This window comes from Pecten maximus, chromosome 16 (genome assembly GCF_902652985.1).
Source record: "Pecten maximus chromosome 16, xPecMax1.1, whole genome shotgun sequence".
Taxonomy (NCBI): Eukaryota; Metazoa; Mollusca; class Bivalvia; order Pectinida; family Pectinidae; genus Pecten; species Pecten maximus.
In genome coordinates, this window is record NC_047030.1 from 5,307,171 (window position 1) to 5,379,259 (window position 72,089).

General features: G+C 33.6%; 1 protein-coding gene and 1 long non-coding RNA gene across 2 annotated transcripts; both read right to left on the reverse strand.

Moving 5' to 3' along the window:
• Positions 1-14,209: 14,209 nt before the first annotated feature.
• LOC117314552 (salivary glue protein Sgs-3-like) lies at positions 14,210-29,755 on the reverse strand. The gene is made up of 5 exons (XM_033868620.1): positions 29,677-29,755; positions 28,558-28,740; positions 27,417-27,446; positions 16,063-16,308; positions 14,210-14,292 (listed from the first exon to the last, which is right to left on the reverse strand). The coding sequence occupies exons 1-5, from the start codon at positions 29,753-29,755 to the stop codon at positions 14,210-14,212; spliced, it is 621 nt and encodes a 206-aa protein (XP_033724511.1).
• Positions 29,756-35,062: 5,307 nt separating this feature from the next.
• On the reverse strand, positions 35,063-43,342 carry LOC117314725. Its single transcript, XR_004529572.1, has 3 exons — positions 43,298-43,342; positions 41,240-41,278; positions 35,063-35,724 (listed from the first exon to the last, which is right to left on the reverse strand). It is a non-coding gene; the product is annotated as an uncharacterized LOC117314725 (long non-coding RNA).
• Positions 43,343-72,089: the final 28,747 nt, after the last annotated feature.

The following is a 72,089-nucleotide window of genomic DNA, read 5'->3' on the forward strand; positions in this document are numbered from 1 at the left end:
AACATAGGTTTCTATGCTATGAAATTATCTTCATGGTTTAATTTATGTTTGGGTGCTACCAGCTCCTTAGCTAAATGAAACCAGTCACAATTCAGTCTGGTTAATTTAAATGTTAGTTATACATTTGGATGAAGATGTACCAGGGAGTAGAAACTCACGGTTATTATGCTTATCAAACTCAATCTTTGAATGCGTGAAATGAATATCTAACGGCATTATTCATGCATGTTTAAACATGATATATACTCAAGAAGGATACGTCGAAGAAATACACAAGCAGATTTAGGGTGATATACGTAGCTAGAGTTATCTAGCTTGTAACAAACATTTTCATTAGCTTTAAAAGTCGCCTTTTATAATGTCTCTTTTGACTGGCTGACACAGCAGCGTAATATTTTTAATAACAGAAAAGGGTTCGTCAATAAAAGTGGATTTCCAGAGGAATATTGTATAATAAATTGAATTACAAAGATTAACTTAAATACATGTTTTTTATAATATGGAGCTTAAACAGAAAACCCGGAGCTTATTTCCATCATAAATCTCTTGGTATATTTTTGTGTGTTCTATCTCCATGAAATGGACATATATTAAATCAATCCTTATTTGGTAGGCCTAGTATAGTAATTACAATATGTTATAATTTGAACTTAGAAAATAAAGTCATATCCATTATATAACATTGTGTTACCTGGTTAGTAAAATGCATCGAAGAGTTTTATTGGTGATTTGTTTTGTTTCCCTCAAATCATTTTCAAGGGTTTCCCGACGTCCTGTTCAAATATATAATATATGCTATTTCCGAGTAATTGGTATCAAAGAACAAATCCAATGTAGTGGGAAGACAACAGATGCTAATGTCTATAGGCGTTAAAGCAACATTATTTACCAAGAACATCACCTGTATCACATGTACAAATTTTACTAGTACATGTATATCAAAGTACCCGATTTTAAGTAGTTTGAACAAATCGGAGTGCTATTAACAAACAAAATATGAATATATCAGTACAGTTATATATAAAATGACCTGATTCCTGCAGTATCATAATGAAGATACCAAAACCTGGACACCAAAATTGTTTTAGTAGAGTTTTCAATTGCTGGTAAAAATCTCATAATTCTGGAAAAGTGTTTGAAATACTTATATAGGCTTCTCTGTTTTCTAATTCCTTTGTTTTAAATGTATGTATACGGTAGAATTCGTTGAAATGGAATTTTATAATTCTGTTCTGAGAATGATAACATCCGGTAAGAAACCTTGATCAAACGAATCGATCGGTAGGAAAACAGTTGATGTTTACATTTTGCTCAAATACGTTCAATCTTAATCTTAATCTTAGGTTGCATTGCAAACAATCATGAACTAATCAATCATTGAAAAGAAGACATTTATGAAGAATTCTAAATATATTTATTATAAGTTGTAAACAAAAATCAATATATTGATATCACAGTACAAGGTCTCAAAATTATTATAAATCTATGCATGATTTGAAAGTTTGCAAAACGATTATGAACCATATTTCAACGAAACTGATTAATACATTTGTAGTGCAATGGTATCATTGAATATTTCAATAATCCTAATGAATGCTATATTTACAGAACTAAGAAAAAGTTAAGATCACAGAAGTGTACACAGGACATTTTTACTGAATGCATCAATTTTGTTTTATTATTTTGTATACAACTTGTTTTTAATAACCGGAGCAACTCAATTTAAAAGAAAGTTAGTTGATTTGGAAAATAGTAAGATGCATAGATTAAATAAAGCTATTGAAGACGTTTCTATATTCAATCTAAAAAAATAAATAACTGTAGTTAGTTCGGATGCTACATGAATCATAAAAATGTCATATGCACGAAGACGTAGGAAGTAGTCTCAATTTTCTTTTGTCTCCATCACATCCCAATGTAAGATATAGCCATCCGTCATTGTGTCCAATAGGCGATGCCCTTGGCGTCAGGATGACAAATGCTGTTTACAATACACCTACCAGGGACATAAGAACAGCGTGGCTAGGACTCCACAGATCAGTATAAGGGGAGATAATTCGTTGACGCCAATACCTGCATGGAAAGTAGAAGTTCTTGTAGTAAAACTAGTCAAAAAGATATCCTTTAAAAATGTTCTTCAATTGAATAATATATACCGCCAGAATGTTTGAGTTCTTTATATTACACTATTTAATACGCGTTAATCACAAGAAAGTGCACCGCACCATACCGTTACAATCAACATTACCGTTATCAACATGCATTTCTATTTTTAGAGTTGTATTTTACACTTGTTCTTTTGATTTTTATTTAAAAGTTGTTGTTCTATCGTCAAAACGTGTTTTACAAAACTTTGGATATTAAATTGAAAGTAATGGGATATTTAATTCGTAAGGGAGGGGGTTATCCATCCCTAAACTATCGGGTAAAGAAATATGTTCTGACCTAATTAAAGCAATCCTTAATTAGACTTCATATATCTGAAATAATTCATCTGTAAATAACATACGAGTATTGCGAAACCATTTCGTTACAGGAGCATGCTATATATGTCTTACCTGAGCTGTGTGTGGTATTTCTAGCGTGACCTAATACAAAAGGAAAGAAAAGAAAAGAAAATACATATCATACATATAAAAAAACCAGTGATGTTATTGATCCTTGTCAAGATAGAGCAGTAATGTTTTATCAATGTCATCATTATAACTTACGATTTTGAAACACAATAATCTTAATAGTTTTCTTACTCGATTTCACGATTGAATGATAATTCAGGGAAGGCGCAGATAATAATTACCGAAGCATCGTTAGTAAAGCAGCATTATTCAAATTATGAGGTCATAATAATCATTTCCTCATTGTTTTACTTCTCGCATTGCAAGCATTCATTTATGTGTTTGGGAATTCACCCGCAACACCAATCAAATGAATATATATGTAAATCGACTGAGGTAAGTCTATGTTAAATGTTATTACGGATGTAAATAGAGGATTTCGCCATAAAACATAACATTAACTTCTTTTAGTATCTAGTTTGACGGAAATTCTGTAAATTATTATGATTAATTATATCATAACTAACATAGCTGTGGTCAGCTCATTATTCTATAAACAATATTTAGATAAAATGCTGGCTCTTATAGACTGGATATTCATTTAATGCTTTCGAAGTCATTTTTTTAAACATATACGTTTGTAAGAACAGTGATGTCGGGATATGTGGTTTCACATTATATCTTTTCAGAATGCATAATCATTGCAATACTTTTGACAAGGATAGTCTTGTAAAATATCCATTTAATGGCAGAATGAAAGAAAAATTTACAAATGAAAAATTCAATAGCATAAGATAGTTGACAAATAATAAGCAGAAATTGCTTTTTGTTTATTTCATTTTTCCGTAAAAAAGAATTGAAAAGCGCTTGATGCATATGTATCTGTCCCTTTATCGTTATTGACGCTACATACCAAAATACGATCATAATACAGCACCAACAAGTAAGTATACGTATCATTTTAAATCAGTATTAAAATTCTATATTGCATATCCGATGTCTTGACGTTTGCTGATGACATGCTTGCAATGTCTGCCTCTGTTTCCACTACAAAACAATGCAGAGTTTTTTAAATATCATATCTAAATTCCGAAAAATGCGTGTGAAATGTGGAACAGCTACCATGACGCAATTGTCCAATGGTCCGTTGTATATATTTTAAAGTATTACTTACTCTGTCCAGATTAATTAGTGGCTATTTGTTTTTGGGAATCGTAACGTTTGTCCGCATGCCAGGTGATCAGATAAACTCGCCTGTACTTGTAATAAGTTAATATCAGATTCCACTTATTTTTACGCGCACTATGAATTTATTAAAATTGTCATTTATACCTTTCGGATGATATTAGCTTTTGATCATATGACTTTCAATAATAGTCTACTTGACTTGACGAACATTTTCAGTAGAGAATATCTGCCAGATCAATTAACGTTGGTGGGTGAAGACCACTAGCTTATTCTACCGTGTCTGGTGAAATGCGTTGTGGGCAGGATTACTACACTTATATACCAAATATCATCAAAATCGGACAATATTTTAATTAGGACCAATCAGAGGCCAGGGAATGGCAGCCACCTTTCTTTTTGAAAAAATAACAACCGCTATTTTTAAAGAATACTTCACATATAATCCAAAAACCGAATAAGATCGATAACATGATTTCTAGCCCGCCTATATTCATGCCTATGCCTTGGGTTACTGGAAGTTTTAGCGTTTCCTATTTCTTTTTCTCATTTCAAGCCTAATTGAGATGGTCATCCAGTTTTTGTCTCTTAAATTCTCGATTCCTTGTTGTCAAGGATTTTCAATGCATTGAACATGTATGCGAAAAGCACGGGCCTTGACATGTTCTTATGACCTGAAATTAACATGGTTTCATCCCTAGATCACTTATTTTGACAAGGAGAGGGACATAATATTACAATGATGTCCCTGTTAAATGTACCACGTCAGGATATAGCATTTAAACATAATTTTTATGATAACTTTTGATAATTAAACAAAATAATGTTATTGATCTTTTTCTTACTCCATGTAATGTTCAAATGATGATTCAGGAAAGCCGGATGATATAATTGATGTAGCATTGCTATGAACAACATATAATAGTATAATGATAGTTTTCTTAATTCTAAAGGCTTTCTCCTTGAATTGCGAGTATGAATATGTGTGGTGGGGAATTCACCCGCAAGATAAACAAAAGAAAACCACCTGCAAATCGACTGATTGAGTTTATTTTACATGTTATTAAGTCAGTACCTAAATGGATGATAGCGTCATCAAACAATAATTATACTTTTAATCCATAACTACGCTTGCTTCACAACTGATTTAGCACGTGATTAAATTCGGTACCGTGTGTAATTGTTTCTGCTTACACAATGCAGCCTGATACTACTTTCAAAGTATTCGATTTGTCAATTGTTACCTCAATCATTTCTGATTGGCTAACATCTGGTATTTGACCACAAACTATTTTTACTACTCTGACTCATTTTGTTGTTGTCTGTTATTCAAAAGATCAACATGGATACGTTCTTTGGGTTTACTTGGGGTCAAGATTGACATGATTTGGTGAGAGAGATGTCCTCATTGAAGATCGATTAAACTTCGATTTGAGTCGCACGGAATAAAATTTGACATGGTTAAATAGACTACGCACGTAAGTAAGATATTCAACGTACCTACTATTGAACAACAAAACAAATAAAAATGAAATTAAAAAAAAAACACTTTCGTGTTATTACTCTTACCTTTGTTAAGAAGTTTTATCCTTAACACAAAACTGTTAAAAATCCATATTTGTGAACACTTGTATCGTGTCCGTAAGTTGATAAGAGATTTTCGTGGAAACACACATGTCAAACGTGAATTACATAGCACACGATATCAGTTTCCGAAACATTTGTTGAAATACATGATGCATTGAATGAATAAATAATTTAACATCACTATAAACAATAATAGCATACATGTACATACAAAATTCAGAAAAGGATTGGTAATAAAATCTTCATGTATACATGTATTTTGTCTAGAAATCTACTGTGAGATTTTACTCCAAGGCGAATGTTGCAGCGAAGTTATTTTAAAAAAGTGTTTTATAAATAGAGCACACAAACACAATGACTGTCAAATTGATATACACAATGTATATATATAGTTTTTATCGACTGTGGGTAAATTTGTTATTTTGACAGAATATGATACCTTTTGACAAAGATCGTCCTGTAAAATATTCCTTGGGTGGCTTCTCCAAAGATAATTTAACATAAAAGAAATATCAAATTTAGAATCATTAGATGGTTGCGGTGTTATGACAAAGTTTTTTTTATTATATCTAATTGCTTTGTAAAATTTGAAAACGTTTGATGAATATTCGTGATAAGAGCTGTCGTTTCATCTTTATTGATGCTGTAATTTAACGATCATAAAAACAATAATATAACAATATAGGATCATAATACTGCTCGCACGAGGAGTATACATTTGAGTATTATTCTAAGACTACCGGGTATTTTGATGTGAATAATCAAGATCAAAATTCAATATTGCTTACCCGATGTCGTGGGTGTTGGTGATGACGTGTAGTTAAGTCCTGCTGCTGTTTCCTCTAAAAATAATGCATGTTTTGATATATATACCATAAAATATGCATGTGTAATGTGTAACGACTATCCTGATCAATTAAAAAGGAAATTAACCATTTTTTATTACTTTATATTAATATCAGCTGTTGATCATGCGACTTTCAGTAATACCTTAATTGACTTAATTTGCATTATCGTAAGGATACTAATATTTAAGAATTAAAAGTCAGCCAACAAAAAAACACCTACTCACCGATTTTGACGACTGCCAAAATCATAACCAAAGTGAAACATACCAAATACAGGTTAGCCTAAAGAATAAACATAATTTATATTACGCAATCGATAAGATATTCGTTAAAAAGCTGGTGTCATGTAATGCATAAAGCGTGTGAATAACTTATAATTAATAAATTAATGAATATATAATGCATTGCTTGCCTTGCGCTTGATTCTAGAGAAATGTTTTTGTTCTAATTATCATAATTATCATAAACATTTGAACATAGCAAGAGGAGCTAATACCAAATTATATTTAGATAAAAGATGCTAGATCACTGAGAAAAAGTAACTATATATGATTGACTTGAAAGAAGAATAAGCTGTCTTATAATTTGATATAGCACCAAAAGCTACGTACTTTGAGTTACTGCCCTCCTTCTAAATGTTGTGCTTCTCTTTTCAATAATCTAATTCAGGTATCTAATTAATCTTATCCCGAAGAAATTCTATTCCTTACCTCTATATTTGGTTGTTGTTATCGGCGATGAATTACGCGCTTGATCAAGTAGTATTAATACAATACCCAAAAAGATTAATTAAATCTTAATGTGACAAAGAGGTTTAACCTCTGGGGGAATTTATGAATGTCTAACCAAAGGCTTGTCTTGGGTTGACTATTCATGAATTCCCCTAAGGGATGAGTTTTCTTTGTCACACTACCTAGTATGGAATTATCATTTTCTCCCGCTATTTTCAATAATTACATATTCCATCGGTGATAAAGTTCTAATTGTAAGCAAATACACACAGTCGACGAATACATATACTCAGTTAAAGAGGTACCAATAAGAAATGAAATTAATAGAAAACAAATAAAAAAAAAAAATAAAATTAAATAAATAAATTAGATAAAACAGTTTATACTTGTACCAATATCAATATTATTTAACAAAATAATCATAGGTCTAAAATAAATTTACAATATTCATTAAAACAGACAATAAAATATGGTATCAGTGAAAATATTCTGTAATTATTGGTGTGAATGTTGGTATCAGAAGTTCAACGGCTGATTGTGAAGCAATAAAACACAGATTTTGTGGAATTGGAAGGTGTTGAATTCAAGAAGATACGATTTTGTTTCACTTGTGATAGTTACATGATGTTGCGATCACCATCATGGGAGGTAGGTGTACTGTTGACGTCGTCAGATTCACATGTTACTGTGTAAGACAGAATTGCGGACAATTTGGTGTCTCCTATTTCAAACGTCATCTTTAGGGATTTAAGAAACTTGCTTGTTTTATTATAAATTAGTGTTACACAAAACGTAATTCCGGAAGATGCGCAAATAAGGAGAAAATGATAATATTACAGAATCTGCTTCTTCTTAAAACTGCTAAATTACAAAGACTGCGTATGATGGGTGGCATATTATTAGGTGTAATAAAAAATAATCTTTACATACCATGGTTAGTGTTCTGCTTCCTGTGCGTTTATAGTTACAAATACTGTCTGGCCGGGTTTATAAAGCAAACGTGATACGATTGTTGATCCATTACCTAAGGAACAGATTGATTTGTTTTTGCAAAACATCTAAACAATGACTTGAGGTTAAGCAATATTGCGAAGCACTCACGTCAACATTCCAAATGTGTCTAGAAAAAGGATAGAATTCTATAGTACGAATTAAACAGTTAAACACATTATATATATGAATCATTATTGAAAATTAGGGACATCGTTCTCCTTCACATGTTGTTTTCCTTTACCCCACACCGTATCACGTTGGTCTATACCTGCGTGGCTTACACACTTTATATTCATTTCCAGCTGATAAGTGATATATATGTATAGGGATAAATGAAGATATTTCATTTTATTATGCCAATATCATCCATATATCCATAGCCATATGGACCTTAAAGAAATGCCAGAGAAGCCAAAATTGAAAATAGAAAATCAAATGATATTTATACATTATTTCACTTAAACTAATGAAAATGCAGATTCGGTATCATAACTACGACAAAAATTACTATGGTTTGAAATGTATGATTTGAAATTTTGCAATACATGGATGCAAGAGATGAAATTACATAGTATAATTTTTGAGAGAACTGGAGATACACATACGTACACATTTTGAAAAAAAGACATTTTGTTTTGTTTTTGATTCATTTTCAATGCCTTTTTCACAAATACTTTTATTTTGTTCATGTGTTATCCCTTGCGTTTTTGTCCAAATCATGTTTTTTGCCTGCTTTGTATTTTAGAACGATTAAAATGATGTCGTTGCTGAAGAATAGCTTTATTATCTCAGTCTTTTAAATTCAACAACCATTGATTGGTCTAAAAACGAACACCTATTTGATTCACTGTAGTTGTATTTTCAATAGTTGGTATCATTTATGCAGTACATGTTGAGGTAGAATGGCGACACAATCTTACCGTCTTTCAGAAAACTGCATACCTTGTGAACTAATGTAAAGCAATACTTACATTATGGAATCTCATAATAGGTATTTGCTACGATGAAAAGAAGATACTACTGACAGATTGTACGGCAGAATTTAGATCATCAGCAATTACGATACTAATACATGTTAAACACTGTTACGATGATAGTCATGATGGTAAATACAACGACTTCCTAACATACATAATGTTGTTACATTAAGATCAGTGATTTATTCACTTAAATAATGAATTGAACGAGGACGAACACATGTCAACCTTCCCAAGTTATGTGTATTAATTTAGTTAGTCATGTTAGTATTAGTTGGTGAATGAAACTCCTCAAGATCCTAGGATACATCAATGCTTCATTAGTTTTCTAATAACACATCCAATCAGAGTATTAGAAAATGCATGCTTTATTCATGTGCACTATGACAACATGCTCCGTAGTCTGAAGCTAAATTTCACGGTCCAAGATATTTGTCGGTGTTTGATGCAGACGCTATGTCATGTCTTAAAGATGACTAGTCTCACTTTAATGAAAATATATAAAAATGCATTATTGCATTCAATTTTTGAAAAAAAAAAAAAAAAAATATGTGGAGAGATTATTCGATAAATCGCTTTCCCTACCTACAGAGTAACGTTTAAAGGAGCATTACTCTATGGGAAGCTATTTATATAAAAAAAAACTGCCTTAAACATTACTCTGTAGGTATGGAAAGCGATCTATTGAACAATCTCTCTAGAGATATGTTTTAAAACACGGCATATGAAGTTAATCCACCCGGACCTGTAACAAAAGCTCTACATTGCCGTCATTACTATCGAAAATAAAGGGGATCAAATGGGAATAACAAGTAATCGAAACTGTACAAATGAAGGTCCAACTGATAGTTGCCTGATTTTATACTTATTATTGCAAAAAGTCATATTAGGGTTTATATCTTTGTGCCGTAATATTTCAGTTGGTATTAGCTTATTTCATACTAAGAGGTTTTAGGGAATTGTGTTTAAAAATAGAGCACCCGACGGACGTTCATATCATGAAATACACTGGGGAAATACATTACTAGGTCACATCATGTTGAGAGCTGGCGACCAAAGCCTTATCATCTTGCTAGCTTATATTTGATCGGAATACCTGATCATATTTGGAAAGTGATCATAATTCTGAGCCTTAGTTAAATGTCGACAGTACGAATCACATCTACTCGGTAGGCATTAGAACTGCACCTGCTGCCCCAATTGTATGACTAAATTTTCGACATTATCTTTTCTCTGAACAAGTTCTGAACAACGTTTTCTTATTAATGTCGCCCAGGACAATGCTTTACTTGTGACGTTAGTTGAGCGTTCACCAATTTGAGGAAAGCTGATCTTTGACCGAGACATACCATAGACTATGAACATGATTGTCTCTACTTCTGATTAACGGGTTCTCCCTTTATAAGTATAAGTTATGGATTATAATAAAGATATAGACATGAAATCTCCGAGTATACAAGCAGACACCCAAGACAAGCAGCTATCTTGCACCCAAGGGAAGCCACCCCTAAATGATCATAGCTATTTATAGGACATTGAGCAATACAAACAAAGCCCTTACAACCAACGGTGAAGCTAAATGTCAACCAAAAGGTACGATCCAGTATGATATCGCCACTTATATTATGAATCACATAATGGAGATATTAGGTGCAAGAAGTACGTTCCAAACGCAGAAAATACATTTCGATTTAAACTTTAAATATCCCTGGTTTTCAACATGGTCATTCCATAATACGAACGGAAATGAAAGAAAAAAATATCCTCAACAATATCTTATTACAAATGATATCTAAAATAAACGGTTGGTTATATTATAATCAATATAAAGAAATCATATATGTTTAAAAATGATTATTTTACATTCAAATTAAACCAAAGATAAATTGCCTGTTGGTTCACAGTTTTGTGTATGGTTATAATGATTTATTGTGTGACAGACTGTTGTAATATAAACATTATACATGTATAAATGTTAATAGTATATATTGATGTAAAATATAAAAAAAAATGTCTAACATTTACCGACCCTTAAAACAATGTATTTCCCCAAAATATGTTACCACTACAGTCGTGTAATTAACCTAATAGCAAAGTAACTTAATATAGGTGCAATCTGCATTTGTATATTATCATTGAACATTACTATTGATTTAGTGTTTAGTAACATAGAAATCTATACTTGTAGGAGTAGGGGTAGTAGTAGTAGTAGTCGATGGAGTAGTAGTTTGCATTGTTGTGGTTTATGATGCTTTCCCTCCTCCTGTTTTTATTCCGATCGTTGTAATTGTAAGTCTTAATGTTTTTAATGTTGGTATTGGTCAACATAAAGGATTACTGCATTTAATGTTTCTTCCACATTTAGCATTTTTGATTTCTGATTTATCACAAAATTCAGTTCCATCTGAAATTATTATGAACTTCTACTTATATTTGAATGGTGTTGACATGGAAAGAACACCAATTTTCAAGGAATGCCAATTCGTGTTATTATGCTATTTTATTATTTTGTGGATAAAAAAAAACAAACCAAAAAACAACCTCTATTAGATGAAAGTCTGTATGTTCACAAAGTCCCTGTTTAAGCTTCAAGTGGTGAAACATTCATTTCAAATTCATTTTTAGATATTTCGACAATTCATTGATTTCGTATGATGTATGGTGAACTCTGCCGACATATACTTCAGGTAGAAAATATAAAGGATTTTTCTAATGTGATTGATGATCGCGTTGTTCCCTATACTCCTTGTTCTTGAACCTTGTCTTATTCATTTGGCTACGGATAATTTCTCTTTATCTTATTCCGTGAAATTAAGTTTTATCGAGTGTTTCGGTTTCAATCCTCATTAGAGACACAAAAAATGAGCACGTCCTTTACATCGTCGCCCATGAATAGACTCAAAATATTAGAAACCTTTGCTTCTAACAATAACAATATTGCTACCTCTTGAAGACTTCAACGCGAATTCTTCTCTACACAATATTTGTTTTTTTCAATACCAGTCAATACTATTATATTCCAGTCAACCCCGCTATGGTACATTTGGCCAGAAGAACATGAAAAGTTAACGACTGTTTGGGACCAAACTCCAATATATAATGGTGTTTCGAAAAGAGATAAAATTGAACATAACGACTTCATTTTCGTGTTTGCAATGAGGAAATACTATTTAACTTTATACATTATTTTGACCTAGGTTCGCATGGTTGGTTTCATCGATGAATTCGTTTACAGTAACTGTTTTACACTATTTTTAAGCTCATATGCCAAGAAAAGTCATTACAAAAAGGTCATTTTTTTCGTTTCTGTAAAAAAACTGTTCACAACTAGAGAATAGTAATAGTGTTTGCTAGAAGTACAAATGTACCCTGTCTTATGAAAAAACGATATTTTAATCAGGCTCTGGTCAGCATTTTCTTATCATATAATCCACCCAATAACAACAACACGCAACGTTTCCATCAATACAAAGCTATTTAGGTAATACATGTAGATATCAGGTCTCACACAACTGAATCAGCCAATCAGCTGCTGTTTCATTTTAACCAATCCATTTAAAGTCTTTCCAGGTTTTTGTTTTCCCGAGCAATTTGCATATGAAATAGCTATTTCTTTATTTACGATTTTTGTTTTTCATCTGATAACTATCAGATGTTCCTTGATTTTGTCATGTTGGATTAGTCCTAAGTTTCATGAGACCATACCTGAACTAAAAGATGATTCAATTTATGTTACTACACATTTTATTGGATGACCGCTTTATATCGTTTATCCTGATTTACGACAAACATTCTTAGTTTAAAATTCCGTATACAAGTGTATTTGAGAATATTCAAATCAGCATACTCACACGCAACAGACAGCAGAGTTATAAAAACAAGGACATTTTTTCACTTCATATTGGCCCGAAAAAGAGTAAAATAGATAGAATAATTATATTATTTCAAATAAATTCCTGTCTTTTGTAAATTATAACTTTTCTTCAGAAGGACCAATATACATCCAATGTGCAATTTGATGCTGATAAACTGCAATATGATCGTCTTTGATAATTAAAGACAATATTTAAAATGTTAAAACATTATGTTGATCAATCAATGTGTACACCACTGCTAGAAAGTGTGGCTATCATAATCGTTTATTATCAGTATTGTTTGGCTATTACCGTGAAAACGTTATCAATGGCAATTACGTCACGAGAATAAAACACAAATACCTTAGCAATACAGTTGTATTGATCCTCTTTGGTAAAAAGAGAAAAAAAAAGAAATCGGGAAAAGAATATATATATTGGAGTATTAAACCATGAACTCTACTATGAGATGTATGCTCGCTTATATAGAAAATTATGCATTTTGTATGTATAGCCTACACTATGGAACACATTGAAATATTATTGCGTCTAACATGTCTAGAATTGACATCAATGCTATAAATATATTAATGGATACACTGTAACATGAAGATGGTTGTTTCTACTTATGTTAAACGGATTATCCCGTTATCATTTTAATGTGACCGGATAATATGCCCTGTTGGTTGTCCTCAGCAGTATGTTACAGGAATGTTGTACTATTATGTCGTCATGAGTTTTTAATCATAACAAGATAAACATGGCCTTTCTGTAATATCCGAAAATACATCCATACTCCTCACTGGAGGCATTTTATAGCCATAAGAGGCCTGTTAGACCAATTCAATGACCAACGCTGTTGATAGGACGTTTAACACTGCCCTTACCACCAGCTGAACGTCAAGCAAGGTCCAGTATTATATCGCCCCTTATATTATGATTCATGCAATTGAGAGATCAGGTACAAATACATCAACTGCAAACAATACATTTCGATTATGACTTTAAAAAGTCCCGTTCTCAAGGACGATCATTCTAAAGAACGGACAAAAAAATGGAAACGGTTTAATTCTTAACAAAGTTTTATTACAAATGATATCAAAAATAAATAGTAGGATGACGAATAGATAATTTTGTAATCATAAAATCATAGGAAAATTACAAACATACAAAAAGTGATATGACTAATATTCAAAACCACACAAAATATATACTGGAGTTAAAATGAAATTAATAAATTAATCATTCTACACATATAATACTTATGCAGTTAATGTTTTAATTTAAATTAAGATTGATAATGTGAACCCAACAGAATGAATTTAAACGGAATAAAAACAATAATAAAACTGTTAACGTTGCAGCTCATCTTGGTAAGAATCAATGCTTGCATAATGTCCATATGATAATGTTATTCGTCATGCTATCGAAGAAACAATAAAATCAGAATAACAAAACTGTATAAGTTAAATCACATAATCATTTGATGACCAGTTTGGTGACGATGGCGATAACCAGGACAATAGGAGACAACCTGTTCTTTAAGGATCCACTGTGTTGACCTGGTGAATACAACAAACCATTTCAATCAATAATATGCTCATTTATAAATAATCCTACACATTTCAGTTTCCCATTGAAAAATATGTTATTATTTCATACATGTGTTGATCAAATGTTTTAATTTAACTATATAAACTGTTTCACTGCAAATTCTAGTTCTAACAAAACATATTTCTTTCGATATATAACTTTGAGTTAATACTATTCATTTAAGTTAACAAAATTCAATCACTTGTGAATTCGAAAAGACATTCTTGAGTTTTAGGACATAGGCATGAAGAAGGTGCTGAAATGGACAGAGATACATCATCAATAAAACATATATGTTATACTTTGGATTTTATTCATTTCCTTGGTTGATAAAAGGAATTTGTATGGCGATAGATCTTCTCCGTTTTCGTAACATACTTGTTCAACAGATGAAACTGTGAAACATTTAGGATTTCAAGAACCGTATTATATGGATAATAACTAACTCAAATATGAATCTCATTTTTTGAAATTAAACCTTTTTCTCCGGATACAAGCAAAGGGTTAGAATCGAAAAACGTATGTGTTACATAGTAGGTGTCGAATAATCTTTTAAGTTGTTTTCATCGTTTTAGGTAAAAAATACTCAAATGATACATTACGGTGACCTGATAACAACATTAAAATACAGTTGATAACATAGCAGATTTCTTACCAGATCTGCGTCTCCGTCCCACCACGACTAAAATAGATAAGATAGAACATTTCCTTACATTGTGCTGTAATTGAACATAAGCACACGTTGACAAAAATAATATAAATACACCTTTGAGGTAATGATGGATTGTTTGAACTTGTCATCCTCTCTGAGGTTGGCTTTATTCGTTCGACATAGTGTCGGAGTTTTTTTTATTATTATTATTAGTGTGTGAATGCGACAAAGACAAATAATCATCTAGTTTTATTTAAGCATCGGAAATAACAATACAAGAATGATATACCCTATGTAAGTTTTTATTTCCTTTGATGTGGGAGTTATGCCCCTTTTTATTGAGCTGCTTTTATCTGATTTATCACTTGTTTTAAAGGGGTCCCAAGACCAGGCAGCCAACTTGATAATTTGCCAAATCTATTGCGTATGCTTTAAAACAATTGATAAAAAAGACTTTATTTTTGAAATCCCACCCTTACCTCCCTGTTTATAATAGATATATAATAGTTTGATTGAAGTAATTCATAACATGTATTTTGTGTATTTTTTGCTATACAATACCTCAATTAACATAATTGATTAGAAACGGTTTTTATGTGGCTAACCCAACATTAACCTTTATAATAGGCTGATTAAAATGATATAGTTCATGTAGTTTGTATATGTTATGTTATTAATAATTAGTCATGTATTTGATCATGTGATTAATAAATGTTTTGTCAGCCAGTGTTAGGTGCGGTCTGTTTAGTTCAACATAGTGGTTGAGTTGCACATGTATATGTATTTGATACCAAAAGTATTCGAATCTTTCATGTTTATTGAAATGTCGTATTGTGTGATATACTGCAGTGTCGTACAAACACACACACACACACACACACACACACACACACACACACACACACACACACACACATATACAATTGAATGTAAGGTATAGAAGGATGTCCTTGATTTTACTGACCCTGAATAACAATAAAATGCATATGTTTTGTTAATATATTACTGCTGCAGCCGTGTCACTAAATGTACGGTGAAGTCTATTGTTACAGTATTTTTTCTACTTTTTAGTGTCATAGAAAAATACCTGGAGTAGTAGAAGTATTATTTTTAGGAGAAGTAGTAGTTGGTGTTGTTGTTGGTGATGTTTTCCCTCCTGCTCCGGTCGGTACTATCGTTGTTGTTGGTGATGTTTTCCCTCCTGCTCCGGCCGGTACTACCGTTGTTGTTGGTGCTGGAGTTGTTATTTGTTGACATGTAGCATTGGTGCATTTGCCATTTGTTCCACATGGATCATTTTTATTTTGTATTTTTTTACAATAATCAGCTCCATCTGTAAAAGAACGTTTTCCCCATTATTTTGAATTTCTCTCTAAATTTGAGTGGTGTTGGCATGAAAGGAAACACGTTCCTCATTAAACATCACATCGTGTTATTATGCTTTTTATGAGTCGATGCAGGTGATTCGATTCAGATATAATGAGTTAATTATACATGAGCATGTATCTATCTTAGTGCTAGATGGCGCCTGGTCTAGTCGCGTGTACGGCAGCCTCTCGTAGTTATTGCTATTTTATGCAATCCGCCGACGTTACTCAAGGATCCCGAGTCCCACACAGTGTTTTTTTCCGCGGCCCTCAACCATATTCAGAAAGGAAAGGAACGCTTTTGGTGGTGGTTTAATGTTCTGTTTTACCACTGAACGTGTTGGTTTAGTTTGAAGCTGACTGATACAGCAAAAGGTGTTATCAAGAATCATCCGCTGGCCAATGTCGGTAGATTTCGGATTAAAATACTTAACTATACTCACTATGGATAGTCGACGCCGGTGTAACGTTTAAAATGGACCCCCTTGGAAAATGGAACCCGGTTCCATTTTCAACGTTGAAAATGAAACCGGGATGCTGTGGAAAACGGAACCAAATATTAAATTTTCTTTACATACCCGTTGAAAATTGACCCCATTGAATATTGAACAACATAAGTATTGGATCTCGGTACCAGTTTATAGTGTCATATTATATTAAACGTTGAATATAGACCCCACAACATACTGACCCATTTCCATATCATATTTTTAAAATGACACCGGTTCCATATTCAACGTTGAAAATGGACCCCACAACATACTGACCCATTTCCATATTATATGTTTAAAATAACACCGGTTCCATATTCAACTTTGAAAATGGACCCCACAGCATACTGACCCATTTCCATATTATATGTTTAAAATGACACCGGTTCCATATTCAACTTTGAAAATGGACCCCACAGCATACTGACCCATTTCCATATTATATGTTTAAAATGACACGGTTCCATAATCAACGTTGAAAATGGAATCCACAACATACTGACCCATAATATGTTAAAAATGACACCAGTTCCATATTCAAATGTTACAGCGGATCCCGATTTATGAATAAATAACCGAACGTTTAATAGGACAAATTGTGTATCCGTGTCGAACATATCCTTTTTGAAGACATATACCAAATGTCCTTATATGGGTCACCAAAGGTCACAAGTCAAATTGTCAATCAGTGTCGATCAATATTGTGTACGTGTTAGATGAATAATTTAGCATAGTGATAAGTCATACCAAAGGTCATAATATGGGTCACCAAAGGTCAAAGGTCAAATTGTTTACCAATGTTGATCAATACTGAATACATTTTATATGCATATTATACTACAGTTTGAAGATATACCAAATGTCATTATATAGGTCACCAAATGTCAAAGGTCAAATTATCAACCAATGCCGATCAATAACGTGTACATGTCATATGCATATCTGATAACAGTGATAAGTTATACCAAAAGTCATTATATGGGTCACCAAAGGTCACTGGTCAAATTGTCAATCAGTGTCGATCAATATCGTGTACGTGTTAGATGAATAATTTATCATAGTGATAAGTTATACCAAAGGTCATAATATGGGTCACCAAATTGTTTACCAATGTTGATCAATACTGTATACATTTTATATGCATATTATACTACAGTTTGAATATATACCAAAGGTCATAATATGGGTCACCAAATGTCAAAGGTCAAATTGTTTACCAATGTTGATCAATACTGTATACATTGTATATGCATATTATCTACAGTTTGAATATATACCAAAGGTCATTATATGGGTCACAAAAGATCGAATTGTTGATCAATATCGATCAAAATTGTATGCTTGTTTAATTGTAACCATACTTGTATCTTATAACAGTGCTATTATTCATAGAAACATGTACATGTGACTCACTTTTCAACGGGTTCCTTTTTCAACAGTCTACACGTGGAAAAGAGAGACCTGATGGGGTCCATTTTCAACAGGAGGGTCAGTTTTCAACGGCGTGGGTCCATTTTCAACGTTACAACGGCCCCGAACTGTCGGTCAAGGTGCATCCTTCTTGTTACAATATCATGGTGCATTTCCTAAGTTTCTTGTCAATTTACTTTAGGCCTCAAATTAACAACGAATTATGGCAACTCCATGTCCGTATTGATTATGGTTAGAAGTAGATATTATTGTCAGATTATAATAGTATTTAAAGGAAACATTTAAGATACCCAATATATGTTAACATATTACAACAATAACCATGATGTTTATTTCATTTCAACATATTTTATTGTATAACATTAATACAAATTGGTTAGACAGCAGGGTAGGCCTATATAAGTCATGGCCATGATGTTTATACCGACCTAGCTATAATCAATAAGTACCTTGCCCCATGACAACCAAACATGTTCCCCACGTAATATTTATTGACTTAGACCTGTCTCGTGTTAGTATCAACTGATGAATAACGTTCCTTGGATGTGTTTACTTAGTTATCTGTTTTAGATAACGATACAATAATGTTATGTCAATTTCAACATGTGTGACATTCTAAAGTGCATGTTTTGTACATATTTGACCAATTATTCATAATTAAAAAATGGAACCAGTTTAATTTTGTTATGTTTATGCACTCCTCATATAACACACTGGTATACAATTTTGACTCTCGATTGGTTCATGAATTGATATACATATATTCGAATTAAGGTCTGGACGTCAACTATGGCAGTTTTCATGGAATGTATGGATAAGAGCAACTACATTTAAGAGAACGTAAGGTGATTTGGAAAATATAAGATATGTAAATTAAACAGAGCGCTCAAATGCGATTTTTAATTTCAATCTAAAATTAAATTACTGTGACCTAGTTGAAACAATTCATATGCACGAAGGCGGACGATGTACGCCCAATTTTCTTTCGTCTCAATCGCATTATATTATAAGATGCGACATTGTATTCAATAGGCTACGCCCTAAGCGTCGGGATGATAAATGATTTCGATAATACATCTACAGGGACACAGGTAACGCTTGAATAGGACTCCACATATCTGTATAAGGGGAGAAAATCCGTGGACGTTATTACCTGTATGAAAGAAGGTGATCTAGTTACACGTGTCTTATATATCCCGTAAGAATGCACTTCACTGAGCTAACAATAACTCTTATCACATCAAACTCTCTGTATGACATTGATATATCAAATTAGTTATGTCCCCCATAACGAAGTTTTATTCTGATAGGATTAATATATTTTTGATTAAGACCTTTTTATTCAGGCAAAACATGTTAATGTATTGCAAATATGTCCTCTCACAGGAGGGCTTGCACACGTCACTCATCTATATATTTTTTTTCACAAGTAGAATGAATGTGAAAATAGAAAAAAAGGAATAATGGATTTTAGTATGTTAAATGTAACATAATAAAAATAAAAAAGTACCTCCTGATGTAACACCCATTAACCGTAAGGAATAAACATATAACGTGATATAACACAACTTCTTTATGAATGCAAGATACATGAATAGAGGTTACACAACCAATAGCTGTTGGATGTGAAATTTATTTCACTCCAGTAAGTAAATAAGATATCTTATATATCTCGACGATATATTTGATGCATTTCACATCTTTTAATTCTAATGAAGAGGTCTTCCGAACTGATTTGTTTTTTATTTGAAATTAAGATTCCTCGACGCTTAACGGACTATGGAAAGATGATGATAATGATGAAGTTTAACAATCGAATTGAATATTCTGGTGATGTATGAAAACCACTAAAGTCGGGTTTCAAAACGGCCTAATAAACAAATATGATACCTTGTATGTGATATAGGACGCCTCTTTAGTCCTGGGTGTACGTTTACAAATAAACATTTTCAAATATGTACATACGGAAAAATATAGCGGCCTTTCTGTGCAAAATAAAAACTAAATATGTATGTTTCTGGAGGAAAATTCTACAATATTGATTCTGCATTTTTTTTAGAAAACTAAACATAAGCATGCTGATAACAACATGTTAGATATCATGTATGCAAAGTAAGAAGTTACAATTTTAAATACATTAGGAACAGGAGATAACATGCGATGGATTTTGTGTAAGAGCAATGTATGAAGCTCAAAAATATATCTTCCTATTGTAGTCCATTCGTAATTATGAGCTAAAAGCATCTACAAACAGTATCAAATGAATTGCCCTGAAAATAGTAATTAGGAACAATCGTGCAAAGTAATTAAAATAGATTGTCGATATTTCTATGTAATTTATAAAACGAAAAAACGAGCATAGGGGAAAATTTGTTTTGGAACGAAATTTTGTAAAATGCACTGAAAGAAAGTGTTTATACTTAGTTTCATCAGTACACAGGGACTGAAACCTAAACTAATTACATACTACAGTGAAATTGTCCAGTTTCAAAATGGCCACCGTCTTCCGTGATAACCACAAATACCCAAATATTCTTAAAACTGCTGAATTAAGTTTCTGACTAGAACGCTTACATGATAGATTTATGTTTGTTTACACATTAAACCACCTAATCTGGAATCCAGTATAGCTTCCTCGTCCTAGAATCGCATTGACCATGTCAGTGTTGGTCTGCATCGTAGTTCTGATTGTCAAAGTCGACCATATGTAATACCTGGAAGATGACGGTTGATAGCAAAATCTACATTACTAGAGGATTTGTCTTAAACCTTTTTTTTTTTATTATATTTTATGCAAATGCTTATTAGTTTCCAAATGCATGTTGTATTCTAAATCGTATAGGATACTGGCTGGGTGAGCACATACCCCCGTGATTCTATGTCCAGTTAGGCATTGGCAATAATAATCTTATATCCTACAATGTCCCGTGAGTGCCGATATATCTTCATCTCGTAGTCACCATCATCGTTGATATGCACACTGATGTATCCAGCTGCCAATGCTATTTGGTATGTACCACAGGATATTGAGAGAGGTAGTCCATGTATACTTTGGAAAGTCACAAATATCCGCAGAAACATCTGGTTTAACAAATAGTGACGTAGCCCTACTGGTAGATCTTGATGATCATTTTGACGCTGAGCTAAGGAGTTGTTAACACCTAGGTGCTTTTATTTTATCCCCCTCTCCTCTGCATTTCGCTCTGGTGTTTTAACATATATGGTCCACTACCTCTGATTCCATTGAGACAGGTGGTTACTATTCTAACAAGTACCTCGATGACATCAAACAGATAGTTAGAGTCAAGTTGTGTTTTTAAAAACAGCCATTGCTTGAACCGTGTGAGTTTTGACGCCTCTACCCATCTTAATTTAGTAATGGCTAGCTTTTGGTTCGCTTTGCTTAGTCTGCTCGGGCTTTAGATCGGACCGCATCTTTGTTGTCAAAAATTCCAAATCTGGCAAAACATTCCTAACCCCTCGATCAATAACGACACTATAATCTTTCTCAAACCAGGAAAGACTATCCATGATGGCTTTTATAATCTTCACATCGTTATCGCTTTAAAAGTTATACTGTGTCCAGAATTTAATTAGCAGGCAGGACTGTGCTCTTGGACTAACAATAGCTCTACTACCTCTTGCCATAATATGAGATACTCTCATGATTATATATATAAGTACCGTCAAGTATGACAGTCGCCTGATTGCCGAAACATTCTTCTGATAACACTGTGTTGTGTTCCAGAATGTTTTCTCTTGTAAGATGTTCACGTCAAAGGCTCAATGGAACAATTAACTTATGTCTAATAAATGTAACTACGAAACGAAAGGTTTTTGTTTTTGCTGGAAACTGACATGTTAAAAATAGTTGAACTAACACTGTTTCAAGGGTACGTCCGTCTTCAATTTTACCCGAAACAGCAGTGAATCCTCGTGCTTTGGAGTGTGAATACCATTGTCATTTGATTAAAGGACGACTTCTACATCGGTAACATATGTGATATCTCCAAAAGATCATTGATGGTTTCCTTTATACCGGAATGTAGTTGAGAACATTTCTGTTTCATCAGTATGAATTTCAATGTTTGGGTAAATATCTGTCCCTATGCGATGATGGAAACAAATACGCGAGGACCAAGGACATCACAGTTTGTGATAAAAGATGAGGTGTTTTTTTTCGCGCTTGGGCAAAATGGTCAAGTTTTGTTCTTAACTATTCATACAAAGTGTGCATTTGGTGTGCGGAAGACCTTCTATGGATAATAATTGGATGTTCAACCACGTATCATCATCAACACCAACGTTTTTATCTTCAGGTTGCAGCTTTCGTTTTTGAGGATTCTTAAAACACTTCCCACACATGTAAACCTCTTGATCATCAGTAATGCTTTTTCCATTTCTTTGATTTAATGTCTCCCCGAAAGACAACGTTACAACTCTCAACTGAACACATATCTTTCATTTTGAAAACGTGTTTAAAGTCCTCGTCAGATTGGATTTTATTAATAGAATAGAATCACTTTAATACAATATTTTGAATCATGGATGTAGAAACTATTTACTTGAAGAAAATGTAAAAGGTAATGTCAAACGAACAATGCGATTGTTGTACTAATGGTTAATTTATTTGTAGATTTGTTATTTGTAATATCATTAATATATCGTAATTAACATCCTAAGTATCATTAAGTGCGATGGTCATGTAAGGACGTGGCCTACGCATGTCACTTGTATGCATATAACTGGTTATATATTAGGGTGGTCTGTTATTTTTACTATCGTTCAACAAGTCATTGGGGTGACACATAATTTTGAACATTGAATGGACTGAATATGGCAGACATATGGCAAGCCAACTTAACATGTATTTAAGGAGCAATGTCGATCTTGTATTTCAGAAAAAAATATATCAGATATCTTATATAGCATATGAGATATCTTATATACTATATAAGATATTTCATATGCTATATAAGATATCTCATATACGATATGAGATATCTTATATAGAAATTAAATCAGATTCTATATAAGATATCTTAATTAAGATATATCATATAGTATATGTGATATCTCATTTAATTTTCTATATAAGATCTCGTTCCTATATAAGATATCTTATATAACAACAAGATGTTAACAAAACGACGAAATGAAGTCTCCTCGTCCGGCAGTTGGTCGGACACGAGGCTGGACAAACCATGATGATCTTTTAATACATTTAGTGCTGCTTTAGAATAATCTATATAGCATAGTATATGTTCTGATAAACCGTTGCCATGTAAAAGAAAATGTTCGGCCTTTTCAACACATTGTTCAATGCCATCGAATAATCTATCCTTCTCCACCATAGTGCCATTGGACCACGTGCTCTGTTCAAGGGATAAATTAGTTTCTTATTTTATTGCCTAGAAATCTCGTTCCTTATTATTATATAATATATAAGATATCGTATATAGAAAATTAAATGAGATATCTTATATGCTATATAAGATATCTTATATAATTATATAAGATATCTCATTTAATTTATATATGAAATATCTTATATGCTATATGATATATCTTATATAATATATAAGATATCGCATATACTATATGACATATCTTATATATATAAGATATCTTATATAATTATATAAGATATCTCATACAGAATCGACAATGCTACTTGAATAAATGTTAAGTTGGCTTGCCATAAATACATTCAAAATGTCAACTGTTCACACAAAAATTGACGTTTCTTCGAAAAAATGGTTAAAAATAAATATTATCGGCGGTATACTGCTTAAGTATTGTGGTATTTAGTTCATGTTTCCTCCTTTCGAGTTTCGTCAATACAAGTGATTATTTTTTATCCTGTCTTTGACAATCTGCGTTCTTTCTTTAGTAATTTAAGTACGTAATTTGGTAATTAGGTAAGTGCATCATCAATCAACTACATATCAAATGTATATCCAATGGAACCAAGTTTGATGGCGCAAAACAATTTATCGGTTAATGTTCTAAATGAGTAAAAACTCAATAGTAATAGATGATTGTTATTTTACTGATATATAAATATATAAACTGATATGAATTGTATTCATAAAATAGATAATTAATTTATGATTAAAGCAATTCCATTCTTCAGCGCCATTATTCTTTTGGATACTTCGGTAGTTGATACTTTTGCAGTTAAGATTGTCTGATCACATGTTTCAACTCATAACTTCTATAAAAAAAAGTCTGTAATGTTTGCAGCTCATCCTGGTAGGAGTCAACGCTTGCGTATTGTCTTTGTTCTATTGTTATTCGTCATATTATCTGTGAAAACGTATAATCTGAATAACGGAAATATATCAGCTACACCGCATTATCAGCCGACGAACAGTTTGGTGACAACCCCGATAATCAGGACCAGAGGGGAAAGCCCATGCTTTATTGATCCGCTTTGGCCTGCTGAATAAAACACAAAAAGATATTTTGATGGCTTATTCAATCAATAGATATGAAAATATTCACAGCATGTAAATTCATTTAATTCAAACATTTCAAGTTCATTCTTCAATTATAAATAAAAATTACATAAATCACTTACCTTTGCATTGATATCGACAAACTTCGGGAGCTGAACAATTACTCTTACAGGAAGCAAGGATTCCTAAAATTAATTCATAAGTAAAAGTATATAAATTAATGAGAGATGAGTTGTTAAACACTGCCTCTAAATATCTCTACTCCACTCCCTTTACTCGAGTGCCCTCTTATATATTTTCTTGCAACTTATCCTCAATTTAAAAAAAAAAAAAAAAAAAAGAGAGAAAAAAAAAGAAAGAAAATCTGTCTTGTAGGTCAAGTTTTCCAACTTAACTAAAAATACAGGGTGAACCGATATTTTAAGGTCACCTGAGCCAAGCTCAGTGACCTTTTCCAATCCATCATCATCCGTCGTTAGTCACATTTTCGACTTCATCTAAAACAATTCTGAACAATCTTTTATTAAATTGTGCAGAAATCTCCCCAGGCTAAAGGTCTACCAAAACTGTAAATTATATTATCCCTATCCTCCAGGATCCAGAGGGTGGTGGGGGAAAAAGTAGTCCAATAGACTGATATTTCAAAAAATCTTCTCAAGACACAGATATGGCAGAATGGTATATATTTTCATGGATAGAAGGTTCGTTATCAAAATTGTAAATTCCATGGCCCCTGGGTGTCACATTCTCCCTGGGAAGGGGTAAATTTTACTATAGGTTATATAGGAAACTCCCATGTTTTAGCATAATGTGTTTCATTTTCATTTTATTTGGATAGCATTTGGTCAGGACTAATTTTCTCAATAACATAGTTACAAAGAATGTTATGGTCAAGGTCTTGTTATTGGGGTCGGAAGTAGGTCAAAAATAAAAATATCAAATTGGGCATATGAACGAACATGATCCATTGAATAAGAATATGCAAGTTATGTGATCATCCGACGTAAAATAACAGAGATATGACAATTTGAAAAAAACAAGAGGCCCATGGGCCTTAACGGTCACCTGAGATTTGAAATATTTCGGTTAATCTAATTGACCCTTTTTGGCCACACCCATCAGTCTTAAGGGTCAATCAGGGCCAACCAACAAGTGCATACCATCAAACTGTTATACCATTCTGATAATGTTAACCAGGTTAGAATGAGTTCCAATACAAATCCAACAAATAATAGTCAAAAATGTGATTTCCCTATAAAAACTCTAGTAAAGTTTACCCCCTCCCCAGGGGCAAACGCGAGACTCCAGGGTCATGAAATTCATAATTTTGGTAAAGCACTAAGAGACCCTTCAATCTATGAAAAGTAGTTGATTCTCTCTTATATGGGTATTGCAAGGAAGATGTTTGAAATTGCAGTCAGTTTGACCCTTTTTGGCCCCACCTCTCAGGCCCCTGCGGGGTGGGGACCATATAATTCTCAATTTTGGTTGACCTTCAGCCATGGAAATTTTTTGTCAAATTTCATTGAACTAGGTTGAGCGGTTTCGGAGAAGAAATTGAAAATGTAAATTGTTTACAAACAGACGACGCACGACGGACGACGCACAACGACGGACAAAAAGCGATTAGAATAGGTCACTTGAGACTTCGTCTCAGGTGACCTAAACACTTACATAAAGCATTTTTTTCTCGCCAAAATTAAAAAATCATTTAAAATTGCAGAAAAAAGGTTTCTGCTCTTTGATGTATACACCTGAAGGTTTAAAGGCTAACTGTTTGGTACATCGATAGCATGCTGGCTGGCTAAAAATGTTATTCTTATCTTCTCAAGGTCACAGGGGTCAAATGACGAAAACGTTTTAAAATTCAAAACTCTTTCAAAATTCTTAATTTGGGGCACATTTTGTAGAACATGCAATTATAAAGATGTGTGCAATATTTCAAGCTAAAATGATAAAAAAATGACGCAGATATGGCTATTTAAAAAATAGAGATTCCCGCCAGAAATTAAAAATCATCCCAAACTGCAATAGTTATGTAAATAGTTGACCTTGACCAATAAAGTTCCAGGTCACAGTAATCAACTGACTGGGTTAAAGAACAGAGGTGAAGAGAAAACAAAGAGAAGCATAGGTATAGAATATGAATGTGACCATCAAATACTCTTTATGGATTGAAAGCTCTTAACATGATGTATCAAAATTGTAAATTCCACTGCCCATAGGTTTCATGTTTCTCTCTGAAGAGGTGCTAAGCTTTGCTATAGTTTATGCAGGGAAATCACATTTTGATGGAAATTATTCATATTTTAGAATTATGAGGCCGAAACTATACTACTAAATGCATTCATTTATGAACTTTTTAGAAATACATCGTTAATACATAAAGTATAGTTATATGTTTAAGTCTCAAGTGACCGCCAAGGCCTAAGGGGCTCTTGCCTTAATATATCTTCTCCAATAATTAAAATTTTTCTTTTATTATTTTTTGTTAAAGTATGGATTCAAGACAATTAGCATGTAAAGCATATTGATAAGAAAATGATTGAGCAAAGAACACTCATCAATTTTCATGACAATCGGTTCATTGAATGGCTTCATTTTACATTTTTTACAAGAACAAAGAGCTGCCTGCATAAATAAAGAGAACTATTGTGTTGTTTGGTTTAGTATCTAATTACAATTTCTTACCTGTCTTAGGAGCTCTTCGTTTACGGCCCGCTGCAAGCATAAGAGCATCCCATTACACCTTTTCGTAACAACTCAACATATCACAAACCACACACATTGTATATAGGTTGATATACGCAACAGCAAAATAAAGTTTTTGATCTTAATTTTTAAGAAAATATAAAAGCCACTTTTGATGCGGCGATGCTTTTTTGAAAGAATGGAATTAGGTTAGCAATCTCGATGCTCAAAATAAGTACGCAAGTCGTCTGTTTTTTCAGACCGTCGCAATCTGTATTCGTGTGGAAATCATTTTTCATGAAAATCAGATTTTGTGTATTAAATGAAAATTATTTGAACATATGACAGAGTTCATTGTTGTTATTTGGAGGCAAATGTGTAAGACGTTATATTTCTTGAAGGTGGATAAAGTGTACATCTTTGCCATAACTCTTTGCCTTATATATTTGCTCACGTGTTACGAATAGCACCCGAGCTTTAAACTATTAATCCACAGAGAAATGTTTAATGTTTTATTAAAATTGTTTTGCATGACGTATACATCTTTTTTGCTTAGCAAGCTGTATCGATTTGAGATTCAACATACCTACTATAAAGATTTAATTAGGGGTGCCATGGATTCATTAATAATCAATATAATATTCAAGGAAATTAAAAATGACTTATTATATTAGGATTATATGTGGGACCTCCATATATAGTAAGGGATAATTGTAGTCCTTTTACCCATACAATTTAAATGGTGAATATGGCACATATTAAACATTTCTATTTTAAGATACAATCCAAATTTGCAACAATGCTATTTACAGACATAAGTACATTTATTGGAGATCCAAAAAATTCTAGTGATACATCATGATATATATTTTTACATTTCAATGCTTTATAAAAGGACTTTTAAGTTACAAGGTTCGTTAAATCCTAAATCAACTTTGCTCTTGACAATAGGTTAAACAGTACGATTTAAATCCAAAATATGGCAAAGATAAAATAAATACAAATTAGTACTCACAATTTCAAACCTACCACGATCTGTTTTTGCCTTGGGCCATCGCGCACCTAATGTGATATCATTGCAATTTGTACTTTTTAATTTCACTTTCGATGTTTATTCATAAAGTTATGCAGGAAACTCTACCTGCTAGTGTTGTTGCTGCTGGTGCTGGTGTTGTTGCTGCTGGTGCTGATGTTGTTGCTGCTTTTGTTGTTGGCACTGCCGTTGTCGTTAGTTTTGTTGGATCTACACATTGTGGTTCGGCGCATTTACCGTTATTTACACATGTCTCATGTAATGTAGCTGTTTGTGAACAAATGGTACCACCTGTAACAGAATTTTCCCTAAAAAATTTCATTGACACACTGAGAATGAGATTGTGGATTCACTAATGTAACATTAAAACTGTTTCTCATTCAAGACAAAACTGATTTGCGTAATTGTATTATTTGGGGTTTGTATGCTATGTGAAGAATGAGATCACACATAAAGTAGCATAAATAAGGTCTCAAACAACAAAAATGCACATGACACTATCGCTTTCTTATCCTTGCACTTTAATTATAGTTTTTTTTTAAATCTCACTTTCTCTCAACACCAAATACAATTTTCGTTCTTTGACAAAGCCGTTTTTGAAATGGAAAAAAAACCCCTCATAATACGTAGACTTGAATCATGACTGTAGCAGCGTACAATCTACGTAAGATAGTAGCCTCGCTCTCGATGTTATTGCATCACTCGCTCAAATATAGTCTTTAGACGGGATGAATACGAAAAGAATATTCCTAGTCAAGCCGGTCATTCACTGTCAAATAAAGTCAATAGAAGCAGAAATTGACAGTTGTTGTTGAGTAATCTGAATCGCCGACATTTATTCCGTGGGAGATCAACACATTAAACATCTGCTCGTCGTCGTTTAAAAAACAAATATACACCGATAATATTGTCCACTCTCTCGGTATCTCGGTATAATTTAAATTAATTTGTTAAAATTTGTAAATGAACGAACTTTGGTCACAATCGTTTGATGGTGGCGTTCAAATGCTTCCTTACTTCTGTTTCTCATTATCATTTTTTTTCATACAAAATGATATATTCAGCTTACATCTGCATGTAATACAGCACATATTGAAATGTATGGTGTTGGGTAATAAAAGCCGAATCTCGAATCCTGCTCCACCTTTCATGACAGGTAATTAATAATACAAGTGTGAACATTATTTACGATAAACTTTGAAGTACTTTACTTCGATAAAGATTTACCGAGAACAAATATTCCTAGCCCCTGTTCCCTTGTGGTCCGATGTTCATCGGTCCGCCCGTAAACGCTTTTTACCTCCATATTCATACAAAACTATACGACGGATCTGTCTCAACTTCAAATTCAGCTTCTGACTTAGCTGTGTTAAATCGTTAGTCTGATCTATAACAGTGAATGGCCGACAGTTTGGTTTTATTTGTTTAACGTCCTATTAACAGCTAAGGTCCTTTAAGGACGGTTTCCCGTGTTTGCGATATGCATGCGTATGGTGCGTGCGGATGTGTGTTTTGGGAGGCTGCAGTATGTTTGTGTTAAGTCTCCTTGTGATAGGCCGGAACTTTTGCCGGTCCATAGTGCTACCTTACTGAAGCATACTGCCGAAGACACCCAGCAGGATACCCCACCCGGTCACATTATACTGAAAACGGGCCAAACAGTCACCCCACTTCCAAATTGTTGAGCGTTAAGCAGGAGAAGCAACTACCATTTTTAATGGACTCTAGTATGTCACAGCATGGGGACAGAACCAAAAGCCTTCCTCACAGGGGAGAACGCTCAACTGATGACGGAAAAAGAGGCATTGTCAAGGGAGACATTAGGAAGAAGAAAGTTGTTCAGAAAGAAGGGAAAACATAAAATCTCAAATTTAGTCGCCTCTTACGATCATGTAATGGGGGCAGCAGGTAAAATTCTTACGCTGGGCAGGTGGCCATCTTTGATTATCGCTATTTCTGGAGGTTTACGAGGAGGATATCCCCAAAACTTCATATGTATGAGCTAAATAATCGGTAGGCGGTCATTTTTAATGTTCGCAATAAAAAATTCTAGAGAACGAATTGGAAGAATATGTTCTCGAAATTCAGAAGGTTTTCCTTTGTCCCTAGTTGTGCAAATTATATTCTAAGTCTGATCTAAGAAACAAAATGGCCGACAGTCGGCCTTCTTTTGATTTTACAGTTAAAGTTTGTGATAGCCGTTTCTACAGATGTGCCGGGACCATTTTTTCCTTAAACTTATAACTATGTAAGCTACACTCGGTCCTATGGTGTGTGCCCTTTTGAATTTGGGTATGATGTTTACATTTAGTATAGACTTTCTTTTTTCATTTTAAGCATTTTAAATTCATGCAATAAACAATACGATACTGGAAATAGGGACAAGTGTCACAGACACCTCGGTCAACCCATCACCATTACTAAATAACAACTTAAAGTCTTTGGTAAATGGTAACATCATTAACTAATATACCAGCACTCGCAAACACTCACGTTTACCAAATTATTAATGGAAAACAGAATTAATCCAGCCATTTTTGCAATCGAAGACTGATATCGTTATTCCATCAAAAAAGGCAGGGAGGATTTTTATCAGTTCTTATGAAGGTTTCCCAAGGTCACATATCTTGCTCATTTGGTTTTTTATTTGTTAAAAATTTTTATTTGCACTTAAGTTTTGCTATTTCTGATTCACAAAAAAATATAACATTTTATATATAGGTACTGTAGTACGGAAGCCGAATAGGACCAATATAAAAACAATAACTTAGTTGGTATCATTAAAAAATAAATAAAAAATCCCGTATATACGAGTTTATTTCTCGTATATACGAGATTATTTCTCGTAATAACGAGATTGTTTCTCGTATATACGAGTTTCTTTCTCGTATATACGAGATTATTTCTCGTAATAACGAGTTTGTTTCTCGTATATACGAGATTATTTCTCGTATATACGAGTTTCTTTCTCGTAATAACGCGTTTATTTCTCGTATTACATGTAACAGTGTGCTCCATCATGAAACCGGAACTTATTTAGTACAACTCTACGGAATGGCAGTTGTAACCGACACAGTGGAATGTTGCTCTTACAAGGGCTTTAGTAACGATGATATACTGTCGTCTTTGGCGATTTCGTCTTACTGTGTTATTAGGAGATAGACACTGAAAAGGTTCTTATGGCAGCAATATTTGTCAAGAAGGAAAAACCACTCATATACTCATAAACATATCTACTTCTACTAACATTATGTAGCAACACGTTTTAAGTCTGATATTTAATAAATACATCTAGTGACGCTGTCTTCGACAGTGTGACCAGTAGCAACACAGACATGTGTGAAGACTATGAAAGGCCGTTCATGTCAAAACCTAGTACCATTTAACGCGTTAAACATAACATTTAAGATTTAACGAGTCCTTTAAATACGTAGTAGATATATGAAACAAGGTATTCGATTGTTTCTGTTATGTTAGTCATTTTAACGCGTTAAAACAAAAGCTACGACTTTAAACGCGTTAAACGAACAAAATTAAACGCGTTAGAATTCCAAGAAAACATCGTGTTAAGATTTACCGCTTTAAATGTGTTTAACACGTTAAATGCTAACGCGTTAAATGTATCTCGTTTTTGACATGAACGGCCTTTTATAGAATACGATCTGGAAATGAGATTTGAGGTTGATGACTTTGGCGAATATTGTCGACAAGAAGTCGGAATCCAAAAATATAAGTTTGAGCTTTTAAGAAAATTAAATTTTAGCGAAATGGACTCTGAAAATGACCGCTTGGATAACACAGACTGATGTAGATGGATGTTATACACGATCCAATAATCAGCCAATCACCAATACACAAAATATAAATGTATTAACCATTCCTTACTCTTTACTATAAAAAGGAATACCGCATCAACATTAGTTTTTTTTTGTAAAATAATATGTCATTTTATTTGCAAATTAATATTCAAATAAACATACCAACAAAACAACAGTTCTGGATACTTAGGTTTGTGTGACAAGACGATACACACGTACAGTAAAGTTATGCATTGTATTCTATACAAAAACCCGCGCATGAAGGACACTACTTTCAAAAAGTAAAAAAAGTAATGTATTGTATAGATTCATAGTGAGATCTACAATAGACTTAATCTCTCCCGTATGAAAACCAGTGTTGGAACCTACAACGTACTTCTATAGATACAGATCAATTTTAGACAATTCTTCAAGTGGATTTCAAACGTATCCATTGCTGTTTTGGCTAGTAAGAATTCAAATTCTTCAGCATTTATTAAACTTCTATTACTAGAAGTATTATAAGCGAAATACATATTTGTGTGCAACAAACCTCATTATAAAGGATATAATATTAAGTCGTTACATATTTTGTAACGGCCCGTTATAATAGAACATTATTCTAACGTTATACATGTTATATACGACCCATTGAAATAGAAAATCACAAATTTTACATGTTATATACGACCCGTTATAATGGAATATTAGTAAGATGATACTCGTCGTATTTGGCCCGTTATAATAGAAAATAAGGAAGATCTTACATGTTGTATACTGCCAGTTTTAAAAGAAAATTATGTCCCAGGTTTCGGTAGCACTTATTATCAACTTATTCACAAATATTACTCAAAACGTTTATCCAGCACTTACATGATTTTTGTCTAATTTGTATAAATTGCAGGCACGTGTTCACGTTTGTTTCTATATATTTTCTTTCTGGCGGCTCTGATTCCTTTAAACCTGTGACGTCACAGGTCATAGGTCACCAAAACGAGGTCAACGACTTTGGGCTTCAGGTGTGTTTTCGAGAAAAATTGCAATAACTCTAAAACTAAAGTCGTCATAAAAGTCGCACTTTCAGCATTTTTAGTTTCATCCTAAATTACATTTTATAAGCTAAATATAGCAAATCGTTCCGGGTACACTAGCTTATTATGACGAACAACCTACTTAAAAGTTGTCTTCGCAACTTTTATATATCACACTAGCGACTCAAATGAAGCTTCTATATCATAATATCGTATTCATTATATCAGTTAAGTTGTTATGTGACTTAATTTATGTAAATTTGGTGATAACCGAATTTCCATATCGCGATAACGAAAAAAAAGAACTCGCAAGTTAGATAGTTCAAACCAGAAAGAATCCCGTATATACGAGAAATAATCTCGTATATACGAGAATTAATCTCGTATATATGAGAATTAATCTCGTATATACGAGAAAGAATCCCGTATATACGAGAATTAATCTCGTATATACGAGAAATAAACTCGTTATTACGAGAAATAATCTCGTTATTACGAGAAAGAATCCCGTATATACGATAATTAATCTCGTATATACGAGAAATAAACTCGTTATTACGAGAAATAATCTCGTTATTACGAGAAATAAACTCGTATATACGAGAAATAATCTCGTATATACGAGAAATAATCTCGTTATTACGAGAAATAAACTCGTATATACGAGAAAGAATCCCGTATATACGAGAAATAAACTCGTATATACGAGAAAGAAACTCGTATATACGAGAAAGAATCCCGTATATACGAGAAATAAACTCGTATATACGAGAAATAATCTCGTATATACGAGAAAGAAACTCGTTATTACGAGAAATAATCTCGTATTTACGAGAAATAATCTCGTATATACGAGATTTTTTATTTATTTTTTAATGATACCAACTGAGTTAATTTTTTTCATTGGTCCTATTCGGCTTCCGTAGTTATTTAATCACGAGCCAAAATTATGTTATTCATTTTGTTGAGCAAATAATCTTACGGCAAGACAGTACAATCAAATTGAATTATTGGTCATGCAGAGAGCTCATTCGAACACTTTTAATAAAGCAGGAAGTACCATTAATGTAATAAAATGTTTGATTTGAGTTAGAACGTTTGAATGAAGTCTTAACAGTTGAAATATGGTAAAATTTAATGTGAATAATTCATTTTCGATTTCAACAAATTAAATTGAAAAAGAAAAAGGATCAAACAACTGGCATAGCCTGTGTAAGTTATCTATTCGATAAACAACTAGTATATGATATATATACATTAAACATAATGTGATGTAATAACAAAATGAAGCAAACAGCATAAACCGATCAAAATAAATTGTCTGCTTGGAAAAATAATCCATTTTGATCAAGATACTGTACCTAACATGTGGTGAAACAAGCGTTCACTAAGTTTAAAATGATTCCATACAAAAAATGTGCATCTGATAGCTTTATTCATGAAAATTTAATCATAATGAAATTATATCCCAATGAAAAGGGGAGTTTGTTGGATGATATCCTTGTAAGGGAATATAGTAATTGCAATATGTAATCATTTGAATTTAGTGCATTAATTCATATCTTTAAGAAGAAAACCAATGTGCCGTATGGTTAGTCAATTACATTATAGTATTGCGTGAGTACATAGAATATTCTTGTCAAGGGGTTCTCTTGCACTCTATATTACTCGATATATTTCTATTTGAAGGATTTGGCTGACAACGACCACACTACGTAGGATGTTTGGTAACAAATATCCACATAAAAACATTTATAATTATAAAAATAATAGGCAACATAGTTTTACTGCATTTTTATTTTAGATTATAAACACAAATAAGTATATGATATCACAGCACAAGGTTGACCAAATTAGACAAATGTATTGTCGATACATAACTTGAACATTTACAAAACGATTATGAACATATCATCAAATTTCCATAAATTAATTTAGTTACTTTTACAATCATTTACAAATTCAATCATATAAAAGACCTAAAGAACTTAAAATCCAAATTACGATAAGAATTGTCTTCACTTCCAAGTAGATGAATATACTATTATGAAAAGGTTTACTTTTATATCAAATTAAATGAATTGTCTTAGCTACTAAATCTACTATCTGCATTTGAAAGAAAAATTGGTGATTGGAAAAATTAATGTATTATCTTGGAGGTATTTAAGTTACATCTTTGAAGATCATTACGATTGCTAGCTTAGATGTCACATGAAACGTATAAAAATCTCATATGTACGAACAAATGGCGTACTCTCAATTTTTTTCCGTTCCAATCACATCATGTAAGTTGTGGTAAAATGTCATCCGTCATTGTGTTCAGTAAGCAATTCCATTGGCGTCGGGATGACAAATGCTGTCTACAATAATCTATCAGGGACTCAGGAACAGCTTTGTGACGACCCCAAATATCAGTATGAGGGGAGAGAATCTGTGGACGTCATTACCTGAAGCATATATTAATCCATAATAATATTAAGTATTAACACAATATATATACACAGTATTATGATATTTTTGACAAGAACTTACACCACATCATTACCATCAATATTGCCCAACATTGCAAGCAATTTGATGTAACCTACCTTGCTTTGCCAATGTAAATCGAACTTGTTAATGTATTTAAGAGTTGCATTTCTGTTTACAAAATTAGGGATATAGGGTGGGTGCCATAACATGCATACAGTTGGGAGAAAACTAAACTTGGTAGTCTAGTGCACTTCAGTGCACTACAAAAGTTAACTCCAGTTAACATCGTGGTGCACCTGAGTTAACATCGTAGTGCACTTGAGTTCACATCGTAGTGTTCTAGAGTTAACACTGTAGTGCACTGGAGTTCACATCGTAGTGCACTTGAGTTCACATCGTAGTGCACTAGAGTCAATACATACAAAGTAGTTTATATACAATGCATAATCTCTAGAACATATAAATGTTTCATTAAAACAAAATTTCAAATATATATATACAGGGACTAGTCCATGTATATTGTGTGTGTTCATGATGGTGTGTACATTTTACTTTTATTTCAGATATGTTTATTACATGTATATAAGTAATACATGTCACGTATTGGTAAATAGAATATACACAAAAACTGGCAAAATAAAGGTATCATATTACATTGATTCCACCCATTAATTCCACCCAGTACATCCATGCATTTACACTAAATTAAGATTAATTATAATTTAGGAAGCATGGAAAATACCAGTTTTGAAATTAAAATTAAATCGATCACCATCAAGCAATATTGATTCTTCCTTCATTGAAACATATATTGTACATGCAACATAAATGTTATAGTTTGTATACCGTCAGGTATATAATCTTTCCAGACCAGGTAAATCATACAAAATAGGATTATGATTGTTATTTTGTTGAAAGGTGTGAAAACACAGCCGAAGAATCTGGCACAAGGAGTCCAGCTGTTCTGGGCATGGCCAAAGGGCATTAAGCTTAATTAAGGGTTTACCTGTACAGGTACTGTACTAGTCATGCATGGCTACCCCTCCCCTAAACACTCATGTAATTATATATAACCAGTCCCCAATCTAATTTTTTTATCATATGTACCTAGTAAGTGTATACATTAGTTTCACCGTTAAAATTATTGATTATTATTGAGAAATAAAAATACTGGTTTGCAAGTTTATATAATATTATTATAAGACTTTCGAGATAATATTATAACGGTTTTTAAAATCCAAACAAAAACTTGTGAGTTAACCTGTAGTTTTGATAAGTGTCACCAAGCTGTGTGTCATAGGGACCACAGAACCAAATCAAAAATAGAATGTGGGTTTTCCCCGTTTGGGCAGAAGATTTAATAGGAAGGTGAATACATCGGGGCCTACTGATTGGATATTTAGATGAGAGAAGTTTCCAAAGTTTTAATATGTGGGTTGGGCAATACATGTGGATGTAAAATATATAGAAAAACAGTTTTTTTGCTAGCCTGTTTTTGTCAGGGGGAGTTAAGTAAGTGTGTATTTTGTTGTTAATTTAGATGAATTTTGGTGCTGAATTCAATACAAGATGGTGGCCCCCATATAAAAAAAGTTCAAATTGATAGAATTCTTTATAATTCCATTTAGAGGTTTCCGAGATGACATACTTCAAAATTATGGCTACTGGACCAGTGTTATAAACTCCATTTAAGCAGTACAGTGATAAACGTTAACATTACCGTCTATGGGAAATCATTTGGTTCCGTGGTCCCTTAGAGTATGGGTCAAATCCAAGTGTCAAGAATTATAGTTACAGTCATGCTAGACCAAATGTCTGCATCGACTAGATCTTAAAAATAATAGGTAAAACGAATAGGTTTATAATTTGATTACTTTTTTCAGTACTTATTACATTATTATATTTATAAGATTATAAAAAACAAATGATTTTTTTCTATAGGGAAGTTAATTACTTATCGGTATTATTTTGCTGAAATGATTGATTACAAAATGTTGCACTTGACTGACCACTTTGACATGGAATTTACCTGGTTTTCACTCAGGTATGACCATACAAGACCAAGGTGTGAAAATTGATCTGTTTGCTAGACCTTACCTATAATTATCCCCTATTGTTCTACTCTCACACCTGTAGTCTCACCCGACCAAGAAAATACTTTACCTGTATCGTAGCTCAGAATGTCTTACCTGGTAAACGCTGGGTGTCATATATTGATCAATAAGAATGCAAGTTTATCAATACTTACATTTGAAGTTGGATTATTCACTTTGACTTTCTTTTTTGGTGGGGGAGAAGGGCACAACAAGGTACAACCGAGAAGCCACAGGGAGATTAACTTGTTCCTCAGTTTGAACTGTTTTCAAAATTATGTAACACGCGACTCAACTTAATACAGTTCTGTGAACAGTATACAATAGTAAACAGTGCTTGGTCAATTGTTTCATATTTTGTATCTACAGTAAACAAAATTGCTTTTGTTTTCACTGAATTTTCAGTTTCATTATTTAAATGACAATCAAAATGCAGTATTGCTAATTAGTATATGGATGAAATCTAAAATGATTTCTCATTTTATAACAAACACGGCTTTCAATGGAGATTACTTATATATATTTAATTAGGTACTCCATAATTAATTAATAATTTAAATTTCATGAATATAACTATAATTATAACATTGTATGTGAAGCTTTCAGGAAAATATATAAATTTGTTTGCTTATTCAATATAAAACAAATGATTAACATAAGTTGAGGGGAAGCTACATACTTTTACACTCAATGAATTATATAGTGCCACTTAATCCTAATAAAATCTTAACTGCAAGAGACTGATACCAGTCCGGTGCCCTTGGGGCGCCTAGACCACTGCCATTCATACCCGTTACATATTAATTACCCTGTGTGGTGTGGGTCACACATGATCAGGCAGGTTTCCCCAATTAACTCCAAGGGGTCCATTTATAGCAGGCATTATACCGATACCTTATCTAACTATAGGTATCCTCTCATAATATGTAAGTTAATAATTGACAAGATGAATGTACCTGTAGTCAGGTTTTATTAATACATCATTTACAAACATGAAATAAATATAAAATCAAACCACTAGAATGTCTGAGGATGGAACTTAAATATTTCATATTGTTTCAGCATAGTATTAAGAATACACATTTCCTGCATCTGGCATGGATTGAATTCCTCTGGCCTTTATACCTTAAGACTGACATTTTGACAGAATATATTATATAGTCTAAATAAGAAATCTCTCTGTCAGCAAGTCTAAATTAGTACTGAATCAGAAGGTTTAATTGTGCTACATTCACGAACATGGGTAGCTTTACCTTCAAAACTTGACTTGCACACATAATATACAACACATCAAATCATATAGCTCATAACAACATTTACCCAAGAAGTTAAGTGCACATCTTAGTGCACTTGGATTAACATTGTAGTGCACTGGGGTTAACATCGTAGTGCACTGGAGTTAACATTGTAGTGCACTGGAGTTAACATCGTAGTGAACTCAAATACGTGTGCACTACGAAGTGCACTTGGTACCAAGTTTAGTTTGCTCCCAACTGTAGGTGCAGTATATTTTAATTAATAACGTAAAATTTGGGGTAGTAGAGTATCTATAACAGATATCTATTTAAATTTATTCATTTATTTTTTGTGTTTTTTTTTATGTGTGGTATGAGGGTCACATGAACGTCATATAAGTTTGTCATACCGGAGTTCTTCTCTGTATCTGTAGAACTGGAGGTGGTACCTGAGTGAAGAATAACACATCAATTGTTAACAAATGTATGCGCATTATATGCAATGTAATAGTGACGTTACTATCAGCACAGCTATATTAAAAATCTTAATCTCCATAGACATAATCCGATTGTAATTGTAATGAAAGCATGCGATTACATCACCAAAACACAAATGGGGAATATTTTTCAATACATTTTTCGTTTAATAAGAAGCCTGATAACACTTGTTAAGAAATTTTACCTATTTTTAAATGGAACTTTTTCCGCAAGTCTTTATTTGAGTCAAATGTCTTATAATGTTGAAAGATGCGCGTCGTGAAGTGATTTACCATTCTAACTAATAATTCATGAGACACATTCACATCTTTCGATTTCTAATGTGTAGCATTGCGGAAAGTGTTAGTTCAAATCCAGCAATGATCCAATTACTAACATAATAAGAATCAATATTACTAAAATATATTCCTTGAATAAAACAGTTATCATTTCTGAATTTAAAACACTAATTGAATGTGATGTACTCATGTTAATTTAATGTACTTGTATATGAATTACTTCCTCCTTATATTTGATTAGTTCCATCACCGGTAATGCCTATTAAGTAAGACGTTTATATTTCAAGCTGACCACCTTGGGCTTCAACAACTACTATCACCTAATTCTCTATACAAGTGAGGTGTCCTTCACTACATAAAAAGGGATATCAAGCAATATTTTTTCAATTCATGCTATTATTTAAAGTGACACATGGAATGTTTTGATTTCCTTTTGTCAGTTTAAATTTCCCATCTTTTTGCATTAGGTACAGACAATACGTGTGGACGACAAATTAAACGTATGCATCTAGATTAATGTATTCACAAGTTAAATACCAAGTTACACTTTGATAGCATTTTAATTTGTACTTATCATTGTGGAAAAATAAATATGGAACCGTAAATGATCGGCCTACTATAGAAATAGGATTCAATTTGCTTATACTACTCTGTTGCGGAAGGGATTTAACCGCCATAGTTTCATTTCAAGTAGGACTTTAACATATTAGTTTTACCAACAATATTTGTAATACAAAATGCGCTACTTTGACAGAAAATAATCTCACTGTTATTTATCAACTTAAATCACACCCAATTATTATTAGGATGAAAACAGTGTCAATTATATTACATCTTTTACATCACAAAATCTCATTAATCTTTGCATTTCAAGTTTTTGAACTTTTTAGTTATCATCAATGCATTATACTATAAACTTTCATGGCAAATAAATCCAAAGGGTTAACGAAAGAAGGAATATATGAAACACTAAAACAGCAATCAACAATTCCTGTAGATGAAACTGGGATAGCGTTAGTTGACTATGACATCCAGCAATTATCGAAAAACAATTAATGTATGATTCGTCACCCAGTCTAGCATATTATGTGGATGCAAAAAAAACCCTACTTCATAAGCATCGTTAATGTTAAATGCTTGTACTAAAAGTAGGCATACATCAAAATAGTTAATGAATCATTCTCAAACAGATGATATAGAAAGCGCGAGGATTTATTAGGAGGTTGCCAAAAAATGCATAGCTGCAGTATATTTTAATTAATAACGTAAAATTTGGGGTAGTAGAGTATCTATAATAGATATCTATATAAATTTATTCATTTATTTTTTGTGTTTTTTTTATGTGTGGTATGATGGTCACATGAACGTCATATAAGTTGGTCTTACCGGAGTTCTTCCCTGTATCTGTAGAACTGGAGGTGGTACCTGAGTGAAGAATAACACATCAATTGTTAACAAATGTATGCGCATTATATGCAATGTAATAGTGACGTTACTATCAGCACAGCTATATCAAAAATCATTACATGGGTGCATATGAATCTTTCCGTTCGGTTATTTATCTGCGATGGTCAGATATATCAATTCTTATAACCAAATAAAACCACATATTTAATCGAATTCTTTTAGAAAAAAATACTATGGGTTGATCGATTTATCATCTAACTAAATGTAATGTACTGCTGTATGAAATACCTCCTCCTTGTACTTGACTGGTTCCATCGCCAGTGTTACCAGTAAAGTAAGACGTTAATATGTCATATTGACCAACGAGGGTTGTAACCCAAATGCGCTGTTTTGACAGTAACTAATCTCATTTTGCGTTTCTTCATCTCCATAGACATAATCCGATTGTAATTGTAATGAAAACATGCGATTACATCACCAAAACACAAATGGGGAATATTTCTCAATAATTTTCTCGTTTAATAAGAAGCATGATAAGACTTGTTCAGTAATTTTGCCTATTTTTACATGGAACTTTTTCTGCAAGTCTTTATTTGAGTCAAATGTCTTATAATGTTGAAAGATGCGCGTCGTGAAGTGATTTACCATTCTAACTAATAATTCATGAGACACATTCACATCTTTCGATTTCTAATGTGTAGCATTGCGGAAAGTGTTAGTTCAAATCCAGCAATGATCCAATTACTAACATAATAAGAATCAATATTACTAAAATATATTCCTTGAATAAAACAGTTATCATTTCTGAATTTAAAACACTAATTGAATGTGATGTACTCATGTTAATTTAATGTACTTGTATATGAATTACTTCCTCCTTATATTTGATTAGTTTCATCACCGGTAATGCCTATTAAGTAAGACGTTTATATTTCAAGCTGACCACCTTGGGCTTCAACAACTACTATCACCTAATTCTCTATACAAGTGAGGTGTCCTTCACTACATAAAAAGGGATATCAAGCAATATTTTTTCAATTCATGCTATTAATAAAAATTGACACATAAAATGTTTTGATTTCCTTTTGTCAGTTTAAATTTCCCATCTTTTTGCATTAGGTACAGACAATACGTGTGGACGACAAAGTAAACGTATGCATCTAGATTAATGTATTCACAAGTTAAATACCAAGTTACACTTTGATAGCATTTTAATTTGTACTTATCATTGTGGAAAAATAAATATGGAACCGTAAATGATCGGCCTACTATAGAAATAGGATTCAATTTGCTAATACTACTCTGTTGCGGAAGGGATTTAACCGCCATAGTTTCATTTCAAGTAGGACTTTAACATATTAGTTTTACCAACAATATTTGTAATACAAAATGCGCTACTTTGACAGAAAATAATCTCACTGTTATTCATCAACTTAAATCACACCCAATTATTATTCGGATGAAAACAGTGTCAATTTTATTACATCTTTTACATCACAAAATCTCATTAATCTTTGCATTTCAAGTTTTTGATTTTTTTAGTTATCATCAATGCATTATACTATAAACTTTCATGGCAAATAAATCCAAAGGGTTAACGAAAGAAGGAATATATGAAACACTAAAACAGCAATCAACAATTCCTGTAGATGAAACTGGGATAGCGTTAGTTGACTATGACATCCAGCAATTATCGAAAAACAATTAATGTATGATTCGTCACCCAGTCTAGCATATTATGTGGATGCAAAAAAAACCCCTACTTCATAAGCATTGTTAATGTTAAATGCTTGTACTAAAAGTAGGCATACATCAAAATAGTTAATGAATCATTCTCAAACAGATGATATAGAAAGCGCGAGGATTTATTAGGAGGTTGCCAAAAAATGCATAGCTGCAGTATATTTTAATTAATAACGTAAAATTTGGGGTAGTAGAGTATCTATAATAGATATCTATATAAATTTATTCATTTATTTTTTGTGTTTTTTAGGTGTGGTATGATGGTCACATGAACGTCATATAAGTTGGTCTTACCGGAGTTCTTCCCTGTATCTGTAGAACTGGAGGTGGTACCTGAGTGAAGAATAACACATAAATTGTTAACAAATGTATGCGCATTATATGCAATGTAATAGTGACGTTACTATCAGCACAGCTATATCAAAAATCATTACATGGGTGCATATGAATCTTTCCGTTCGGTTATTTATCTGCGATGGTCAGATATATCAATTCTTATAACCAAATAAAACCACATATTTAATCGAATTCTTTTAGAAAAAAATACTATGGGTTGATCGATTTATCATCTAACTAAATGTAATGTACTGCTGTATGAAATACCTCCTCCTTGTACTTGACTGGTTCCATCGCCAGTGTTACCAGTAAAGTAAGACGTTAATATGTCATATTGACCAACGAGGGTTGTAACCCAAATGCGCTGTTTTGACAGTAACTAATCTCATTTTGCGTTTCTTCATCTCCATAGACATAATCCGATTGTAATTGTAATGAAAACATGCGATTACATCACCAAAACACAAATGGGGAATATTTTTCAATAATTTTCTCGTTTAATAAGAAGCATGATAAGACTTGTTCAGTAATTTTGCCTATTTTTACATGGAACTTTTTCTGCAAGTCTTTATTTGAGTCAAATGTCTTATAATGTTGAAAGATGCGCGTCGTGAAGTGATTTACCATTCTAACTAATAATTCATGAGACACATTCACATCTTTCGATTTCTAATGTGTAGCATTGCGGAAAGTGTTAGTTCAAATCCAGCAATGATCCAATTACTAACATAATAAGAATCAATATTACTAAAATATATTCCTTGAATAAAACAGTTATCATTTCTGAATTTAAAACACTAATTGAATGTGATGTACTCATGTTAATTTAATGTACTTGTATATGAATTACTTCCTCCTTATATTTGATTAGTTCCATCACCGGTAATGCCTATTAAGTAAGACGTTTATATTTCAAGCTGACCACCTTGGGCTTCAACAACTACTATCACCTAATTCTCTATACAAGTGAGGTGTCCTTCACTACATAAAAAGGGATATCAAGCAATATTTTTTCAATTCATGCTATTAATAAAAATTGACACATAAAATGTTTTGATTTCCTTTTGTCAGTTTAAATTTCCCATCTTTTTGCATTAGGTACAGACAATACGTGTGGACGACAAAGTAAACGTATGCATCTAGATTAATGTATTCACAAGTTAAATACCAAGTTACACTTTGATAGCATTTTAATTTGTACTTATCATTGTGGAAAAATAAATATGGAACCGTAAATGATCGGCCTACTATAGAAATAGGATTCAATTTGCTAATACTACTCTGTTGCGGAAGGGATTTAACCGCCATAGTTTCATTTCAAGTAGGACTTTAACATATTAGTTTTACCAACAATATTTGTAATACAAAATGCGCTACTTTGACAGAAAATAATCTCACTGTTATTCATCAACTTAAATCACACCCAATTATTATTCGGATGAAAACAGTGTCAATTTTATTACATCTTTTACATCACAAAATCTCATTAATCTTTGCATTTCAAGTTTTTGATTTTTTTAGTTATCATCAATGCATTATACTATAAACTTTCATGGCAAATAAATCCAAAGGGTTAACGAAAGAAGGAATATATGAAACACTAAAACAGCAATCAACAATTCCTGTAGATGAAACTGGGATAGCGTTAGTTGACTATGACATCCAGCAATTATCGAAAAACAATTAATGTATGATTCGTCACCCAGTCTAGCATATTATGTGGATGCAAAAAAAACCCTACTTCATAAGCATCGTTAATGTTAAATGCTTGTACTAAAAGTAGGCATACATCAAAATAGTTAATGAATCATTCTCAAACAGATGATATAGAAAGCGCGAGGATTTATTAGGAGGTTGCCAAAAAATGCATAGCTGCAGTATATTTTAATTAATAACGTAAAATTTGGGGTAGTAGAGTATCTATAATAGATATCTATATAAATTTATTCATTTATTTTTTGTGTTTTTTTATGTGTGGTATGATGGTCACATGAACGTCATATAAGTTGGTCTTACCGGAGTTCTTCCCTGTATCTGTAGAACTGGAGGTGGTACCTGAGTGAAGAATAACACATCAATTGTTAACAAATGTATGCGCATTATATGCAATGTAATAGTGACGTTACTATCAGCACAGCTATATCAAAAATCATTACATGGGTGCATATGAATCTTTCCGTTCGGTTATTTATCTGCGATGGTCAGATATGTCAATTCTTATAACCAAATAAAACCACATATTTAATCGAATTCTTTTAGAAAAAAATACTATGGGTTGATCGATTTATCATCTAACTAAATGTAATGTACTGCTGTATGAAATACCTCCTCCTTGTACTTGACTGGTTCCATCGCCAGTGTTACCAGTAAAGTAAGACGTTAATATGTCATATTGACCAACGAGGGTTGTAACCCAAATGCGCTGTTTTGACAGTAACTAATCTCATTTTGCGTTTCTTCATCTCCATAGACATAATCCGATTGTAATTGTAATGAAAACATGCGATTACATCACCAAAACACAAATGGGGAATATTTTTCAATAATTTTCTCGTTTAATAAGAAGCATGATAAGACTTGTTCAGTAATTTTGCCTATTTTTACATGGAACTTTTTCTGCAAGTCTTTATTTGAGTCAAATGTCTTATAATGTTGAAAGATGCGCGTCGTGAAGTGATTTACCATTCTAACTAATAATTCATGAGACACATTCACATCTTTCGATTTCTAATGTGTAGCATTGCGGAAAGTGTTAGTTCAAATCCAGCAATGATCCAATTACTAACATAATAAGAATCAATATTACTAAAATATATTCCTTGAATAAAACAGTTATCATTTCTGAATTTAAAACACTAATTGAATGTGATGTACTCATGTTAATTTAATGTACTTGTATATGAATTACTTCCTCCTTATATTTGATTAGTTCCATCACCGGTAATGCCTATTAAGTAAGACGTTTATATTTCAAGCTGACCACCTTGGGCTTCAACAACTACTATCACCTAATTCTCTATACAAGTGAGGTGTCCTTCACTACATAAAAAGGGATATCAAGCAATATTTTTTCAATTCATGCTATTAATAAAAATTGACACATAAAATGTTTTGATTTCCTTTTGTCAGTTTAAATTTCCCATCTTTTTGCATTAGGTACAGACAATACGTGTGGACGACAAAGTAAACGTATGCATCTAGATTAATGTATTCACAAGTTAAATACCAAGTTACACTTTGATAGCATTTTAATTTGTACTTATCATTGTGGAAAAATAAATATGGAACCGTAAATGATCGGCCTACTATAGAAATAGGATTCAATTTGCTAATACTACTCTGTTGCGGAAGGGATTTAACCGCCATAGTTTCATTTCAAGTAGGACTTTAACATATTAGTTTTACCAACAATATTTGTAATACAAAATGCGCTACTTTGACAGAAAATAATCTCACTGTTATTCATCAACTTAAATCACACCCAATTGTTATTCGGATGAAAACAGTGTCAATTTTATTACATCTTTTACATCACAAAATCTCATTAATCTTTGCATTTCAAGTTTTTGATTTTTTTAGTTATCATCAATGCATTATACTATAAACTTTCATGGCAAATAAATCCAAAGGGTTAACGAAAGAAGGAATATATGAAACACTAAAACAGCAATCAACAATTCCTGTAGATGAAACTGGGATAGCGTTAGTTGACTATGACATCCAGCAATTATCGAAAAACAATTAATGTATGATTCGTCACCCAGTCTAGCATATTATGTGGATGCAAAAAAAAACCCTACTTCATAAGCATCGTTAATGTTAAATGCTTGTACTAAAAGTAGGCATACATCAAAATAGTTAATGAATCATTCTCAAACAGATGATATAGAAAGCGCGAGGATTTATTAGGAGGTTGCCAAAAAATGCATAGCTGCAGTATATTTTAATTAATAACGTAAAATTTGGGGTAGTAGAGTATCTATAATAGATATCTATATAAATTTATTCATTTATTTTTTGTGTTTTTTATGTGTGGTATGATGGTCACATGAACGTCATATAAGTTGGTCTTACCGGAGTTCTTCCCTGTATCTGTAGAACTGGAGGTGGTACCTGAGTGAAGAATAACACATCAATTGTTAACAAATGTATGCGCATTATATGCAATGTAATAGTGACGTTACTATCAGCACAGCTATATCAAAAATCATTACATGGGTGCATATGAATCTTTCCGTTCGGTTATTTATCTGCGATGGTCAGATATATCAATTCTTATAACCAAATAAAACCACATATTTAATCGAATTCTTTTAGAAAAAAATACTATGGGTTGATCGATTTATCATCTAACTAAATGTAATGTACTGCTGTATGAAATACCTCCTCCTTGTACTTGACTGGTTCCATCGCCAGTGTTACCAGTAAAGTAAGACGTTAATATGTCATATTGACCAACGAGGGTTGTAACCCAAATGCGCTGTTTTGACAGTAACTAATCTCATTTTGCGTTTCTTCATCTCCATAGACATAATCCGATTGTAATTGTAATGAAAACATGCGATTACATCACCAAAACACAAATGGGGAATATTTTTCAATAATTTTCTCGTTTAATAAGAAGCATGATAAGACTTGTTCAGTAATTTTGCCTATTTTTACATGGAACTTTTTCTGCAAGTCTTTATTTGAGTCAAATGTCTTATAATGTTGAAAGATGCGCGTCGTGAAGTGATTTACCATTCTAACTAATAATTCATGAGACACATTCACATCTTTCGATTTCTAATGTGTAGCATTGCGGAAAGTGTTAGTTCAAATCCAGCAATGATCCAATTACTAACATAATAAGAATCAATATTACTAAAATATATTCCTTGAATAAAACAGTTATCATTTCTGAATTTAAAACACTAATTGAATGTGATGTACTCATGTTAATTTAATGTACTTGTATATGAATTACTTCCTTCTTATATTTGATTAGTTCCATCACCGGTAATGCCTATTAAGTAAGACGTTTATATTTCAAGCTGACCACCTTGGGCTTCAACAACTACTATCACCTTAATATCTATACAAGTGAGGTGTCCTTCACTACATAAAAAGGGATATCAAGCAATATTTTTTCAATTCATGCTATTATTAAAAGTGACACATAAAATGTTTTGATTTCCTTTTGTCAGTTTAAATTTCCCATCTTTTTGCATTAGGTACAGACAATACGTGTGGACGACAAAGTAAACGTATGCATCTAGATTAATGTATTCACAAGTTAAATACCAAGTTACACTTTGATAGCATTTTAATTTGTACTTATCATTGTGGAAAAATAAATATGGAACCGTAAATGATCGGCCTACTATAGAAATAGGATTCAATTTGCTAATACTACTCTGTTGCGGAAGGGATTTAACCGCCATAGTTTCATTTCAAGTAGGACTTTAACATATTAGTTTTACCAACAATATTTGTAATACAAAATGCGCTACTTTGACAGAAAATAATCTCACTGTTATTCATCAACTTAAATCACACCCAATTATTATTAGGATGAAAACAGTGTCAATTTTATTACATCTTTTACATCACAAAATCTCATTAATCTTTGCATTTCAAGTTTTTGATTTTTTTAGTTATCATCAATGCATTATACTATAAACTTTCATGGCAAATAAATCCAAAGGGTTAACGAAAGAAGGAATATATGAAACACTAAAACAGCAATCAACAATTCCTGTAGATGAAACTCGGATAGCGTTAGTTGACTATGACATCCAGCAATTATCGAAAAACAATTAATGTATGATTCGTCACCCAGTCTAGCATATTATGTGGATGCAAAAAAAACCCTACTTCATAAGCATCGTTAATGTTAAATGCTTGTACTAAAAGTAGGCATACATCAAAATAGTTAATGAATCATTCTCAAACAGATGATATAGAAAGCGCGAGGATTTATTAGGAGGTTGCCAAAAAATGCATAGCTGCAGTATATTTTAATTAATAACGTAAAATTTGGGGTAGTAGAGTATCTATAATAGATATCTATATAAATTTATTCATTTATTTTTTGTGTTTTTTTATGTGTGGTATGATGGTCACATGAACGTCATATAAGTTGGTCTTACCGGAGTTCTTCCCTGTATCTGTAGAACTGGAGGTGGTACCTGAGTGAAGAATAACACATCAATTGTTAACAAATGTATGCGCATTATATGCAATGTAATAGTGACGTTACTATCAGCACAGCTATATCAAAAATCATTACATGGGTGCATATGAATCTTTCCGTTCGGTTATTTATCTGCGATGGTCAGATATGTCAATTCTTATAACCAAATAAAACCACATATTTAATCGAATTCTTTTAGAAAAAAATACTATGGGTTGATCGATTTATCATCTAACTAAATGTAATGTACTGCTGTATGAAATACCTCCTCCTTGTACTTGACTGGTTCCATCGCCAGTGTTACCAGTAAAGTAAGACGTTAATATGTCATATTGACCAACGAGGGTTGTAACCCAAATGCGCTGTTTTGACAGTAACTAATCTCATTTTGCGTTTCTTCATCTCCATAGACATAATCCGATTGTAATTGTAATGAAAACATGCGATTACATCACCAAAACACAAATGGGGAATATTTTTCAATAATTTTCTCGTTTAATAAGAAGCATGATAAGACTTGTTCAGTAATTTTGCCTATTTTTACATGGAACTTTTTCTGCAAGTCTTTATTTGAGTCAAATGTCTTATAATGTTGAAAGATGCGCGTCGTGAAGTGATTTACCATTCTAACTAATAATTCATGAGACACATTCACATCTTTCGATTTCTAATGTGTAGCATTGCGGAAAGTGTTAGTTCAAATCCAGCAATGATCCAATTACTAACATAATAAGAATCAATATTACTAAAATATATTCCTTGAATAAAACAGTTATCATTTCTGAATTTAAAACACTAATTGAATGTGATGTACTCATGTTAATTTAATGTACTTGTATATGAATTACTTCCTCCTTATATTTGATTAGTTCCATCACCGGTAATGCCTATTAAGTAAGACGTTTATATTTCAAGCTGACCACCTTGGGCTTCAACAACTACTATCACCTAATTCTCTATACAAGTGAGGTGTCCTTCACTACATAAAAAGGGATATCAAGCAATATTTTTTCAATTCATGCTATTATTAAAAGTGACACATAAAATGTTTTGATTTCCTTTTGTCAGTTTAAATTTCCCATCTTTTTGCATTAGGTACAGACAATACGTGTGGACGACAAAGTAAACGTATGCATCTAGATTAATGTATTCACAAGTTAAATACCAAGTTACACTTTGATAGCATTTTAATTTGTACTTATCATTGTGGAAAAATAAATATGGAACCGTAAATGATCGGCCTACTATAGAAATAGGATTCAATTTGCTAATACTACTCTGTTGCGGAAGGGATTTAACCGCCATAGTTTCATTTCAAGTAGGACTTTAACATATTAGTTTTACCAACAATATTTGTAATACAAAATGCGCTACTTTGACAGAAAATAATCTCACTGTTATTCATCAACTTAAATCACACCCAATTATTATTCGGATGAAAACAGTGTCAATTTTATTACATCTTTTACATCACAAAATCTCATTAATCTTTGCATTTCAAGTTTTTGATTTTTTTAGTTATCATCAATGCATTATACTATAAACTTTCATGGCAAATAAATCCAAAGGGTTAACGAAAGAAGGAATATATGAAACACTAAAACAGCAATCAACAATTCCTGTAGATGAAACTGGGATAGCGTTAGTTGACTATGACATCCAGCAATTATCGAAAAACAATTAATGTATGATTCGTCACCCAGTCTAGCATATTATGTGGATGCAAAAAAAAACCCTACTTCATAAGCATCGTTAATGTTAAATGCTTGTACTAAAAGTAGGCATACATCAAAATAGTTAATGAATCATTCTCAAACAGATGATATAGAAAGCGCGAGGATTTATTAGGAGGTTGCCAAAAAATGCATAGCTGCAGTATATTTTAATTAATAACGTAAAATTTGGGGTAGTAGAGTATCTATAATAGATATCTATATAAATTTATTCATTTATTTTTTGTGCTTTTTTATGTGTGGTATGATGGTCACGTGAACGTCATATAAGTTGGTCTTACCGGAGTTCTTCCCTGTATCTGTAGAACTGGAGGTGGTACCTGAGTGAAGAATAACACATCAATTGTTAACAAATGTATGCGCATTATATGCAATGTAATAGTGACGTTACTATCAGCACAGCTATATCAAAAATCATTACATGGGTGCATATGAATCTTTCCGTTCGGTTATTTATCTGCGATGGTCAGATATATCAATTCTTATAACCAAATAAAACCACATATTTAATCGAATTCTTTTAGAAAAAAATACTATGGGTTGATCGATTTATCATCTAACTAAATGTAATGTACTGCTGTATGAAATACCTCCTCCTTGTACTTGACTGGTTCCATCGCCAGTGTTACCAGTAAAGTAAGACGTTAATATGTCATATTGACCAACGAGGGTTGTAACCCAAATGCGCTGTTTTGACAGTAACTAATCTCATTTTGCGTTTCTTCATCTCCATAGACATAATCCGATTGTAATTGTAATGAAAACATGCGATTACATCACCAAAACACAAATGGGGAATATTTTTCAATAATTTTCTCGTTTAATAAGAAGCATGATAAGACTTGTTCAGTAATTTTGTCTATTTAACATGGAACTTTTTGTTCGATTTCTGTAAATGAAACTGGGATAGCGTTAGTTGATTATGATATCCAGCAATTTTCGAACTACAAGTAATGTATGATTTGTCACACAGTTTAGCATATTATGTGGATGCAAAAAACTAATACATAAGCATCGTTAATGTTAAATGCTTGTACTAAAAGTAGGCAAACATCAAAACAGATGATATAGAAAGCACGAGGATTGATTAGGAGGTTGTCACAAAATGCATAGCTGCAGTATATTTTCATTAAGGGTCTTAATCCTCTGCTCCAAATACACTTCCGAACTCAGTAGAGTATCTATATCAGATATATATATAAACGTTATGTGTGTTGCGTATATATATATCATATTATATGATGTTAATATGAAAATCAATCTTGTAAGTATACTTATTAATATTGAATACAGTTAATAACTAATCATTTCGTTGATATAGCTTTGGTCAAATGTTTAATTTCTTCAGTTTGATTAAAGTAATTTAGCCTCATTTCTTGTACTGAATAACCTTTACTTAGAATTTCACATTATATATGAATCTTGTTAAAAAACACTTTTGATAATAAATTTGATGTAAGGCGGGACGATCAACAGCTTGGTAGTTTCAGAAATCACAACGAGGAGACTGATACAATGAACACATGTACAAGTTTATTTACATAAAAATTAAAATTACAAACACATTCACTACTATTCATCTATTCGAATACCAAAGTATCTACTCTTCACATGACAGGGATGATTCTGCGTCACTAAAGATACTGAAGTTGTAACTTCAAGTAGGCCCGTTCCAGCATCTAGCGGTTATGCGCCCACCATCTGAAGCTTTTACAAATATAAACAAACACCTACTAAACATCCTTTCGTGTACATTCATGATCAACATATATTAACAATCTATGAAGTAATCTACAGCTCACCAATACATGATTTATTATTGTAAACTACTAATAATTATACCCTAAATATCAAAACAACGCTACAATATAAGGTGCTTGATGAAAACATTACTTAATTAATGAATTACTATCGTGATTTTGAAGGGAAGTGGCTCCTAGACCGTCATCAGATGCGTCAGTGCGTAAATCAAACTCTTGCTCAAGATCCGACAACTTCAAGACTTGTTTTGCAGTTGGCAACTCCTTACGAGTGGTGTTAGCTATTTCCTTACTTGAGTCTAATGCAACTTCGATGTGTGTTCCTTCTTTTTAGGATCCGCTAACGGCACGGCGATGGCAGCAAAGTTTAGTATGAAACGTTTGTAGAATCCCGCCACTCCTAGAAATCCTTTTGGTCGGGAGTCTTGGCGCATTTTCAGTGCCAGCGCTATCTTTGACTTTTCAAGTTGCAGTAAAACATTTCGAAAAACATGCCAATAGCACGGCAAACTCTTGAAGCTAATGGAGTAGTAAGTTCCACCTTGCGTAGATGTGAGAAGAGCTCTTGTAGCATCAGCATATGCTCCTACCATATGCTAGTATATATTGGAATATCATATATGAAATTGTCAACGTGCTCCATTCCATCCCATATAACAGCTTTTTCATCAAGCTACTGAACGTTCACCAGCCCGAACGGCTTGGCATTAAATTGGGAAAGTCCTTGAAAATGCTGTCATCTGCTTAGCTTCTGAAGACAGGGGAGATTACTAATAACCTTGCGCAAATCTAGTTTTGAGAAAAACTTGGCATAGCGACTCTTGTCGTTCTTCTCTTGATCAATACGACATGTGCTCAATACGGTGATGTAGACGGCTCGATGACGTCAATTTCGATCATTTTCTCCACCTTTTCTCTAATTACTTCATTCGCGATGTAAATAACTGATATTGCTTGACGTCTACCGGTTCTTTGACAAAATGATTGATCTCGTGTTCTGCTAGGTATGTTCTATTAGGTAGATCAATGAAATTCATTTATTTGTTGTCCAGTGAAGTCCGAACAAATTTCCACATTCTTTACATTCTCCTTACCTTAATTGCTTGGAACATGTCCAGTATAACGGGAGCCTCCATCTCGTCTTCCTCAACATCTTCTGACACAACTGTATTCATAACACAGGCAAACACTCAACTATCTCTCCCATGATGTTGTTCGTGACTCCATGTATTTCTTCAGAAGGTGGAGATGCAGCGTAACTACCTAACGTTCTCTATGACTTTAAAATTTCCTCTCCATTGCACAAGGAGATTGCTCGCCTAGGTGGGAAGAAGGACCACAGCTTTGTGACCGGGATACAACTCGTTGGATTAAGCTGTTATGTTGAAATGCCTCCTCTGTAGCACCTCCGCTTCTTTCAGATGTTCGACTGGGATCTGGCATGTATCTTCCATCCTCTCCCTAAAATCTATAAGATACTGATATGTCGCCTTCATATCATAGTTGGGTATCTCCGTTGTCAATACCTCCTTCAGAATCATCATAGGACCCTGCACTGCTCTCCCATATATTATCTCTAAAGGCGAGAATCCTAGACTCTCTTTCGACACTTCCTTATAGGCAAAACGAAAAGATGAAGTTAAAATACCGATCCCAATTCTTGGGTCTCCCTGTGCTAATCTTCATCAACATCTGTTTCAGAATGCCATTAAAATATTTCACCAGTTGTATTGTGGATGGTACGGCGACGATATTAGTTGGCGAATCTACAAAGGTCGGCTACCTTTCTTCATCAGTTTAGACGTAAAATAGGATCCTTTGTCTGTCAGCATTTCAGCAGGAACTTCAACGCGACTTCATATCTTCAACAAAGCTTCAGCAACCCACTAAGTTCCAATACCTTTAAGCGCCATAGCCTCTAAGTACCACGTGATATAGTCGAAAACGGTCATAATAAACCTATTCCCATGATCCATTCATCCTTTTCAACGGAGTGTCTGTTAACGACATGCATGCTTCGCAATGGTACCTTCAATGCTTTCTTCTTTTGGAAGGTGCGCTGACACGTATCGCAGGAACGGCGAATCAGCCCCCCCCCCCCCCCCCCCCCCCCCGCCCCCTTGGATTCCTGGCCAGCAGAATTGTGTGAGTACTCGATTCGACGTTCGCTATGCAGCCAAATATCTTGACATGATGGATTCATGTTAAAGTTCCAAAAAGGCATGTCGGTAGTTCTATGGCACTATCAGCTGTCTGAAGACTTTCCCATTGGCAACTTTTGGACTCTGGAACTCACGGGACATAATGTCCTTATAGTAAAGCCGAATTCCTTCATAATATCGTGTATAAGATTCCGCCTTTAACACTAACTTCCGGAACTTCTTCAGTATCAGACCACACTTGTTCGTCCTTCAGTTCTTGAGCATTCCCAATATACTTTATACTCTCTGGTACATAAGACGGGTTTAAAGAGCATCCTATTCTCCTTCACCTGAGCCCTTGTCTCAACATCTTTGACAGCTCTGTCACCGTCCAATTCTTATCCTGCTGACCAACAGGACGTGTTTCCTTCACATTGCCGACTATCAGTTTGTTGATTGGCGGATCTAATACAAAGGCTTACATGTTTCCGTTAAAGAGTGACATGTCCATTACAATAAGCGGTATATTGGCTAAATAATCAATACTGGAGAGATCAATTATCTACTGAAGGTCCACAAGACTTTACCTCACACCTATTGCATCACAACACTCGAGTCCCTTAGACAAGTGGTAACCTACCCTTTCACGCTACCAGATACCATCGGCATAGCATATGTCTGGCACAGACACATTATTACAGGCAACAGTCAAATGTTTGCATTGGCCTTATTTTCCTAGCGTCTTCGCTGATGCAATTTCAGAGGGGGAACTTCCCGATTATGGGCTGCTGTAGTCGACGACTTGTGTCCCCCTACTTTCTGTCCATATCCCCTAGCAGAAAACAAGTTGACTCGCATTCCTCTTGCTGCAACAAACTGATCAGCAAATCTGGCCATCCTTTCAGTTGACGTTGGAAAAGATACAAATCCTTGTTACTGCAGATGAGAAGTTGGTCCCTAAAAACCATATCCTTGAACCTATTGAAAGTCTTCCCTCAAGATAGCTGTCAAGCAAAATGGCAGACTGAGTAAATATTTCACGTATTTTCGAACTTGCTGCCCGAAAACTCCAAATTTTGAAAAGTTTGATCTGTCATCTTTTCACCGTTTGTGTTCCTTCTGCGCATTCACTGCAGCTCTGGTCTCACCTTCCGCTCTTGTCTTAGCCTCTTCCGTAATCAACTTAAACTAATCTTCAGCTTCTCGTACAGCTCTGGCTTCTCTTTACGCTTCTATCTTGGCCTGATCTTCATAAATAGTTTGTTTGTATTCTCCCATTTTTTTTATTGAAACTCGGCTTCGAGCTGTGCTCGGCGGTCCTTTCTCTCCGATCCACGCTCATCTCTCTCCCTGGCTTCCACTAGCTGCACAGGCTCATAGAGCTTAAAACCTTTGTAACATAATTCCTTCCTGGAGGCTAGACATCGTGACAGCTGGTAAACTCTGGAGTATCGCAAAGAAAAGTAATGCACTAAAAATTAAACTCGTAACTAAATGCTAAATGGAAACAAAACATTCTGCTCACCATGCACGTTCTTGGTACTCAAATGGCGCCTGTCGGGAATATTCAAATCATAATCTACAATGCTTCATCCACAACAGGTTACCCTGAGACACACAACATACAGAACAGAGGGCCACGAAGAGAAAACGTTCAGCAATCTTACCTAACTTTATATCCTGTGTTTTATCCAAGAAATACATAACGCCGGTCATCCCAACGCTGCCACTCATTTTGTAACGTAAGACGAGCCTTCGCTTGGTAATTCCGGAAATTGACACAGAGACTAATGCAATGCATATATGCACAAGTTCATTTACATAGAAAACAATGATTACAATTCTCCAAACTACACTCCCTACATACAACATCTATTCACACACCAATATAACTACAATCTCTTCATGCGTTAACATCAATCATCACTTGTGACGAATTGGTGTCACGAAGCAGTTCCTATAAACAGTGTGGCGCATAGTCCATGAATCAATGTCTAATTGTGAAACCCCAAACTTTGCAAATGTGCATCCGTTCAACGGATCACTATATAAGTCCTCTACTGGAAAAGATATAGGAATATATTGCGGAAAGCAATCGCCTCCCGTCGGTGATGATAAACGGCCTTTGACTGTCTTCCCGGCATATAAACTTGACCTTTGGTCGGCCCTGATTCTGCGTCGCTAAAGGCATTTGGTAACTTCAAGTAGGCTATCCCAGCATGTGGCGATCACGCGCCCGTCAAGAGACACTTTAACAAATATAAAAATCAAACACTAAATATGCATTCCTTAATCATACTCAATATCAATTATTATAAATTACGAATAAGTATACCCTGAATATCAATTCAATCCCCAAAAAGCTAAATTGTAAGAAACATGATTACATTCTACATAAAATAATAATTGACTAACGAATATTACTATCGCGAGTCATATACGACGCCTATGAGCTTTCGTAGAATTCCCCACCTACGCACTCTCACACCACTACACCTGTTCACGACTATCACTCACGGCTTTCATACAAAATAAGCACGAAGAAAATCACTTTACAAATAGTCACCTATGAATGGCTCGCACTGAAAACTAGATGATTTGACTTTCAATAGGGACAATACGAATATGACAATAGATAATCATAGAAAACAAGAAAGCACACGATTTGCGAAAGATAGCAAGACTACTCACTTCCAGTCCTATTTCAGGGCTTCTACAAAAGGTAAAATAACGCCATAACACGTCGAACAGGTAAAACGATTTCACGGCAGTACTGGTCACCAGGTCAGTTCCTCACATAGTGTTCCTAGGTACGCCCACACACGCGCTCGCGTGACTAATACAATACAAAATACATCAAAAATATCCTTTCTTACGGAAAGTCGCCAGGGTTAATTTTCGTTTTTAAGAAATAGAGGTTACACAACGAGTGGTTGTTGGATATGGAATGTATTTCACACGAGTAAGTTATTTTTTAAAAGTTACAAAAGACACGAGCTTTTTTCTTTTTTTTTGTGCGAGGGGTCGGAGGGGTCGCCCTGGTAGGGGGGGGGGAGGGGCTAAGCCCCCCGCGGAAAATGAATATAGCACATTTGCAATCATTCTGGATCAGGTGTGGATTCAGGATTTTTCGAAAGGGGGTGTAAAGTAATTAAGTGATAATGCGAGCGCCGTAGGCCCGAGCCCAGCGGGTCCCAGGGTGGCGAAGCCCCCCTGTGGAAAATGAATATAGCAAATTTGCAATCTGCAATTGAAAGGGGGGGGGGGGGGCAGTAATTTAGTGATAATGCGAGCGCCGTAGGCGCGAGCCGGTTTTTATTTTATTTTTAAGGCTATAAACAAAATTTCCTCCTCCGAAAAAAGGTAAAATTTACCTAGAATAGGTATTCACTTTAAAAACTTATTATTTTTCCTTGATAATTGACAGGTTTTTAACTTTTCGAATCTGATAGAATGTGTATCTAAAGCGAACCCTATATGCTGCTAATTTGTCGACAACAGATGCCAGTGCCGTTTCATGTTATACGTTTTCCTCCTTCGTACCTGTCGGTAATTAGTATCACTCTATTCACGTTAAAACCGCGCATTCTTATTCATGTTGTGTTTCTGTCTTGTTCTCATTATGAACTCAACCTGTCTTGTTCTCATTATGAACTCAACCAACTTCACAAATTATCACCAAATTATCGAATCTATGTGATGAAGTTAAGCAAAATTTCGTATTAAGATATAAATATTTACTTACCAGGCTAGTGCAGACGACCGACACACAGGTCTGAGGATCGATATACTAGTATAAAAGTCGAATTGTTTCGGATTTACAAGATAAAGTTTTATCGTTGCCTTAAAAAAAAAAATTCGGTTCGAAAATTTACGGATATTTATCGAAATGAATATAAAATTCACGTTTTTCCCCTTTTTTTTTTAGATTTTGGATGTCAAAAAGTGTGTGTGTGTGGGGGGGGGGGGGGGGGGGGGGGGGGGCAAAACGATATGTTTGCCCCCCCTGCCCCCCCCCCCCCCGCTTCCTACGACACTGCATGGGAACTAGAAATAAATCTAGTTTTTAAGATATTTAGGGCTAAAGCAGGCCAAATTAGTCAGTCTGACCGGCAGGTTTTGTGTGAATCGGTCTTAAAAATCAACGCTTAGATACAAAGAGCTGAGATTCAAGTAGATGATGGTTTTCTAACGCAAACGATATTATCACTATTTTTTTTACCTACCAAAGAATGCTCACCAAAGAAGTTTTAAAATGGTGTTTATTTTCAGTTTTTATTCGGCAAATCTATAGACGATCGAACGACCGAAAGCTTCATTTCGTTAATCACGAATACATATTTGTTTTGATCGATATGTAGACTTATTTTTGATAAAATCATGATTGATCTATTTAATCTATAATGGTTTTGAACAAAATTTTAACAATGCCTTTCAGGGCATGAATTAACATTCACAGGTACGTTAATATTGAGCTGTGAAATATACATGTTTAAAAAATATTAATGCACCCGGTTTTACCAGCTTGTCGTATAAAAGGAATAACATAGAATAACACCGGACGTGGGCCTAGTTGAGTTCAGGGCGCTAACTCGTTCAATGCAGCAGTCTAGGTGAGTTGTGTTACATTTTCCCGTCAGGCTCAGTCATTTTTTTTTTATATACATTGTATATATTATACGATATTAAAAGTGATGTTGGAGGTAATAGCTGTTCTACTGTGACCACTTTTGTTGCCAAACAGGATCAGTATTCATCGTCTACCCAGACCAGCGTTCATTTGTTTTCGAGAATAAATATAAACTCGTAAGCATAGACCTTACTGTTATACGTGTTCGTTAACGTATGTGATATCTATTTTCTTTATTGTTTGTTCGTTTAGTGAAATAACCGTTTCGTAACGTTATGTATACATCGTATTTATGGTTTGATATGTATCTTGATAGGCTGATACTTGTTGATGTCAAGCAGCAATGTTACGAAATTTTGGCATACATGAGACTAGTTTAAATTGACGCACAGGAACTTTCAAAGAACTAATGCATGCACGTTAGTACAAACTAGCATTACCATTGACTATGATAAGCATTATGGACATTTGAGTCGATTACAACATGACTTTTCAGGTTCATGAAATAGCAAATCGAATGAAATTTTACAAGCCTAAAATCACTATTCTGTTGCAATTACACAGACGTAACTTGACCATTTGTTAGTTCTTATCATGAACATCTATGGGTCTGTATTTTGACATCTGATTTGTTGAGCTACCTGTTAATGTTGGCAAACATGCATAAAATGAAAGTATTAGGTTAGCAGAAAAATCATGTGGATCAAACATATTGCGCAACTAACCATAAAGTTATGATCACAAGTGTCTAACACAGGTAGTGCGAACGTTTGTTTGACCAAATTTTATTTAATAAAACCATAAACATCGTTTCTCTTGTGCAAATGGGTGCAGTTAATAATATAAAACAAATATGGCATAAAGGGAGGTTTTAAAATACAAATGTACTAAAAATGCCCATATATGATGACATTAAGACATCTGCATATATATTTTGTATATCGCATATGAATAAATAATCTGTAAATAATACTGATTCCATACCGATTGTGTTGAGCCAGGGAAATGCGATGAAACCACAGCGTATCCAAGGAGACAGACTTAACACGTTGATCAGATAAACGTTACAATTTTGTTTTGTTTTTGAAGTTGAAATTTTTAGAAGGAAGAATAAAGCTTTTTATATTTTATAGAATATACGACATCCCATTTTTGTTTTACCATTTTGAAATACATTGGTTATCTGTATGGTATGGGCTTGACACATAACTAATATCCTTCCTGCTACGATCGGAAAACGAGGAAGTGTTAATAAATTAGGAATAACAGTGTTGTTAGGATAGAAGTTCAGATATCAAGATACTGTCGTTTAGTATGAACAATGTAATTAAAATAACAGATGAACATTTTATTTTTTTATCTAGATGATCAGTATGTATGTTAATTTATATCGTAACATTAATCGAAAGCTATTGAAATCCTCTCTTAGGCTTCATCTATTCTCATTAAATATGCTATAATATTCATAATAATGACATTTTGTTTTACAATTTTAGCAGAAATATGCTGTCATATATAGAGGAAAACATCAAATTAGCACAGGCAATGACAATATACGTTTAGGAGCAATTAGGGTGAAAAATCAGGATTTTTCAGCTATCGTCAAAAAGATAACAAAAACCATCATAAATAAGTTCTATACAGCAAAATACGGATTATTTTAATGCTACATAAGCTTTTTCAACGGATTCATGATACAATGGAACTTCGTTAACTCGAAGGGAGCCTGAAGTTGGTTTCAAGTTCCGAGTTCCATTTTAGTAAAACGGAACTAGGAACCAGTTCCATGTTCCGTTTAAGGGAGCTAGCTTAAAGTACTTCGTTAGTCCCGGACAATTTTAAAGTATAATGATTTATTTTAAAATCTATCAAAATTGTGAAAGTTACGGAAATTTATATTCAGAGGAACTTTAACCTATACATGTTTGTGTCCACGGGCAGTATATGTATAGACGGGGCTACTACCCTACTACCTGTTTACACGGGCATTGCCCCTGGGTATACAATTTCATTTACATCATAACTCTGTCTACTTAGACAAAGGTTATAATTTTATATTATTGCCTTAGTATTTAGTGATATGGATTATGTCATTCACATCGAACCTAGTAATATACATGTAGAAGCAAGAGACATATGGAGAGAGAGAGAGAGAGAGAGAGAGAGGGGGGGGGGGGGGGGGGGGGGGGGGGTAATTCCCGGTCAGTAGGCTGGGCCAGGATAACCGTGCAACAAATATGTATATACGAAGCATGCATGCTATGATAAATATGATGAAGAGTCTAAGGCGTCATCATTCATCCATTCGTCATTATCATCATTCAAGCAACAACGAAACATTTATATATATTATGGTTTCTTTTCTTATCTTGATAAAAATTATAATTCGAAAAACTCGACTTCGAAAATACTCGGATAATACGAAGTGAAAATTTTGTCTTAACAATAAAGTCTGATCTTTTGAAATTAATCGAATAACTCGTAGTATCGTGTTTGAGTCTAGCAACCGTCGGTAGTAATCGCCGGCATCTTTTAAACAACAAGTTCCCGGACGTAATACTTAAGGTATCGGCACGATTATTATGCTATTAGAAGTGTTTAATGTATAAATTAAACAAAATTTCTGTGGAATCCAATAAAAACCACTCCCGGTAATCAAACGTACAATGTACTTATTTAGTTACACAGATAAGTTAAAGTGATCGCAGATGAATCTGCCCGCTCCACCCGCTCGCTCACTACGTAGTTAAAATATCACAGTGTGGCCTGTACTTGTCTGGTGTTGTCACAGGTGTAGAAATGGAACGATCCCCTTTGCCTATTAAATCTTTAAATGTCTGAAACAATATCGTAATTACTGTATAGGAGTTCAGAGTACAGCTGTCTAAACGGTAACCCCTGTCTAATAAATCAGATAACATGCCAACTCAACAACAGAAGCATTTTATGTGTACTTCAACTTCCTCGGTAAAACATACGTAAACCTACTAAACAGTATTTATTATATGTCCAGTGTAAGGGAATGGTTACGTTTGATAATATAATGTGTTTTAGATTTAAATTGTTATTTGATGTGACGTTAATAAGTTGTTATTCTGTTAAATTCCGCTTTATAGCTATTCCTTTCGCAAACATAACACTTACAAAACGAAATACTGCACTGAACTTAATGGTGACAGAGCTCAGTTTTAATGATGCGAAACTGTTGACAAATATTGTCAAAACTTTGCACAAAAATGACAACTCGCTTGGTTCTGGCAAAACTGTCTTTCAAACATCCATTTACGTCAGCTTTCAATTTTTTTTTTTTTTAACAAAAATAATCAATTTTGACAAGCTGTTATTTTGTCCCGGGATAAACGAATGGATGGTCAGCCGATAAAAATTGCCGTAACTTGCGTAACGTATCCTTGAACAAATTGTTAACCTCAGAGAAACAAAAATTCTAGGAAAAATACTTTGAGAAAACAAGAAGGAAAATACTTCTTCAATTTTACTTTTAATTTGATTTGCACTTTGACATTTTTAATCATTTTACAGAATACATGGTACTATTTATTTTTCACTTTTTCTTATAGAATACTACGTAACTGCATGAGACAGAACTGTTATTTGAATTCCATTCATAGTTAAAACTTACGTTTTTTTGTGAACCAGCCAATAGGAATTCGATACGAGAAATCTATCTTTTCTGTGACATAGGATGATAATGATGTGTTAACTAATATTTCTTGATCGAATGACGAAGGTAGGTCCGTCGGTTACGTCAATCAGTGGAAGTGTGACTTAGTTTCCTTGGCAACTCTACGCACATATAGACTTTTTTATTACAATTAAAGCAAATATATATGAACATTGACGGTTGTCATTTTCACCGAATGTGTTTTAATCTAACAGCCAAAAACGTCTTAAACAGGTGCAACATGTAGACCAGGATAAGTCCAAATAACCTAAACGAAACTCCAGTTCCATTTCCTGACGTAAACAGTATAATTAATGATAATGTTTTATAACTCAACGTTGGAACAAGGTTACTGTTTTCTATTCAATATATCGATAGCATTAAAAAAAATCCACTGTGAATCAATGCATTTTAGTTACACGTATAACAGCGACAGACAGAGAGAGATTTGAAAGTAGATTGCAAAGAAACTGGACATGGATTTGTTCTACTCACCAGTTGATGTACCACATGTAGATTTGCAATGCCCCGTATTGCCATTCGGTCCACAAACAGTATTCTCAGCCACACATACTTTAAGATCGGCTGTCAGATGTGATAAACAGATACAATACCAATTACCTTACAAGACACAAGTAAGTGAAGACGAAAACCGACAGAATGTGTTAACTTGTATATCTGATACAGTCAAATCTGGATTAACTAAACGATGACAATGTTTAGAATGATGCAGCAATGCCAGATGGCTTAAGGTTCAAACAAATAATTAGATTTATAATCTTCCTTTCATTGAAGTGTTTACAAAGAGAAATAGTAGCTGCATTTTAAATAGTATAAAGTCATGACAAAGTCAAGTAAAACGTGTATGTACATTATATTTGTCGCACACAATGTAGAAGTATTCCCTTAATTACTGTTAAATGCAGTGGCGATTCTTTCTGCATATTGAATTGAAATCAAAATTACCATTAAAATGTAGATGAAAATGAAACTTTTGCAATATTGTTCGAGCAATGTCTGTTAGCCTTGAAATATTTTCTATTCATTCTTGTGTGCCAAAATTAATGTGACGTCATCATAAGCCTTTCAAATAGTCTAACTATATTCAAGATTCAAAGCCACGAGAGTTTTGTAATACTCTCATGTTACAGAAGCAACATTTTGATAGTTAGTATCACACTTAATGCTTTATTATTTTTCATGACATCTAGGATTATAAAACTGACAATTAGAAGCGTTGTGACAAAAAAAGTAATACGTACCGCCGGTAATATGTCCGCTATCTGTTGCTATTTTGATAAAAAAAATATAGTATTAGAATCATTATTTTCCGCTGCATATGATAATGCAACAGGTAGGCTTAAAAGTTAGTTTTAATTCTTTAACTTCACTTTGTTAAATTGTACTTTAACAAAGCTCGGCCATCCATGAACAAGATATCATCACGTCTCATGAATTTATTATTTGATCTTAAAATGTAAAACTCAATTGTACTTATAAACGCGCTTGCTTATTTCCTTGAACTCCGTTTCAATAATAGACAAATATGTACAATAGTTTCAATTGCAAAATCTAGAAAGACTTACCCTCGCATGTCCATTGACATGTCTTTCCACTTGAACAGGGAGTAGCGGTACAGTCTGGACCAGCTGTAATGTATATAAACCATTCTGTATACTTATACCATACTATATTATCTATTTTACTATTTAATATTTGTTGACTATCATTTAATGTCCTTTTATTGCCTTCGTGGATAGAGACAAATTAATGATACTTCGCAGCCGACAGCGTATATTGTGTTTCTTCCATTAGCACATAACATGACATTATTTGAATATGGAATGTATCAAATTAACAACAAGGAATGAAACACAATACATGGCAGCGCCCTTCAATATTTAGCAAATGAAGCTTGAAACAATATATGTTTAAAGATTCATTTGTTTTCAAAAAAGAGGATAGGAAGAGAAGCTGAAACTTTTAGAAGGACAAAACTCTTCAAATAATCGTAAATAGACGAAACTCTTCAACGAGCCGACGCGTTTTCCGGACAAAATGCATGCGGAGATGACCCGAAAAGGCGACATGGTGAGAGTCGATTATACAAACGCATGACCTTTCAACTCAGTATTGTAAATGAGGAATCTGGACAGGCTGAAGGAGCAGTTTGAAAAATGGTGTTCTGAAGGAGGAATTCAGCGATGTTTTCACGGATTAATGTGTTTTGGATGTAACAATTCGCATTGAATGATACGGTAGGACAAATATAAATGTTTCTAGATGGCGGTGGTATGTAGTATGCGCCGTGTCAATTTGAAAAAATGTGTTTTTTAGTCGATTAAAGTGTGGTGGTGTGCCGTTTCGCTCGTGGCGGAGTTGCCAACATTGTACTTTACAGAGTATACATACCACTGTTTTATAAAAAAAAAAATGAAAATAACATTTTCTTATGCAAGCGCCTGTGGGTTTGATGGTACGCCCGCTTATCCCGTGACGATGTTTCACCAGATACAAAGTAGCTATATTTACCGCATGTCGGCATACCTTAGGATCCGTCGTTTACTAAGAGATGCTTACAGTTTGGGCACCCCCAACCTTGATATATGAATCTAGGAATGGATACGGCTAACAGGTTTGCATTTCGGATGATGTAGTTAACTTTGTAGAATTATGAATTAAACCTTCACTCTAGGATGATGTTTTTGCTATAAAACAAGGCATACGGAAGCGAGGTACAGTGTATATTAGTGTTTGATGACACGTGGGAACGAACTGCAGTGCATAGTAAATACAAAAACATGGATGTCCTACATTGTTTAGGTATCTTGTTGCAACAATAATATTTTCTTAAATTATATTTACCAGCTTGCGATGTTGTTTGTGCTTAATACACTTTTAAGTGAAATTACACATCGCCTTCTGTATTACATATTTAGTAAGGTAAGTTGTTGAATGGAATTACATTAATATCGTTAGTGATTTTCACAAAGATTTATATTCCCATTGCACATGCGGGTTAATGTTGCGCCCACTTCTTTTGCTCGTGTTCTATGTTGTACATTTTTGAAACTTGTGAGTTCCGATGACGTCACATTGTTAACAGGTGCGGCGTTGTGTTTGCAATGTTTGAAGGCTATATTTACTGTTTTCGGTGCTTCTGTTCCTTTGAATATGTTATTGACGATGCATGATTTAAACATATCAAGTAATTTCATGTATAGATGAAGATTACTAGTAATTGAAATGGGCAAGTTACGTATACAATTTCAACTTTCAATGTGTCAGTGTATTTGTGATCGCGGTTGGGATTGGTGTCATTGCAACAATTAGGACGATGTTTTTACCACAGTGTTGAATCTACAAACTTGTACTAAAAACCAGATTTATTCAACACGATACATGATATGTTTTGGGAAATTATCTGCAAATAATCTACGAAAAGTAAATTAAATACGGTCCCGTTATCCGTGTATCAACGTAAATGCATGAGCATTGGCACTTACTTTTTAAATTGTCCTAGTGCACCCGTAGCTCAAAATCAGTTACATTGTAACTATAAGTAAGATGTTAAGATGGAAATAATAAAATATTGTCGTATTAACTTGTGATTATGTCTGAATTCGTCCAGAAACAACAACAAAGAACAAAGAACAAAAAAAACCATGCCAATTAAATGCCGATCTGGTAATTATGACATATATGTGCATTTGGAAGGCTTGTCGGCACTTTTTCTTTCGTTACTAAGAATGATTAGGACGCGCATCATGTTTATTAACACAATAAAATGCGACCATGGGGTGCACTGGTCTGTACCGACCGAGTGTTAATGTCTCCACTCGTGCTGACTACGTAACTACATGGAACGGTTCGATTTTATATACATGTACAACCAAGGTTCTTGATCATATAAAACCGGAAGAATTGAATACTGTCCTGCATTTATTCAGCAACCATCATTGGCAATATACAACAACCAAAATAAATATTTTCGGCACCACAGAATAAAACCAACTTTAACAATAAAACATAAGAAGCAGCTATTACCCATAAGCATAAACTGCAAGCTACAATGAAAGTAAGCAGCCAAAGCTTCTTTTAAGTGAAAGGAAAGTATAGAAGGGAAATATACAACAAACTTGCAAGTAGTAAATTACCAGCCAATGGCTTCTTTATCGTCATCCAACTTCCCACACATACGTGTTAAATTCACACCTATAAAGCATAACACTTTCCCATTCACAATGGTGCACACAAACTAGCATTCAGTTATTTCAATATAAAATACACAATCATAATTACTAGAACACATTCCCAAACTAAATAAGGCGTGAATACACCTCTCGTGGTTATGGATTGTAATCTTATAGCAAGTAAAGTATCAGGATCAGGCATAGAGACCACACGTTTCCCTCTTGTTCATCAACGTAACCTTACGTTGCGGCAGGACGACAACGCGAGGCCCAATGTTGCTAGAGTTTGTCGTGACTTTCTGGATCATAACAATATTTTAGTTCTTGATTGGCCAACATACAGTCCAGGTATGTCCCAATCAAGTATTTGAGAGACGGGCTGGACAAGAGGGTTGGGAAGCGCATCAACGTCCCCTATAACGTCGCCAAACTCACGCAGGTCCTCTATTCAGAAGTGGAATAATATCAAAAGGCAATGAAATCTTGCTAGATTTAATGTCAAGGAGATTAAGACCAGCGACTGATGCCAGAGTTGGGCACACACGCCACTATTTTGGATCAGGAAACAGCGTAGGGTACCCCTGTTTTAACAGTATTCACTCACACACCGTTTGTGATAGGACAACAGAAATCATAAACAATTATTCAGTAAAGAGAAAATAATCGCTAAACCCACACCATGAACACATCATCAAAGAATCATGTAAAATTTTAAATATCGAAAACAAACTTGTGTTTCTTTTTTCCGCTAGTATATTTAGCCGTATGTGTGTATTGTGTTAAGACTAATGGGTTGATAAGTGTAATGGAGCGTGGGTTTAGTGCAGAATTTTCCTATCACTGGGAAGGGAACCCTACAGATAGCAGACTGACATAGTGCTGAGCCGACGTTTGACCCTTGATTGCCCGGGAGCTCTCGCTTATACAGGGCTGGTCTAAGGTAATAGGTGGTAGAGACCAGTGTGGGGTCCCGAGGAGAGAAGGGAGTGATCTCGTGTAGTACAGACGTGTTTAGGGTTGTCTCCGGTTGTCTTGGCTGAGGTGTCATCGCTAAAGGATTCTCTCATGCATTATTATGGAGCATGTCGACTATGATGTAGTTGTACCAACAGTAGAACAAATATAATTTAATTGTGGATTGTTGTATTCTGGAAACCTCATCCCGGTCACGTAAAAATATTTCGTATGAATTTACTAATGAACAACAGCATCCGCCCGCAAATACCTTTATGGTAATACTACGACTCCTAATCTTTCATGCAACTATTGATATCAAAAATCAAGAATACGAGTTACCACCGTATGTTGTCGAACGAGATTGTAAGACTCGTTCATTACTGTGTGTATGTTCCAAACTCGGGATCACAAAATGTGGTAAAACCCTCGGCAAATCTTGGGAGTCTTTTACTATAAGAGCCCAACCAAGTTTCTAGAAAAACTGTCTCTCAACCATCCATTTCTTCAGTTTTTAACTTTTTGTATTGTGTTTTCTTTGTTTTTTTTTTTTTATTACCAAGAATACTCGTTTTGGCAAGCTGTAAGTTTGCACACAAATTGCATTCCCTTTATGGTTCAGTGATAAACGAATGAATATTTAGCCGATAAAGCATTGCCGTAACATGAGCGACTTTTGACATATCCGTGATCAAATTATCAACATCCGATAAAAAATCTTCTATGAACAATGCTTTGAGAAAACAACGAGGAAATAAATTCTTGAATTTTACATATAATTTGATTCGTACTTCGATGTATTTGATCACTTTAGAAAATACTACTTTTTTCCCCAGTCACTGCTGTTTTTGCAAAGTAGGTCTCTGCATGAGACACGACAGTCATTGGAATTTCATTCATAGTTCAATGCTATTGGGAGTGATGTTGAACTCAATCGCAATGACGTGGCGATGTTTCGTATGAGCTTATATTCACGGTGAATTCGGAAACTTTATGTGAACCAGCTAAAATGGGCTCGATACGAGAATTAGACCTTTCCTTCGACAGAGGATGATATGTGTAAGCCGATGCTTTTTTTTGATCAAGTGACGAAGGTAGGTCCGTCGATAACGACAATCATTGGAAGTGTGACTTAGTTTTCTTGACAGCTCTACACAAATATAAACCTTTTTATTTAAATTAAAGCAAATATATAAACATCGAGGGTCGTATTTTTGACCGAATGTTTTTTTCTTTATCTAGCAGCAATAAAACGTTTTGTATGGTGCTACATGTAGACCAGGATAAGTCCAAATAACCTAAAGTAGACAAAATTACAGGTCCCTGAGCTGATGTAAACGGAATCATGTCGTCGGTTTTGGTGTTTTCAGTATTCGTGGTAGTAGAAAAAAAAGTAAATTCCAATTGGTCTTCACTTTTTTTAACAGAACATAAGTATTGTGCGACCAAATAATATGGTCGCACAAATGACGCGCTCTTGTATTACCATAAAATTTCATAAATTTTCCTGAAAGCATACGACAACATCAAAAAGCTGTCCAAATGTGCCTCTGCAGGAAATCTGTCCATAGACAAGTCCAAGCTTTCGCTTTGCTTTTTTTGTGTTCTGGACACAATAAAGAGTTTGCGGCAAGGCTTCTAAGAAAAAGTAAGGTGATGGATGAGGAGACAAGGTAGGAAGCAAAACAAGCTTTTTCACTTGTCTACACAATAGGATAATCCTATCAAGATTTAAGGTCGGGTTAAGAAAGTGATTAAGAGAATCAAACTTAAAGTCATAAAATCGCCAAGAAAGCGCAGCAAAAATAATAACAAAATAAATCAATGAAAATTAAAAATAAACTATCAGGAATAGATAAATGAAAACAGAAAAAAATGGAAATCATGTAAAATTGCGATGTCAAGTTTTGATAAAACAGTAGTGAGGTAATAGTCAAGTTTGGATAAGACATGTCTTTAGTGACATCCAAAATGTCTACAAAAACAAAACTTCCATGTACAAAACAAATATACATCTACGTACTATCCTTGATATCACATGTAAAAAAATTATTATTTGCAACAAATTCGTGTGTCCATGCTAGTAATATTAGTTTAGCTAGAAACGTAACTCAATGATTGACAGAGATTTCTGATGTAATATAAGGATGTCGTAACTATTTCTCGAAACATTTAATCTTGCTTGTAACAATAATTGTTGTTGGCTCACATATTCCTGTCAATAACGTAATATAGCATTATTGTTAAAAACGTATGTTGTACTGACTGATACAGTGGTGTAATGAAAGTCCATAATTGAAAAAGGAATTTTCATGGAGTTAATGTATATTAAATTGAATTACATATATAAGCATAAACTCGAACCATAAGGTAATGGATATCTAGCATTAAACACTTGAGTGTAAGTTAATCGCTAAATAAGCAATGGATGGACATGTTAGCAATTCCATGTTTTTCCTTGAAATTTCTTTCATACTGGACTTATCTGTCTATTTTGGAGTGCCTCCTATCTTTTGCAAATGAACAGAAAAAAAACAAAACAAAAACAAAAATAAACTCACCACACTGGACAAGCGCCAACGTTAAACAGAAAATGATGGACATCAAGTACATGTTGGCCTGTAATAGAAATCAATTATCAGTATCTGTTCATGAATTAATAGTATAATTATCAATATGCAACCTGGAATATATTGCATAGAATTCTTAGGAGTAAATCATGTCTATACTTGAACGTAATCATCCCATACATAATTCTAAGTTTACCAGTTAGTACAGACGGCGCCGATAATACATGAATTAATTCAGTTTTTGTTTTCGCAATAATAATTTTACACAAATAAAAACAATCTTTCTGCAGAAAAAAAATATATATTTGAATTTTATTTCTGATGAAGGCCACTCTTCATCTTAAGCTATTTTCACGTTACAAAATAATCAGATCTTTTTTAAAGATATAAGACAATTATATGTAATATAAACCTTACTATTGTAAAAACATTGTAGCATTCCCAAACGATGGCAAATTTTGACCATTACTGCTGATCTCTACATAAGCATATACTATAGTAAAATATACATACCATGGTAGGTCTTCCTTGCGTTCTTGTGTTCAGTGTGTCAGTATCAGGAATGCAGTGATTATATATAATAAGATCAAGTGTGACGTAATCAGTAATCATCTTAGCACGGTATCTAAGAAACGTTCACGTGATCTAAGCATAACAAGGATTAGTTGTTAAGGATGATATAAAGTATATTAAATTAAGTGAAGACGTGCATGTGCACAGGCATGAGACGTGTTGACAGTAGGTACATTTGCATACGCTTTAGTAGGAATGTTTGATCCGGATGGTCAAATAGATATTATAGAAATGAAATTCAGCTTCATTTTATATGAGTTTTTATGATACGAGTTTTAGATTTTTTGCGAGTTATGGTTAGCAATTTTTTTTAACTTTGAGACGAGGTGCATAAAATCA

What these genes read in the sequence shown, in the direction of transcription:
- LOC117314552 (XM_033868620.1), bottom strand. Translation starts at nt 29,755, where the DNA reads ATGGAGGTAAAAAGCGTTTACGGGCGGACCGATGAACATCGGACCACA. An exon ending in GCTAGGAATATTTGTTCTCG is followed by an intron (nt 28,741 to 29,676) that starts GTAAATCTTTAT and finishes ATTCTGTTACAG; the next exon opens with GTGGTACCATTTGTTCACAA. An exon ending in AGCAGCAACAACACTAGCAG is followed by an intron (nt 27,447 to 28,557) that starts GTAGAGTTTCCT and finishes TTATGCTTGCAG; the next exon opens with CGGGCCGTAAACGAAGAGCT.